We start from the raw sequence: 71,188 nt of genomic DNA, 5'->3' as shown, positions 1-71,188 counted from the left end.
ATAAGCGGCGGAGCACAATAATTACACCAACTGCCTCCAATCTGATGATTAGTAGGCGGCATGGTCGCGACAGATTTCTGATGGTTATGACTCTTCGGTTATTAAACCACAGACCTCGCGGCATTCTTCTGTCCGAGATACGCCACCTATACACGGTCATAATAAGCCCAGAGAGCAGTGGTAACGCCTCATGTGGATATTACTGCACACACCTCCATCCATCCTCAGAGCGTGTACACGTCTCATGATGCGAGGCGGAGTGATACGCATCGTGTGGAGGCCTCCGCACAGCCCTTGGGTTGTCTCGAGGGCTTTGGAGTGGCTCGTCGTCATGACAACCACAACACATCTCGAACAGGCGCGCCCGCTGTCAGAGTGTTTCTCGGCGTGGCAGCGCCTGTGTTTGATGGACGGATGGATGCACAGGCTGATCAGCAGAGGGTACACCCTGCAGTTCGCCTCCACCCCCCCACAGTTCAAAGGGATACAGGTGACATGCCTAACATCCCGAGAACAGTGTCTTGCGCTCCAAGAATGCCATCATTCCGAAACACAGGACATTCCTGAGGTTTTCATTCCAGGGAATAGGCCGTCTGCCGTTCGGCTATTCCCTGGCTCCTCGTACTTTTTCAAAGTGTGTAGAGACGGCGCTGCAGCCGCTACACAGAGGAGGAATGAGAGTACTTTTTTACCTGGACGACCTGCTGCTGCTGGCTCGCTCCAGGGAGGAAGCGGCTTTACAGACGGTACAACTCATATCGCATCTGTCAAAGCGGGGTTTCATGATCAACTGGGGAAAGAGCTGTCCTCTTCCAGCCCAGAGTATTGTTTACCTGGGGGTGGAATTGAACTCAGCCGCATGAGAGCACGACTCTCACGGCAGAGAGTGGAAACGCTGACAGCTCTCCTTCAACGTGTCATACCACGCAGCGTGGTGACGCGGGAAAAGTCCCCACGTCCTGTCAGAGGGGGTTCCCCTGGGCAGAGTTACGTCACACACCTCGGTGTTCACAGACGCATCTCTCTCAGGGTGGGGAGGAACGTGCATGTCACAAAAATGTGCTGGAATTGATCTCCGTACGGAGAATAATTCAGCACTTTGCCCCGTTGCTGCGGAATCAGCATGTGTTGATTCGCACAGACAACAAAGCCGCGGCGGCCTACAGGGCAGGACACACACCGCCACTCATCCCCTGAGCGTGTACACGCCTCATGATGACAGCCGGAGTGAAACGCAGCGTGTGGAGGCTTCTTCGCAGCCCTTTCGCCTCACGGGAGGCTGAGTGCCCCAGCGGCAGTGTTGGGAAAGTTCACTTTCTACATGAACTAGTTCAGTTCAAAGTTCACACATTTTAAAATGAACTAGTTCAGTTCATAGTTCATAATTCAAAATGTTGAACAAAAGTTCATGGTTTCAAAAATGAACTAATTTATAGTTCATAGTTATTTTTTCAATACGTTGCTGCGAGCTATTATTTGTCTCCTGTACGATGTTAATGGGCCATTTCAATATTTACAATATCCTCAGAGGGCCGTACAAGTTATTGACCTCTGCTTAAAAAAACTAAAATCACAGCTCATTCATTTCATTCTGTGCAAAGAAAAAGCAACCTCTTAATCCAGATATCTCACCATGACTCGCGTATGCATGCACGTGCACGGTGTGGCATGACCACCAAAACAGAAAGATATGGACACAAGATGTGTGCAAATGTATTTAGTATCCTATCCATGTGAACATGATTTAAGTGGGGGGGACCTAACCTCCTCTAGGGGGGTCCGGGGGGTATGCTCCCCTGGCAAGATTGTTTGCACTATGAGAGCAACATTAGGAGATCTATGGACACATCTCTCAACACCCAAACACAACTGTAAGCAGATTTTCTTTTAATTTATGGATATTTGACAAATCACTCCCCTTTGAAACTGTATTCTTCTTTATTAATAACTGTCATATAGTATTTTATACCTGTTTACTTTATTCTCTTGTTTTTTTTATAACTATAATGATCATATAAAGATGTGCCTTTACCTCACTGGTTGTAGACAAAGCTTCTTATATTCGTTAGCATAGCTAGCTAACCAGATGCTAATGATAACAACACAGTTATTGACTGTCTGATCAGTATGACAGATGAGCAGATCCCCACTGGGCTTTCAACTAAAGACACAGACACACAGAAACTGCGGCATGTGTATGGACTTATCGGTACTGCAATTTCTGAAGTGCTGGAGTGGCGTTCTGGTGCTCTCCGTCAGAACTGCACCCCTGTCAGTCGAGACATATACCACGTGATGACACGTTAGGCTCGTGTTGTGTTCAAGGACCCTGACCTTGGCCAGGAAAAACAGGTACTCGCTTGTTTAATTTTTTTGCGGTCTAGATTTCTTTAATTTTTTTATTTTTTGCGTGTGTTTATAAATTACCTCGAGGGCCGTACCAAATTGTCTCGCGGGCCGTATACGGCCCGCAGGCCGGAGGTTCCCCACCCCTGCCGTAGAGTCTCACTCTGAGCGAGTGCTGCTGCAGCTGCTCTCGGCTTCGTCCATACTAATGAATTCATTCATTCATTCAATGCTCGCCGGTTCCGCGGTTCCACATTGTTTGTTGTGAGGAGTCTGATATATTTAGTATATTTATATTTTAGTGCGACAGCCAGGGGTGACAGGCGCGTACGCGTCACAGGCAGCTTGCTGTTGCCAGATTGGGTGGTTTTCCGCATTATTTTGAAGCCTGTTTACGGTGTGTTTTAACTGGGTTTTCGGCTGAAAGGCATATGAAATCTGGCACACTTTTGAACGCCGTTATAATACAGTGCTGAGAATGAACGCACTTTTGAACGCCGTTATACAGCGCTGAGAATGAACGCGTTCTCAATTACGTTCATCTAGCGGAAATACAGTACGTTCAGTTCACGTTCGCCCAAAATATGAACGCGTTCATGAACGATCGTTCATTGAACGCGTTCAGGTACATCACTGCCCAGCGGCAGCGCTCGCTGCAGAATTCTGCTAGTTTGAACCTATCGGTTAATAAACTGCAGAGCTCGCAGCATTCCTCTGTCCGAGATACGCCTCGTACACACGGCCTTAATGAACATGAACGCCGTTATAACGCCTCGTGTGGACAGCATACACATACCTCTCATCCTCGGGGCATGTACGCGCCGCATGATGAGAGACGGAGTGAAATGCAGCGTGTGGAAACTCCCTCGCAGCCCTTTGCCTAAAAGTGTGAGGGGGTGTCGCAGGCGTATGTCTCGGTAGAGCCCCGGAGAACATGCGCACTCCACCAGAGGAATTCCTCCTCCACGGCTTTGCACGGAGGAATGTCAGTGGAAGATATTTGCACGGCTGCATCTTGGTCTTCCCCCTGTTCATTTATTCAATTGTATTTGAGGGATGTTTCCCTTTCCTCTGACGCACCCCGTACTGGGTGTCCTGTCAGAGTGAGTGACGTCAGGGAGCCAGCTGAGCGCCTCTCGGCACACAGAGAGCGGCCTTTTCCCCTCGTAGGAGAGGGATGTTCCCCTTCCTCTAATACACTTCATACGAAGTGTCTGGTTAGAGTGAGTAACGTCAGGGATCCAGCTGAGCGCTCTCCTGGCTGGCTGGCGCGGAGAGAGCGGCTGTTCCCCCTCTATGATCGCAGGATAAGGTGGGACCTTCGTCTCTACTTCTCACAGCGGTCGGTATGTATTGTCCCAGCCTTCACCCCGTCAGGAAAACAGGTATGTTTGCTATGTTCCAGGGACGGTGATGCGCCATTACGCATGGCACAACAGGCAGGGATGTGTTATTGAGCAGGTGTGTCTGTGCTTCTAGTGCTGGACGGACCCAGTGGGGCGCAGACTACATCATGCTTCGCCCTTAACCCAATAGCGATAGCCTTAGAGGGCGAAGCCATATACGAAATAGAACTGGGGTTACCTACTGTAACCCAGCTTCTATGAGTAATGGCGCAGCCCTCTAAGCGCTGGGCCCCACTGGCTCTACGAATAGCTGAAGAAAAGTTATATTGTATGGGAGCAGATTGCCGGGCCACCTTCCTATTTATACCGGAAGGAGGCCCGAGGGTGGGGCCCACCTAGCGGGTGGGCGTGGACTACAAGTGTTTCAGTGCTGCGCGGGGGCGCAGAGGGATAACCCAATAGCGATAGCCTTAGAGGGCTGCGCCATTACTCATAGAAGCTGGGTTACAGTAGGTAACCCCAGTGTCAAGCCAGTACTTTCGACAGAAACACACAGCAATGTTGTCCGGACTGTTGTTTTTATGCGGCACCGGCTTGAACAGGTCATGTGATCTGATCACGCCAGCGTGAAGGTCGACTCCAAAGGGTTAATATTAAATACATAAGTATTTTTACAACTTGTATTTAGAAATACTCTGTAGCTCTATTATTGATGCATAAATGTGTTCATCCATTCAATGTGGCTTCTGCTATAATGGGGTTAATGTATGATATTACTTAATAATACAATACATTATAATATATGATATAATTACATTTTAGTTTTATTCATTTCTTATTTCATAGTTTCTCATTATTATTTTTATCGCTCATCTTATTTTTGATTTTATTAATCTGTGTGAATCTGTGCCGTCCTGTTTTTCACTCTCACCCTGTTGCTGTTTGAACTACTGAATTTCCCCACAGGGATTAATAAAGGTCCATCTTATCTTATCTTAATGTATACATTGATTTACTTCAATCTACTGTGTAAAAACACCCCAACAATATTACAAGAAATATACTGCATAAAGCAAACTATATACTTTATTTGATCTAAAATATTGATGTTTTTTCATTATAGTAGCTTGTGAATACCATACAGTAACAAATAAGTGATTACATGCTACAGTATTCAGCAAACACAACTGCAGAGCTGCAAACATTGCAAACAGATTCTACAACACCCAGTTGTCTTTGTGTATTTTGCGAATGAAGCGCCATCTCATGGTTAAATCCTGTAATTGAACAAATGGGGAAATTGGGCAACGCCCTCTAGCAATTTGGCAACACCCCCAGCCACTGGCATCCGCTGGGCTTTTGACTGGGACACACCCATGTGAGTCTGATCTGGAGTGCTACATCTGTACTGTAGTATTCACAGAAGCAGAGTTAGTCACAGAATCAAACAGAGAGCCACAGGACACAACATGCTCATTAAAACAATTTAACATTGTGGCCCTGTCCGATATAGTGCCAGATGCTGTGGTCAGGCAAGGAGGTAGCTCATTACAGATTTCACCGGTGGATATTGATTTTATGGCTTTCCAAAATGTTCTAGGATTATTCAGGTTCTTTGTGGTAACTGACAGATAATACTTACTTTCATTTGAGATGTAAAGCTATTTCTTAGCTGCCTAAATTGAAGCCATTCTACCTCTGAGCCTGATTGCCTAGCCTTTGCCCAGGCCTTGTTTCTCTCATGAAGGAGACAATTCAGCAGAAAACCAAGGATTGTCTCGTCCCTTCACTCTAAATGTACGCAGGGGTGCATGTCTATCAATAACTTCCATAAAACCAAGATACAAATAAAACCATGCAGTTTCAACATCACACAGATCGATTTTTCCCCAATCAAAACCAAACAGATCATGTACAAAACCCTGCTCCACAAAATGTTTTGTATCTCTCTTTATAATAGTGCGAGGTTTACCCTTTTGGACCTTAGTGTCCCTAATTGTGGCTACAACACAGTGGTCACTCACAGCATTTGCAAATACTCCCACAGATGAATATTTATGGGGAACATTAGTTAAAATGAGATCAATTAAGGAGGACTGTCTACAATCTGAGTAACATTTAATGAAATACAAAAGTTTTTTTTAAAATCAAGAACAAGAACAATAGTTTAAGTGAAAGAATTTGTTTTTATTATTATTAACCGTTGACACATCATCAGAGAAACAAGGCGTGACGAAAGACAGAAAGGGACATACTGGAATCAGATCTTGTTGAAAGCTGCTACGTCGACACTCTGGATCTGAAATAGAGAAAAGGAGAAACTTAGATTAGTTTACAGAAGATGGCGTGTTTTGTCAAGTCACTGAAGTAAATCTAATCTTCTCAGCTTCTGATGATGCTTCATGCTGATCCCAGAAAACTAACAATGTGCTGACACCAGGGTTCCTGCAGGTTTCGCCAACTCAAATTTAAGACTTTTTAAGACCACTTTGAATAGATTTTAAGACCTATTTCACGGCAATAAATAATTAATTTTTGTATTGGTTTTTCAGTTGAATTATACATTCAGGGTAATCAACAGTTAAAAAGATACTGTTCAAATTATTATTTGTTTTAAAGTTCAATAAATGGATAATCGTATTTAATAATCATGATATTAATTATTGACCAACATAATCGTGATTATTGCCATACTCGAGCAGCCCTAGTGTGTGTGTGTGTGTGTGTGTGTGTGTGTGAGAGAGAGTGACAAGAGCTATATTCAGAGCTCTGTTGCCTTGGCTACACTATTTCATCGTTGCTGTTGTATGATTGGTGTTTAGCTACGGTATTTAGCGTCTACAGCACCTCCGCTTTTAGGGTTGACGTAGACCCAAACGTCGCCCGGAGGTCCCCCGGTGTTGTTGCGGGAGCTGCTGCACTAGCTAACGCTCCACTAGCTAACGCTACATTAGCAAAACAAACGCTAATTTCTTTTGCAAAAGGTGCGGCGGGCTTCAAACACGTTCCCCTCCACTGGTTTCAACCAAGCACTAAATTAGATGTTTTCCAACCAAATACGGTTGAACTGACACTTCCCCATATTAATTTGTAAGTAGATTCAAAGATACATGAGTTTCTGACTGCCGCTAGCTGAAGCTTGGTTGCTAGGTTACTAGCTGGGTGTTCTCCGATAAGGGGCCGGGGGAAACAAAGTTAGTGATTACTGGTTCCATGTTGATTTAATTCAATACAAATTGTTGGGGGGAACGGAAAGGCTATTACCGTACTGATTACCGATAATTTTTAAGACCTTTCTTATTTTTTTGGTCATATTTAAGACCTTTTTAAGGCCTTAAATTCAGATCAAATCTAATTTAAGACCCAGCGGGAACCCTGTGACACGCACAATTGTACGTCAATTGTGGAGCAGGGACATTAAAAAAAAAAAAAGGCATTTAAAAATAAAATGGAGGCATTCAAATAAATATGTGGTTTTCAGTTTTAACTATATTGACATGGAGTGGAGAAGGCAAGGAGAAGACTATATCATCTGCATAATAAGAATATAACTAAATATTTTTGAGCTTGTGTTTAAGCGGAGAAAAACACAAGTAAGACTGAAAACAATGCTAAGAACTATAACATCTGGTAGAAAAGTTATAAACGTTTTCATGTATGATCAAGTGTAACACCATTTTAAAGTGTCACAAATGACAGCTTCTAACTAGGAAACTTAGCCATGTTCCACAAACTCCTACATTAGTTTTAACTAGGTGTCGATAATAATCAGTGATCCTGAAAACTATGGAATGCCATTTAAGCCAAAATTAAATACATAAATAAATATATAAATATGCCTATGAAATAAATAAGGCAATAAATATGTATACATGTACATTTAATTACAAATTTATTTATTTCATGGGACTTTTATTTCATAATGACACATTTATTTATTTCAAGAGACTTATTTCATAATGACACATTTATTTATTTCAAGAGACTTGTATTTCATAATGACACATTTATTTATTTCAGGGGACTTTTATTTCATGATGACACATTGCCATTCCTTATGTGCAAATGAACAGGGCGTGGTTAGCTCACAGAACCAGACCAAAGCAACAGCACCACAACACTGACTCAATAGCTCTTGTTTCACACTCCAGTACTCTTAAGTGGTTTGCAAACTGCCAATAAACCAAACCGGTTCCGATTCAAGAACCGTTCTTGTGCTTTTTTGGTGCTTAACTGGTTTTGCCCCTTTTCCACCAAACCAGTTCCAGAGCCAGTTCCGGGCTAGCCTGATTTAGCTCTGGTTCTTCCTGTTTCGGCCGCAGCGGAGCCGGCTCTAAACACCAAGAACCACGCTCACGTCGGAAGGGGGCGAGATTAACCTGAGCTATAATAACAGTTTATGGCGAGTACGGAAAATAAAAGTTGTAACAAGCAGTAGTGCTGAGCAAAGTGACAAGAACGCAACCACACACTTATACAAAAATAACACACTTTATAAAGTCAGGCTTCGTGTGATTCTGTTTATTTGTACCTTACTTTTACCATCCGTTCGCTGTTATTGATCATTGTGGAGAGCAGGCAGAAGTTTTGTTTTGTATTATAGCAGCTATCATATGGAATCAATACATGGGCTGCACAGGTTGTCATGTCCGACCATCACAAGTAGAATCAGTGGCGGCGCCAGGGTAGGGCTGGGGCAGGCTACAGCCATACCAAGAAATGGCTTAGCCACAACATGAAAAATTATGTTAAAGTAAGCAAAATAAAGTCCGCCAACTCGCGGAGTAAATTGCACAGACAGCAGTTAGTAAGATTGATTTCAGTTGCCACTTGTCTGGAAATACCGAAGACTAGAAACGGTTTTGAAAACTATTGTCACGTAGTGATCGTCTTCTCAATAGAACATCTTTGATAATGTCTTCTGGCCAATCAGAATCACGATAACGGCGTGGTGTTGTTGCAGGAAGTCCAGACCGAGAATACTTTTGCTGTAGTACATCTCTCTATACATCGATACAACATTAATGAAATAAGAACCCACGGTTTGATGATTGATAGGTGTGTGGGCTATCTTTCATTTTGACACACAGAACAATGGGGGCTATCCACCCTTATCCACAATGTAAAGTAATTCACAGCCTCTTCCCTCTTCTCTCTGTGAGGAGCAGCAGGTTCAGCTTTCAGAACAAAGTAACAAAGAATTAAAATGGCATTCATTTTTTTTTTTTTTTTTTAAATATGTCGTGTAGTAATAGATTTATTTATTTCTCTTCTCAAGAGAGTACCAGAATGTGTATTTTATGTTAGTATTTCAAAAAATCTCCTGGGGGAAAATCCCCCAGACCCCCCTGCAGGGGTTGGGTTTTCAGCATGTCAGCTCTTTCACCTGTGGGGAAATAGCAGGATTGGCTGCAGGTCGCCTTTTTTATTTACTACAAGACAAATGTGCCTTTTTATATTTCATACAGTTCAATTTGGATTGAGACAGGGAAATAATCTAAACCTCACGCGTGGCGTTTCACTGTCAAGAGGAGCGTGTACGGTGTATGTAATTTAGTGCTGTAGCGACGCGTCGACAACGTCGACTTCAAAATATCGTCGACGACATATTTCCGCGTCGCTACAAACACGTGGGTGTGTAAACAAAGCAACAAGCAGTTCGCAATCGCACTTCAAACACAATGGAGACTGAAACGGCTACCACCTCCCCTCACAGGATTGCGCATGAAGCCCTCAAACGAAAACATCTCGCCCTAGGTCTTCAAAAGCATGGGAATATTTTAAAGTTAGTCCAAAACACAAAGATATTGTCATTTGCAACGGCTATGTTGGAACATTTAAAGCGGCAGCTAGCTGTGGTGGCTACCATTAGCAGCTAGCATTTGCTCTCCGATTTTTACTTTAAAATGGAATTATGGATTATAAATTCAATCATTTTTGTATACATAGACGTTAAAAACCTATGGATTAACCGATTCAGCCGCGTGTTTTCTCATGTTAATGCCATTGAACACGTCTTTTGATCAGATTGACAACTACGGTGGTGAGACGATCTCCCTAGAAGCTCTGTAAAGGTACGTGTTGTGATGACTGTATTTGCTTCCCCTGTCGCGATTCCGGATCACTCAGTGATGATACTATATACCTACATAATCTGTGGAGTCTCAGCTTTAATCGGATATCTTGTATGTGCAGCTACTAGTGCTGGAGCGACGCGTCGACGACTTCAAAATATCGTCGACGACATATTTCCGCGTCGACGCGTCGCTACACACACGTGGGTGTGTAAACAAAGCAACAAGCAGTTCGCAATCGCACTTCAAACACAATGGAGACTGAAACGGCTACCACCTCCTCACAGGATTGCGCACGAAGCCCTCAAACGAAAACATCTCGCCCTAGGTCTTCAAAAGCATGGGAATATTTTAAAGTTAGTCCAAAACGCAAAGATATTGTCATTTGCAGTCTTTGCCAAATGGAGTTGGCATATCACACAAGCACAACGGTTATGTTGGAACATTTAAAGCGGCAGCTAGCTGTGGCTACCATTAGCAGCTAGCATTTGCTCTCCGATTTTTACATAAAAATGGAATTATGGATTATAAATTCAATCATTTTTTTTATACATAGACGTTAAAAACCTATGGATTAACCGATTCAGCCGCGTTTTTTCTCATTTTAATGCCATCGAACACGTCTTTTGATCAGATTGACAGCTACGGTGGTGAGACGATCTCCCTAGAAGCTCTGTAAAGGTACGTGTTGTGATGACTGTATTTGCTTCCCCTGTCGCGAGTCCGGATCACTCAGTGATGATACTATATACACCTACATAATCTGTGGAGTCTCAGCTTTAATCGGATATCTTGTATGTGCAGCTACGATGAGTAATAAGGGTACTTTTATCTTGAGTTCTGTGCCAATGTCCGTTAGCATTTTTCGCTCATGGGTCATTTAGATGCTTCTTATGAGACTTGTGTTTTGTTTTGGTAAACATGGTTTGTATCGGCAGTTAGCTGAGATTATTTCCGTTAATCTGGTATAACACATTAATAGTTTGTTAAATATTAAGATCCCCTGAGACACAGTATTGTGAAAAAAAAAATGTTACATTACGTTTTTTTTACATTACGTTTTTTATGAATTGAACAACAGAAAAATAATCGTTAGATTAGTCGACTAATCGATCAAATAATCGCCCGATTAATCGTTTTCGAAATAATCGTTTCCCCCCAGCACTAGCAGCTACGATAAGTAATAAGGGTACTTTTATCTTGAGTTCTGTGCCAATGTCCGTTAGCATTTTTCGCTCATGGGTCATTTAGATGCTTCTTATGAGACTTGTGTTTTGTTTTGGTAAACATGGTTTGTTTCGTCAGTTAGCTGAGATTATTTCCGTTAATCTGGTATAACACATTAATAGTTTGTTAAATATTAAGATCCCCTGAGACACAGTATCGTGAAAAAAAAAAAAATTTACATTACCTTTTTTTTACATTACGTTTTTTATGAATTGAACAACAGAAAAATAATCGTTAGATTAGTTGACTAATCGATCAAATAATCGCCCGATTAATCGTTTTCAAAATAATCGTTTCCCCCCAGCACTAATGTAATTACATTGCAAATACTGACTTGAGCCCCACCACTGTATGGGTTAGTCCTACCATAGATTACCCAACAAAAATACTCTGGAGCCGCCACTGAGTAGAATCATAATGAAAAGGTAAAATGTGCCTGTAGATAATGGCTTATGCTACAATAGGATAGCAACAAGTAGTCAAGATAGTCAGTTTAGCTTCGGTTGCTGTTGCATAACTGCGGTCAACTCAGCCGTCTCTTGCGTTCGCTTGGTCAAATCAGCAGCTATTCATTTTTGAGTGCGCATTGCCCCAGAAAAGCACAAGAACGGTTCTTGAAACGGAACCGGTTTGGTTTATTGGCAGTTTGCAAACCACTTAAGAGTAGTACTGGAGTGTGAAACAAGAACTATTGAGTCAGTGTTGTTGTGCTGTTGCTTTGGTCTGGATCTGTGAGCTAACCACGCCCTGTTCATTTGCACATAAGGAATGGAAATGTATCATTATGAAATACAAGTCCCCTGAAATCAATAAATGTATCATTATGAAATACAAGTCCCCTGAAATCAATAAATGTATCATTATGAAATACAAGTCCCCTGAAATCAATAAATGTGTCATTATGAAATACAAGTCTCTTGAAATAAATAAATGTGTCATTATGAAATACAAGCCTCTTGAAATAAATAAATGTGTCATTATGAAATAAATAAATGTGTCATTATGAAATACAAGCCTCTTGAAATAAATAAATGTGTCATTATGAAATAAAAGTCTCTTGAAATAAATAAATGTGTCATTATGAAATAAGTCTCTTGAAATAAATAAATGTGTCATTATGAAATAAAAGTCTCTTGAAATAAATAAATGTGTCATTATGAAATAAAAGTCCCATGAAATAAATAAATGTACATGTATACATATTTATTGCCTCATTTATTTATTTCATAGGCATATTTATATATATATATATATATATATATATATATATATATATATATATGTATTTATTTTATTTTGGCTTAAATGGCATTCCATAGAAAACTGCTGCCATCATGTGGTGAAAATGTGTTGAGCTGAGATAAGTTTACCTGTCAGGAAATTTGATTTAAAAGGATGTTCACATTTTGCAGTTCTGATTTTAAATATCAAGCTGAGAAGTCACGGCATGCTGTACTTACATAGTCTTCGAACTTGGTGATTTCTTCCTCCAGCAGGTCTGTTCCCACCTTGTCGTCCTCAACCACACATGCAATCTGGAGCTTTTTGATACCGTAACCCACAGCAACCAGTTTGGACGAGCCCCATAACAGGCCTTCAGCCTGCACCGAGCGCACACACTCCTCCAGCTTCACCATGTCAGTTTCATCGTCCCACTAAAATAAAAACAGAAAGTGATAATCACCTATTAGTATTTATAAAAAAGTTCTACGTTTTTCTAACTCCCTGTATGTGGTATAGTTTTTTAGGATTTTTGGGGAACCTGGTCTGAAGCAGACTTACAGGTTTGACGTCCAATAAGATGGAAGACTTGGCGATGAGGACGGGCTTCTGGGATTTCTTCGCTGCGTATGCTTTCAACCTCTCCTCTTTGAGTTTCTCTGCCTCTTCATCGTCCTCATCACTACCAAACAGGTCCATGTCGTCATCATCATCCTCCTCCTCGACTTTAACTGGGGCGCTTTTCTGCTGCTGGACGGTGGTGCCCTGATCAGAGTGAAAATAATGACACGCTTACACAAGGAGTAATCGACCGGAGGTTGGATAAAACTAGAACACAAGATGACTCCTTTGATGAGAACAATCTGTAAGAACTCACGTTTGTGTATGGTACTGAGGGAGCAGCGGCAGGGGTCCCTGCTGCAGGAGACTTCTCAAGAACTTCTACCCGACACTCCAGTTTAGAAAGTGCAGCCCTCAAGTCGTCCACCACTAGAGAAACAGGAATACAATCAGAATACTTTATTTCAGGGGGAAATTTTGTTTCACGAGAGTTGCTCAATTTGAGAAAGAAATACAAATATATATACACACAGAGTTAAAGTAGAAACATTGTAAAATATATAGCAACAATAAATACTCAGAAACTATTATAAAACAATACATTAATAAAATATATGAATGCTGTATTGCACAGTTAGAGGTATTTAGCTGCTGACAGTGGAATACGTCAAGTGTCAGTCTATTGACTCAAAAAACACCTTGGTAGTGTTGTGTGTAAAAAAAGGGACAGAAATAAAAAGAGAAAATCATAAACAATGTATTCCAAACAAGCTTCTTCATTGGATAACAGAGAAATATTTTGTGACATACTACTATAGTGTTATTTTAAGTTTTGTATTTAATAGTAGTATTAGGGTGGTATTCTGTCTAAGGGCCGGCTGCAATTAGCGACATTGGACACACCTGGACTTGGTGTGCCACATGCAGGAGGCAGAAAGGCAGCCAATCAGAGGGCAGACCCCAATTTTATTATTTTGTATTTTAAAAATGTGCTGTAGACTGTTGTGTTTCCTGTTTTTGTCCCAGTCTAAGAGCTTGGCGGCAAAATATGCCGCAACAAGTCATAGTATAGTATGGCAAAGAAAAAGTCATAACATATGTAGAAAAAAAGTAATACAATAGAGTGATAAAAGTCTTGCAGTTCATAGGAAAACAATAGTAATATGTTAAAATAAAATTATAAAAATACTATGTCATAAATGGGTCAGAATAATTTCATAAATAAGTCAAATAATGATACAATCAAAACATGTAGAGTATGGTATGTTATAACAAATAAATAAAAATGGTTACATTATAGTATGCGATCAAAAATAAAAGGCAGCCAAAATCAAAATGTCATTATAGTATGCCAAAGATTCAATTAATTAATGATGTACAATGTCAGAAAGGTCATTGCACCACAAAACGTTTTCTTTGTCTGTGATACAAACTGTTTGTAATATAGTATTTAAATTGAAAAGAAATGTCCTAAAATAGGTAATTTTAACAAGTGTGTCATTAAATTCAAATGTTAAAAAAATCCTAATGTATTTTTCTCTTAAAGAGCCTGTGACACGAGTTTCCCCCATCATCCAAACCCATCAATTTGAGTAAATATTGTCCCCTTGAAAACCGTTACTGAACTGATTTTGGATATTTGTACTTTGATAACCATTAATCTGCCCTTCACTGTTGACCATTTTCTGGATCTTCTCGGGGATTCTTCAAGTCCCGCCAAATGATGGGTGACGTCATCGCGGGCACAGCGCTCCAGCTGCACCGTTCAGGATCCCAGCTTCTGCATGTAAACCTTTATATATATACAGTCAGATGTAAACGCACGACGGCGCACACAGCAGCAAGCTCAGACAGCGATGACAGTTTAATTTTGAACGTGTCTTAGAGCTCCTATGAGGCTGAAGGATCAGTTTATGTTGAATCTGTTAGAAGTTTAGGAATGAGGTGCGTCAATATGGGCGATCATATGGCCATGTAGCCAGTGGTGGAATGGGACTAAAAATCATCCCGGGACTCTCGACCGGCCCACTTCGGTACCGCTAGTAAATTGTCAACGGGGGGAGTGGGGGATGTCAGGGGCGGCGGGTGCTGTAGATAGTAAATGTAAATATGTAAATATTTGTGTCACTGCATCCTGGTAAAATACAAATATAATGTATAATGTCTGTGTCCTTGACAATAGCGCTGCTAGCCACCTGTGCCCTGTACTACGAAGCCAGTTCAACAGACCCTGGATATGTTTGAGTAACAAACAAACTAACAACAAACTAACAAACGAGATCTCGCTAAGCGGTCCTACGATGCTGGTTATCAACTCGGTAAATCAAGCCAGGGTTTCTCTCTCCAGCTGAGAGCGCGTTCACGTCTAAGACACGAGTGGATCTGACTTTAATTACATTTGACTGTGAGTGTTTCGTCAACATAATGTGTTGCTTAAAATAATACTTCTGCATACGTGACACTGTAAGTGTTGCACGGCCAGATGAGGCTGGAGAAGCTGACTCAGATAAGAAAATATATTATATATTATGATATTATATGATCGATGATCTGATTGATGATGTAATATGAATGATAAGTGCGACATGTCGGCGTCTTCTCTGCATACGGCAGTTTAAACTGTATTTCCTTTATCCTGTAATATGACTTGAGAGATTTAAACTCCGCACACTGAGTTGATCTCTTTTCTATAGACGCCGGAGGCGGGCAGCGTCAGGTAAACAAAGTTATTTAGCCTTCCCAAACCTGAGCCTCACGCGTCGCCTATGGGGGATATGCTGGTGATTTATCCGACCGGCCCACTTCGGTACCGGCCCATCGGGATTCGTCCCGATTGCCAGTCCGCCACTGCACCCAGCCCACGTAAACTGTCAACGGGGGGAGCCTCGCTGCGGGGAAACGGTGGACCAAGTGTCCCGATCGGAGTGGGAATAATAATAATAATAATCCATGCATTTTATCCATTAATTTCCCCAACATTGTGGTAAAAAAAACACATGTTTAATCCATGTTGGTGTACTACAACTACAAAAAGCATCGGTTTGTTTTCTCATCAGGAAATGCAGACCGGCACAAACAAACGATTTTTAATCATCATCCTCACGATCATTTAATGTATCATATGTTCGCCGAATTGACATGAAAGCACTAATAAATGTAGTTTCATCCACTTGAGTTTACAACTACAAAAATAATCGATTTGTTTTTATATCACATCCTACGGGAGGAAATTCAGTAGCTCTCACTACCGATTTTTAATCCTAATGTAATCATCATCTTCACCACGATCATTTATGTTTATGTTCGCCGAATTGACATGAAAGCACTGACGAATATGAATATACTGTAGTCAACTTCATTAAAACGTTATTAAAGGAATGGTATGCTCATGACACTCATTTTTTAAAAATTATCATCCGATAAAACAGACCAGTCTCTGCCAGTCTCTTTTTTTTTTTTAATCCGATGACATTATCAGTGATTTTAAACTGATTATATACCGAAATATCAACACTGTGGGCGCCGCCATTTCCCGGACGTGACGTAATCCATGCGTTTGGTTTTCGAAGACACGTTGATCTCCATGTTATTTACTGTAGTTTCTCTCTTCAAATATGCCTCACTGTATCGCGAAATATTGCCATAATTCGGATAGGAACAATCCACGGAATGCTTAGTTCCATCTGTTGCCAAAAGGTAAGCATAAGAAGTACATTCGGAGGCAGTGGCTAGCGAAATGTGGCCGGCCCGAACCGAGAGATTTACAGGCTCATGTATGCAGCGAACATTTCACATTTCCGGACGACTACTCTGAGAGTATGATCAAACATAACATGGGATTTATGAAACAACCATTACTCAATGGAGATGCAGTACCATCGGTCTTTCTGGTGTCATCACCGACCAGGACACCAGTTCGGCCAGTAGAGAAATCGCCCTCTGCAAGTGTGAAGCGACGGAGGAGCAGAAGTAGTGCTCGGAGTAAGAATAAGGTATGTTATAGCGCATTTCCATTGCAGCGGCTAGCCCCGTTTTAACGTCCAGGCCAGGACAGTTTTTGGTGGCCTTTCCATATAGCGTAGTACCGGCTAGTGTGTATTTCCCCCCAGTTTTTCCGGCTCCATAAAATCGTGATTCTATGGCCAGGGACAACGAAGCTGAGTATGCTAAACTAGAGAGGGAATCGCTAGCAAGGGTGGTACTACATGCATACATATAGTATCTTATATCATCTTCCTGTTATACACACATGCATTTCCAAACATCTGGACTACCTATGTTGCAAATGTATTATCTTTTCAATTTACACACGGCATCTATTGCACGTCTGTCCGTCCTGGGAGAGGGATCCCTCCTCTGTTGCTCTCCCTGAGGTTTCTCCCATGTTCCCTTTAAACTGTGGGTTTTCTTCGGAAGTTTTTCCTTGTACGATGTGAGGGTCTGAGGACAGAGGGTGTCGTATTGTCATACTGATATGTATGGCTGAATTCCCCTATCCAATCTCTTCACATTGGTCAAAACTTGTTGCTCTGCTGACGAGTCCGAACTGAAATACTCCACCATGTTTCCGTGTGTTGACAAAGTGAACGCATGGATGACGTCACGACCATCACGTGACTACTGAAAATGGCAAACATGGCGGCGGCCAGACGGAATATACAGGTCTTGATAAAAAAAGAGCTATAAAATCATTATTTACCGGGGAATATCGCTGATTTCTTCAGGGTATGGTTTAAACATAACGTTTCACTAAATACTGAAGTTTTGATTAATTATCTAATGAGTGGACCATTCCTTTAACGTGCCTAATCTCAGTAATTCACCATTTCTACGCATGACAACACACTTTGTCCGTGTTTGGCTCTCTCGCCGCACAGTGAAGCGTTCCCGCATTGACGTCACTTCCGGCTTCCCCCAAAACTTCAAAATGAGTCGAAGGAATTTCCCCGCGATGTTCGAAATTATTGATATTTAACGGAATGGTATCGCTTTTTCTTTTTTAAACTGACAGTTCGAGATGACTAGTAGCCCAATATTTCATTGCACAACAGTTGTTGGGATGCTGTCACAGGCTCTTTAAGAAAACAAAATGGATTCATATTTAATCAAGGTTAAACCCACCTTGGTGTAAGCTATGGTTCTCCAGCTCCAGGCCCTTGATGCGACCGATGATGTCTCCTGTATCACATGCACCGCTGACGCTCTGCAGAGCCAAGACACAAAGACAGGAAATAATGGACACAGTTTGTACACACGACAGAGAAACATTTAATAACTAAACCAGAATATTATTCCTTTAATCACACCATAATCAATCAGGCAGACCCCATATGTGAACACACACACATCAAGTGTCCATCTTGGCAGGAAATGCATAGAAAGAGCGTGACAGAAATATGAGTGACAGGCAGCACTCCACACACAAATATAATATCTAAAAGCCGACTAAAGGTCTAACACACTCAAACCCAAGCAGGGTCCACTGATTGGCAGAAGATTCCAGAGACACACGCAGCTCGGAGGCACTTACAAGCTGGGACTGTTGGCTCAGGGGAGGTTGCCCTCTGTTACACAGTGTGGTCTTCAGCTGGGGGAGGCAGGGGATTAAAGCATGAAAAAAGGGAGGAAACTGAGGGAAGCATGTAGAAAGATCGTGTCAGAGTTTCAAACCGGAAGCAAAAGAGCAACAAAGAGAGCTGGGAGGTTAAGGAAGATTAAGGCACAAATCACAACTAGATGTTGAAGATTGGGTGCTGAATACTTAATGAAGATCATGAAAAAAGACCAGGACAAGATAAAAGATTATTAAAAGATAACATCTACCCCCATTTCTGTAGAGTAACATTTGTCTGGCATCAGCTGACCACCAAGCATTTACTTTTATTAGATATTGCAGCTGGGCAAATTATTCCTATAACATTTCAGCAACAATTAAATATTAATGAAAGAAGCTCAAATCTATCTAACAAGTTGTTCAAAAATACATGTTCAATATATAAAAGCCTGATTTAAACCATCAACAAACAACATGCTTGTATTATCACCAGCATTGAAAAGTCTAGGTCAGGGGTGCCCAACCAGTCGATCGCGAGATGTGTCTAAAAATAAAACAACAATATTCAGTTTTATCGTTAATGTCCTATAGCATAATCTTCCTGTGCCAGAATAATGCACTTGAACGCACCAAAGCTTTGTGATTGGCCGGCGTGACCCCATGTGTCGGGGCGTGGCTAGTGGGCAGTGCACTAATTCGCTAACGTTGTCTGTGTCAACAGGAGTGACAGTCCGCACACACACAAGACCACAATTATGGCAGAAGCAAAAGAGCCCAAAATATATTATTTTCACTCCGAGTGGGAGGATGATTATTATTGTATCTATTCCAATTCAAAGTCCATCTGTCTCATCTGCAATGCGAGCGTGGCTTTATCGAAGAAGGGTAATTTAGGAGCGGCATTTCAAAACAGTGCACAAACACTACGAGACGGAATTCCCTCCTAATTCTGCACTGCGCTCCCAAAAGGGGAGGGGCCTGAAAGGACAGCTAAATGCACAGCAGTCCATTTTCACCAGGCCCAACAACAAGAGCAAGGCTGCTACCATAGCATCTCATCGTGTCAGTCACATTCTTGCGAAACACATGAAGTCTTTCAAAGACGGCGAAGTTGTGAAAGAAGCTTTCCTGGAGGCTGCCGACGCGCTTTTTGGGGACAGTAAAAACAACAGTAGCATTTCAACAGGTTTTTGATATAATAAAAACTCAAGTTGGATACCGTATTAATCAGCTGTAAGTTTTAGTTTGTTTGAACTCATCCATTATAATTATTGTTCACAATGGTATAAGAATGCAAACTTAAATTGATTATAGTCCATCATCAATTCAGGTTAAGAAACTAGTGTTGCTTGCATCCTATTAAAAAGGCATTTCTTTTTATACTCTACTAAAATGCGACAAAAAAGGGTTTGATTCTATTAATTTTGTCTTTTTATTGCACTTTGGCAGCAGATTCTGTGTAGCTTCAGATCTGAGTTGTCTTATTAGTAAGCCTAATTTATACTTTTGTAGCAACACTATTTTTATATAATGGCAAGAAAAGGTTCAGAGTCTTTTCTTTTTTTCCTGTGTCATATGTGGCAGCACTTCAATGTTTCTTGAAAACATTACCCACTGTAGTATGTGACGTGTGAATAAACTCCAACTCTGTATCAACAACACTGTTGTGTAACTTCAGTTAAATACTTGTATGTGTGTAGATTAGAAATAGGTAAGATAAAGGATCTGCAGTATTTTATGAAGTATTCATCGTACAAAGGTCAGTTTGTAGAAGTGTGTATGCACCTTGTATTAGGCTGTCAGTAATGGCTACGCCTCTCTATTTGGACTGGTAGATCTCGGCAGACATTCAACTTTAAAAGTAGCTCTCGGTTCAAAAAAGGTTGGGCACCCCTGCTCTAGGTCCTTAAAATAAAAGTTTGGCTCGACAAAGGATTCAAATGTGACCAAAGATGAGTTTATTGGTATTGTATAATTCCCAAATGTGTCCTTTACAAACAAAGAAAAATAAAAGAAGTAAAGCAGGGGAAACCTTAGGAGAAAAGATGCGACAACGTCCTGCAACTTTTGCCACTGCAAGATTGTGCAGAATTACTTATTATTTATCACTGTAGTTATCACTATTCATGAAATTCAGTTTCGTCCCATGTGTCTTTTCCCTGGACATTCTAAAGCCATGTGACAGGACATGGCACGTTGTTTGCTCAGTCAATAGTACATGAGGTACCTGAGTAAAGGGTGATAATGTGTGATAAGAGGCAGAACACCGCACAGAATGTGTACTTACTCCTGCTAGAGATTTCTGGATGTTCTCCCGGGCCCCTAGCGATGTCCTGCAGAATGGTGTTGGATCCGACATCCTTAAAAGGGAAAAAAAAAAAAAAAGTCAATAACTTTCAATTACTAAATATTAAAAGGTGCAATGCATCTCAGTAGTTCCATCATTTCAATTTAGCACATTGACTACTTAATTCTATAACCTTGCTTCGATGTGCATATTTGAAATTTAAATAGCAAGTCAGACTTTGTAAAAAAAACTGTCAAATTCAACATAAATCTTCTTGTTACTTATGTCATGTAATGTCACTGGTGTAAGATTTTCACAAAAAATGAACACAAATAATATCGTCTTGAAGTCAAATGGTATAAAATCAGGATATAAACTCAGTGACGAGACTTGCATACCTCTGTTGAGCGTACCTCTGTTGAGCGTACCTCCGTTGAGCGTACCTCCGTTGCGCGTACCTCTGTTGAGCGTACCTCTGCGGTTTGTGAGGAGCCGTCTGTGCGCTCGTAGAAGCGTCTCTCTGCATCGTCATAGCGAGGTTTGTCAAACCAGATCTTCTCCTGGGCCAGAAAGTCCACGGAACTCATGGTGCTACAGAAGAGAGAGTAGAGAGGGACAAGAGAGGGATGAATGAAGATAACAGAGAAGGTCAAAGACATTTATTTTATAATTATTAGAAATAACCAATAGGTTATATATAGGGATGCACGATAATTATCGGCCCGATAATTATCGGTCCGATATTAGGAATTATGACGTCATCCCGATAAACCGATAACAGTATTAATAGCCCCGATAATATACAATATTTTTTTTGGGTACGAAAAAAATACTGCGGTGTGGTTGGATTGGGATGAGGGGCGCTTGTTTTTCACTCGGCTCCTCCCGTTTTGCCAGTACTGTGGTGTTAGTGGTTTAGGAAGAGGGGAGTTCTTCACAAATCCAGCGCTCCCTAATACTTCGAACCTGATCAGTCACCTGAAACATCGCCATCGCTACGATGGTGTGTTAAAAGCGTACGAAGACAATAATACAATACAGTGTGTGTGTCTGCGCGCGCGCGTTGGAGCTATGTGCAACTCAAGGCATTATGCTCGAACCGGAGCAGCCTGGACGCTGCAATCATGTTGCTGAGTGTGCTGACTTCTCCTACAATGTCCCGCTGTCTGCTTCCTGCATCAAGTCAAGTGCTCGGCGCAGTTGTGTGGATAGAGCGCTCCTCTGTTTTCATTTAAACAGCTCCTTATATCCGTTAGCGCAGCTAGCTAGCACCAGATGCTAACAACAACAATGCACTAAGGTCTCTCTCTTGCTCGCTCGGACCACACGTACACACACCCTCCCGGTCCTCCAGATGGCCAGTCGGTGCCTGCCGGTGAGCGTGGTCTGCTGCAAGCGGGCGGCAGGAGCGGGGCTGTCAGCATCAGCTTGTAGATGGTATTTTAAACTCGATGCGCTCTGAAGCTACGGGGCGGCCGTGGAAAAAAAATACACATGCGTTAATCGCGTTAAAATAATTAGTGGCGTAATTTTTATTTTTGTTATCGGTATCGGTCTTGAGAAGCAGGAAGTTATCGGTATCGGTTTCAAAAAACCAATATCGTGCATCCCTAGTTATATATGATCACAATGATTTCTTAGCAGGGAAACAAACATTGTATCTTAAAGGGGCCCCATTATGCTCTTTTTCAGGTTTCTTATTTGTATTTTGACCCTCTGCTGTGACATGTCTCCATGCTTTAATGTTCAAAAAGGTCTTAATTTTATCATACTGCCTGTGCTGCAGCATCTCTTTCCACCCTCTGTCTGAAACCAGAGCCCAGTCTGCCCTGATTGGTTAGCTGGCTGGCTCTGTTGTGATTGGTCAAACACTGAGAGATGTCCCGCACCTTAGCCTATCACGTACAATGGGTTGGAGAGCTAGCCAATAGAAGCACAAGTGTTATGTAGTGATGTCACTAAACAAAGGACTACAATCAATGCATTTCAGGCCTTCAGCTGAAGTCAAATTTGGGATTTTATTATTTGCAGAGCCTTTGCATGCACAAGAACTATATAAAACACTACAGCAAAGGGAGAACCCCAAAAAGCATAACATGGCCTCTTTAAAATGGCTTATTGTATGTATTCTTTTAACTACATCACCACAAAAATCTACTTTAAATGAAGTAAAGTTGGCAACAATGGTTCATACGAACATCAGCACACAGTCAAATCTCAAACAGACGAGGAATACAAAAAAAAGGCATGAACCAACACAAATGTAAAACAATTTAAAAAGAAAATGGGCACACATTCCAAAAAAAAAAGAGGAAAACTCATGATTATATAAAATAAAAAACAATGAAAGGTAAAACGGAAACATCTGGAGCGACTCCATTCTCCCGGGTTGGTCATACTTGTCCCTCAGTGGGGCGGTGGAGGCCGCTGATGCTGCTTCTGTCCGCCGACCCTTCTTCACCACCACAGCATCACTCCCAGTGTAGCCATGGAAACGGCTCTCTGCAGCATCATACCGCCACTTGTCCAACCACACCCGCTCGGTGTCTGGGTGAAGGAAGCAGCAGACCCCGGTCTCTGATGCTTCAATCTTCTCTTGGACCTCAGCTGGCTCCTCTTCCTCCTGAATAGGAAGCAAAGCGTGGAAGATTTCCGCTTTCCCCTGCGGGACCACACGTTTTTCCTCCACTGCCTCTTCCTCAGCTTCTTCCTCCTCCTCTTCTACAAGGCTTTGAGGGTGGTCGCTACTTCTGGAAGTGGAGGCGCAGGTGGAGCGTTTGGAGTTGTTGCCATACAGGTTCTGGTAGAAAGTTGCTTCTGCACGGTCGTACAGAGGTTTCTCCAGCCACACGTCTCTGAGCAGCTCCACTGGAATGCGGGGCAGTCCGTTGATCGACTGACGATTGGTTGGGGTGACGGCTGCTTGCTGGATGACCGGGGTTGCAGGTGTCAGGGCTAGAGACTGATATCCTTCATCCGGTGTTTGAGGGGTGATGGAGGGGTTAGGTGGGGATGTGAGGACCAGAGAGTTTGGAATTGGTCGCTGCACTGATTCTTCAGCATATTGGCTTTCTGCCTGGTCGCCATGCTGGCACACCGGTCCTAAGGAAGATGGAGCCACAGACGACTGAGAGTTTGAGTGTTTGCCGGGGGCTGGGGAGGAACGCTTTAACTTGGTGGCCCCGTTGGAAGAGCTCGCCAACCAGCACTGGTAGAGGCTCTCGGCTTGCTCGTACATACTCCGCTCAAACCACACATTAGCACACTCCGACTGCAGGCCCATCAGCCCAGCGCGGGGGTCAGATGCTGGCTGGCTTGTCCGTTTGTCTGGCTTCTCTTCTTTTTTGGTCTTACGGTCAACCGTCCCCTCAGGCTGACTCTCAGGATTGGATGAACGCTTCTTGCGGCGACGGCTTTTCCCACTGCGCTTTCCATCTCCGTTTAGGCTGCCGCTCTCTGGGGACGATGATGCCCTATCTCCGTTTCTTTGACCTGATTCAGCCTTGTTCATACACGGCGAGGCTGCAGGTGCGGACCGGTCCACCTGACAGTGGCTGGCTTTCTTATCTATCTCTGACTGATCAAGTGCAGAGCACAAGGGAATCTTCTTAGACATCTTTGATCCGTGGCAGCGGAAAAAAGAGAATAACAGGCACAGGCTTTTGGGTTAGTAAGATAGACGCAGGAAGGTTTGGAGACACAAAAGGATTGATCTTTTAGACTCAGTCGTCCAAATGCAACAGTCATAGAGCTGTACGTTTGAGACAGAGTCTAGAAATCAGACCCAGATAGACACAGGAAGCATGCAGGAAATTGAGAAGAAATCCATGCAGATGAACTAAAAAGGTTTAGTGAATGGAGTTACATGTTGGTGAATTGTTAGTATTGTCAAAACTCATGCACAGGAGATGCTGACTAAGTTGAACCAAAGCTTGGAGAGCGTTCAGCTGAGTTTACATGGTTTAAACTCAAGAATATAAGTAAGGGACAATTAACACTGGGGCCCGTGCTTTTTCAGGTCTGAATGCTTTTAAGTCTGAATGCCAGATTGAGATTGTCCAACTGAGTCCTTAAAATACAAAAAAATCAAGTCTGAGTTGCAGTTTCTCCTGCAACACAATACTTAAAGGTGGGGTAGGTAATTTTGGAGAAACCAGCTCGAGTGCGCTATAATTTGAAAATACACAACCGGAAAAAATCTGCCACTTCCTTACAGAGCCCCTCCTCCAACACACACGAACGCGCACATGACCAATGAGGGCACAAGATAAGTTTCTGCACAGATGGAAGGCTGACAGGCAGGTAGGCCATCCAGTTATTTAAGCCGGGCCGGCTAAAATGATTGGTCGTGCTTTTTATAGTACTACGGCTTCCACAGATGACATTTTGTATGGATTTTTTGTCAAAGCACTTAAAGGTGGGGTAGGTAAGTTTCAGAAACCGGCTCGAGTGCACTAAAATTTGAAAGTACACAGCCGAAAAGAATCCGCCCCTTCCTTCAGACTTCCTTACAGAGCACCTCCTCCAACACACATGACGTCAGCAGACTGGTGAAAGTGGCCGCCTGTTGCTGGCGAGTCATTGAAGTACTGCTGCAATGCACGCCCAATGAGGGCACGAGATACATTTGTGCGTGCACGAGATGGAAGGCTGACAGACAGGGCGGCAATCCAATCCGTTTAGCCGGGCCGGGATGTTAAGAGCATTCCATAGAATATAACAAAAAGTGTATCTCGAGCCAGTTTCTGAAACTTACCTACCCCACCTTTAAAGGGGACATATCATGCTATATTTGAACAATATATTGTAGGGCCATACCTATATAAAGTATATAAATATTGGTTTTTTTTCAAAATACCAAACAGATCCTGCATTTTAGCCATGCCTCATTTCGCTCCATTTGCTCTTTCCAGCGCTGTTTTTGCAGGGGGCTGATTCTGTGAGCTGCAGCTGACCACGCCCCCCTGCAGGAGAGGGGAGCATGCTTTGAGATCAGCTGCTGGGCTGTCAGAAGAGGGGGAGCAAAAGAGATCTCCGTCCTCCGTGTTTTATTCTTATAGAAGTAAGAAGAGAAGTAATGGGGCAGAAACCCTCCTTTTTACGCAGCGGTCCAGACATAGACATCAAACGGCGACACAGTTGCCAGTTACTTTGGCATTAGGGAAAGGATATCTAGATACTTCCCAAAGTTTGACATAATGAATTGTGCTACTTTTAAAGCAAGCAACAACGTTTTCAAATCTGTAATCAAAAAGCTCCTCAAAAACGCTATCGAAGCAGTTCCTGCCGTTGCTAAGTTAGTTCAAACAGTAACAACGGACTATTTTTCTTAGCGGATGCATGTCAATTTAAATCAATACATACAACTATTTTTTAAATCAATAAAATCATTTTCTAAATCCATAAAAGTATTTCAATTAATATTGGGAGTAATGTCGTTACTTTGTTGAGAATGTGGCCATGTAATAAGCGGGATAATGTGCAGCGACTTGGTCATTTTTAGCATAACCTTCATGCTGATCTAGATCCCTCCGCTTTGCGTGGGCTCCTGATCAGCCTGTCAGTGTTCTTTTCCCCATAATGACCGCGTCGTTGCACATTATCCCTTACATATGATAATATAGAGTCATTATTCATTTGTTTTAAAGCAGGAGGCGCAAACCCTTGCCTCGGGGAGGGAGAAAAAGAGCCACAGCGGAGAATAAACAGAAGGGCAACCATGGCAACCATGTGCGGGAAGTCTTCTTCGCTGCTTTTGTGGCAGACTACAGAGCCACTTACAGGCCTGGCATATGTACTACAGCGTCTCCAGTTCTTTCGAGCGGCCCAACCTCTCATTCCCCTGATAGGTGGAGAATTGACCACTAAGCGGAGCACCCCTTTTGTGACGTAGAAAATAATTCAAATCTGGATCAGTCTGTATCAGATCCGTTACAGCCCCTTTTTTAGAGATTTGGGTATAGAGGAAAAGAGAGAGGGTTGTATTTTCTGACACTTGGTCAGTTCCCTGACACACCGGGGACACAGTCATGTATAAAAGACGTACAAGAGTGCATTTTGCATGATAGGTCCCCTTTAAGATATTCATTGCTATCGGGATGTTAAGAGCATTCCATGGAATATAACAAAAAGTGTATCTCGAGCCGGTTTCTCAAACTTACATATCCTACCTTTAACCAACCCCCCCCCCTAGCTGCAGTATTCTAATTATAAATGGCTTTTAAACATTCTTGAACAAAATAATATGACATGTTTAACCAACACTTAATTTAGAGCAATTGTATCACAACTATTGTATATTGTTCTTGGAACAAGACCAATCATGACACAGCAACATGAAAGCATGCAACAACAAATAAGTGTGTAACAAGTGCAGAGAAAAATATAAACAGGTTTAAACACTGACATTAATGATCAATTAAAAAGATGTCCATGCAAGCAAACTTATTCAGTCAACAGCTTTGGGTTTCTTTCTGATACATTTTTTTTTTAAATCAAACATTGCACAAGCCATGCTGTTTTTATGAAGTTACATTATTCTGTCGCAATACAGGAAATGCATTCCCTTAATGTTTCGACATGTGGAGGTTAGTAATATTACGATGAATAGTGGCATACTGAAATGGATTTGGGCACCATTTGGGAAAGCATTTCCTGCTTAATGCTTACAAAAAATCTTATTCAAGCTCTTAACTCACCTTCCTTGGTAAAAATGTGTTGAGCTTAAACTATTACTCAAAGTCAAATGCTCAACACGTTCTTTTCATCCAGTTAAATCGCAAGCCATTCAAAAGAAATTTAACAATCACCACCTTGCAAAACAAAGACAAAACTATGGACGTACCACAACTCGAATGGGAAAATGTCAACAATGTTATCAGGAGTACTCACTTGTCAAATTCTGAATGCAAGATGAGGGGAAAGAAGCTTGTGTTAAAATGTGAGTTTTCTTAATAAACAAGTTGACATGAAACTCTCTACTCAAATGGAAGATACTTGCACTATCATCTGCTTTAGTTGATAAGAACGAAAATCGAGCAATTACTTGGATACATCCCAAAGTTTTCCATTTGAAAGGCACCAGGGACAGTCTATTTTCTCAATTTCATCAAAAATGAAATGTTCTATTAAAGCAGCACTATCGAAAATGTAATCAAGCACATTAGTGGTGATATTTTCAATTAAACAAATGTCAATCTTGTACACTACAACTACAAATGCATTAATATGCTGGGTTGCACCCCTTTAGGGTTGCCTCAGTCTATGAAAAGCGGTGCCTGCGAAGGGCACGAAACATCATCAGAGACTCTTCCCACCCCAACCATACACTGTTTGTCCCCCTACGTGGCACCCGCTCTGGGACACGCTACCGCAGCCTCCCGGGTAGAACCAACAGGACTACGCACAGCTTCTTCCCTTCAGCAGTCAGACTGCTGACAATGAACCCCACGCTGTCCCATACTGCCTAGTTGTTGTCGTGTGCTGTGCTGAAGCGCAATTCTGTATTCACTGTATTTATTTATTATTATCTGTGTATTTATTCCTATTTATACATTTCCCATCTATTTACCTTTTATTTTTGTATCATTCTTTTTTTGGTATATACTTCTGATAAATGTGTATGTAACTGACTGTTTTGCGATCTGGTTAGACCATCCTTAAATTTCGTTACACTGTGCTTGCATTTTTGTAATGACAATAAAGTAATCTAATCTAATCTAATCTAATCTTTATATGTCGCTCTAGGGACACTGGGACAATATTTCATTTAAAGCACTAACAGGAGAAATTCTACATGTTGAATTCTCTACTCCGCCCTTGACACTCTGCATTTATATCAAATTAAAACAACAAAGTGTGAATAAGACTAGGCACTGCATTTTTTTTTAACAAATGCCACTCAAACAGGGCTATTTTAAGCATCACTAGTGAGTATTTCTGGCAGCAGTAAGGTGTATGAGGGTACGATTGTATTAAAAATAAACTGCAATGTTCATGTTAATTATTATGAAAGAAAATGACCCTGGGTGAATCAAGAGTCAAATCAGTGTTTTATGTGGTCTTTACATGGAGTTTAATGATAACAAATGAAAATTGCCAGCTTTACCCTTTCAATATGCTTATGAGTGAATATCCCCTTTTGAGGAAGTCACCTCAAATAACCTCAGCCAAGTGTCTGATGCATTTAAGCACCCCAGTAAGGGTGAGGTACAGTGATTTGCAAATGCTTAACTATACTATCACTGATATACCAACTAATAATATTGTATTTTAAAGATTGAAGATAAAACCCACAGCTTACTAACAGGACTACGCCATCATCACGCCCTACAACAAAATAACTGCTTTATATCTGAAAACGTGCTCTTTTTCTATTGAGATAACAGGTCCTTTCTAAAATGACATTACATCCGAAAACAACGCAACACTTTCACTTAAGGCCAGAAAGGTGTGACTGTTAATGTCATGAATGAAAACCTGTCATGCAACATATTAAACAATGTATGAAAGGCAGGGAGCTGTCTTCAGGAAGTGCGCCCTGCTAACCTCAACATTAGCCATCTTTCATCTGTTAGTAGGTCCTAGCTGCGATGAAACGCCGTCAGTGGGTGGTTAATATTAAATGCGACACAATTACTACACGTTACAATTCGACACTTGACTATTTTTTCGTATGAGGAGGTTTACTAAGAGGAAAATGTAAATGTACAACAGCCTCTGAAGCCGGTGTTCAGCCGGCGTGACAGCCACTGCGTTAGCACCGAGGATGTTGAGCACTAGCAAGCTGCTAGTTCAGCTAGCCGCTAGCTAGCCTAGGCTAACCCACGCCGAGCCCCTGCTGTCTGTAAACCGCTGAATCTCCATTCATTGTCCAAAATGTCTCTCAAATGATTGGAGATAATATTCCACAGACTGAAACCCCCAGCTGTCAGTCAGCGTTAACGTACTTACTGTTGTGTATTTTGTCTTGTCGGTGTGAGGGGCAGGCCGGTGGATTAAACGCGTGTTTCTCCAGCAGTCGGTGAGTGACAACGGGAAAGAGCAGGGAGGAGGGAGGAAGGACAAGGAGCAACGATGATTGTGTGATCTGAGCATGGGGGAGGGGCCATTTTCAAATCTCAAATTTTTTGACATTGCATGATCAGATTAGTATTTACTAATATTATTAGAGTGGAGTCATTTGCATAACTGAGACAGAACAATTATGTGTATTTGGTTTAAATAACTAATACCCCAATGTTCAACCTTTGTCCTATTACAACAATCCCCAACTCTTTATGACGTTATATGTTATTGTATAAAAGGAAATCCCACAACCTTGTTTTGCAATGGCAAGTACGACCTTAAGGCAGTGAGCAAGAAGTACTCAGACTTTTGGTAGTAAAAGTCATCCATTTAAAATCTGACTTAAATAAAAGTACACAAGTGTTTTAATATATTAGATTATGATTAGTAATGCAATAGTGTGTTCATTATTTTAATGTTGCAGATGGTTAAGGTAGGGCTTTGGAATTTTTTTTTGTATACACTAGGGCTGCAGAAAAATAGCAAGTTAGTAGTAAGTATGTTAAAATGAATGAAATGTAGATTTCCTGCTTTTCAGTATTTTATATAGCACTCTTACTCTTTAAAAACAAACAAGAAATTCTCATTATACCCTACTGTCCTACTAGGGCATTGCGTTCCAAGATTGCAGGGTTGTTGGTTGTTCCTAGAGTCTCTAAAAGTACAATGGGAGCCAGAGCCTTTTCTTATCAAGCTCCACATTTGTGGAATCAGCTTCCAGTTTGTGTTCCGGCGGCAGACACCCTATCCGTTTTTAAGAGTGCGCTTAAGACCTTCCTTTTTGATAAAGCTTATAGTTAGGGCTGATTAGATTCAGGCCCTAGTTTTGCTGATATAGGCTTAGTTTGTCGGGGGACATCTTACTTCTTCCTTCTCTCTGTCTATACCTGTGTACTCTCATGTTCCCATTAACCCAGCTTCCCCAAATTTCTTTCTTTTTGGTGTCTATATACGCCGGGATCCGGAGTCATGGATGATCCCGTGAGCCCTGGATCGCGAGTCGTGGCTGTGGTCCTGGATCATAGGTCCTGGATGGATATCCTCGTGGAGTCATCTTCCTATTATACACAAATTTCCAAACATTTGGACTACCTATGTTGCAAATGTATTATCTTTTCAATTTACACACGGCATCTATTGCACGTCTGTCCGTCCTGGGAGAGGGATCCCTCCTCTGTTGCTCTCCCTGAGGTTTCTCCCATTTTTCCCTTTAAACTGTGGGTTTTCTCCGGAAGTTTTTCCTTGTACGATGTGAGGGTCTAAGGATAGAGGGTGTCGTATTGTCATACAGATATTCTGTACACACTGTGAAGACCACTGAGACAATTGTAACATTTGTGATATTGGGCTATATAAATAAACATTGATTGATTGATTGAAATTGGAAGAAATCACCTTGATAATTATTTTATTATCCAACATTTTGGTTTTCTGCTTAATTTGGCAAAATATTAGGCCTTTATATACATGGTTTCTTAGGTCGATGCTACATAATAAAGTTTGAATTTAGTCTGACACCAGTGTGACCCTCTGTATTCACTCTACATTGCCTTCAATAAAAGTTGAAAAAGTACATAAAAGTACTGTACATCCAAGTGTATTTACAATATTACCAACTATGGGAGTAATGAAGTTTCGATTTCACCTTACATGTATTCAAGATTGAATTTTTGGTGTGCATGTAAAAGTAGTAATTCTCTCGAAAAAACACAATGTCATGAACAAATAATTTACTTGTCAATTTCAAGATTCAGCCAACATTCCTTTTTGATTAAAACAAATTCTTCTTGTCTAAGACATAAAAAGGAAGTATAAACTGCACTTGTTTAAAGGTCCCATGTCTGCTTTTCTGGCTATTACCCGTCCCCTTGTGTGTTATGTAGCTTGTTATGCATGTAACCGGTGTGCAAAGTCACAAACCCTCAAAGTACACCCTGTAGCGAGTAAAGCTCTAACACAGAAAATACCTGTCTGTGCTGCCCCAGAACGCCGCATTGGAGATTTTTCTTTTTCCATTTTTTTCTTCCAGAGTATGGTGACGTAACCATGCCCAGGTCCAAATGGACCAACCCGTGGAGCTCCTCACACACACACATTCACTCAGCCTTCTATTTTCTCAGCATCGGATCCGCGGATTACTCAGCCCGAGACAGCGAGACACCGCGAAAGAGTTTGTGTGTGTGCTCGAGCTGAGTTCAGGTTGAGTTTCGCAGACCCCACGCAGCAACCAGGAAACAACACCAGTAATCCAGCTCACACTGTCCGCTCCTCAAGCCTCAAAGGGCGGAGCAGCGGGCGGAGCAGCAAGCCCCGCAACATCCCGCCAACACGGCACTCAGACCCCACGCAGCATTCTCATCTGTTTATCATTACTGGTGTCACTTTCTGGTTGCTAACAAACGCCATTGTAACACATAATCACCCATCAGAGCACAGTGGGCTCATAGGGAGGGGGGGGGCAGGAGCTCCAACAAGCCGTTTAGGACAGAGAGTGAATACACATACTATACAGACTAGAGATGCTGTATGAGAAACCAATGTGATTTTGGAACATTGAACAATATAAATCTATTCTAGTAGACCTCAACAATGGAATTATGATAGTAGAAATGGCCATGACATGGGACCTTTAAGTTAGGATGGCGTCTTCATTCATGCACAAGACTACCATTTTTACAAAGCCAAGAAACAACAAAAACACTCAGGCATTCTTAAGGGCCATCACATTCTTTATGTTACCTGAAGGCCACTGTTTCTCTGAAAGGGAGGGGTGAGAGGAGAATATGTCAGTTGGTTGCAATCTGCATTCTCACTAATTGATGAGAAAGGGAAAGAAATGAACAAAGAAAAGATGACAAGTCCTCCTTTGTCTTTGTGTTCCATGGTGAAGTTGAGCCAAAAAGTCAGTTTGTTGGAAGGCTTGAATTAAGTCAATGGAGTAGTAGTCGAAAGGCAAAGAGCAGCCGTTATTTCCTGGATCTTTCTGCTCACTTTCGGCCGAGCTCCCTGGCTCTCTCAGTGGCAGATTCCACTGCGCTCATGGTCGCCGCCCTCAGACCGCCCTGCTCCAGGGTGTGAAGCCCGTAGATGGTTGTTCCACCCGGAGTGCAGACCTCGGAGCGGAGCTGAGCCGGATGCTTCCCGGACTCACGTAGCAATTTCCCAGCACCCTGCATCAGATGGAATAAAGACCAAAATAATTATGGTGGGTTCAAATATTTTGCTGTCGAACAAACACAGTATTTCTTAGAAAAGTGCTTATGTTGCTACAGAGAAACAGAAGCACACACGCAATAGAACTGACCAGAACAGTTTGAGATGCGATGCTGTGGGCCAGAGCACTTGGCATTCCCATTTTTACAGCTCCTTCTGCCAGCGCTTCAGCAAACAGATACACCTGCAGAGAGGGGGTCACATGCATCAGCATCAAAAGGTGCACAAAATAAGTGCATCAAAATAAAATGTGTATGAATTTGTATTACTGCAAAGTAATTAATTGTCACATATCACAATGGTGTTACATTCAATGTTTGCATTAATGACCTTTGTTGGATTTTCTTTTTCAATTCTCAGACTTGAAACATACTTCCAATAGGTTATTCATTACAGGGACCATCTTTATAAGTCCTATTAATACAGGGGTAAAGTGTAAATAATTATATTTTGTACTTTATGTTACTTAAACTGACTGGATATGTATTTTAACTGAGGATTCAATGCAGAGCTTTCAATGTGTGCTCATGTAAATCAGTAAATCACTTTGTATTCTGCACCAGTCCCAGTAAAACACTGAGATGAAAATAAAGTCTGCACAACTATATGTCAACTCAATTCTTGGATTCACATGCTTAAGAGGGCATTTAAAAACTTCCATAAATATTCTGTAGTAATGTGATGCAGACTTCTTTTTATCAATAATAATTACCATTTTACAATAGTGGCAATAAAAGCCGTACCAAGATTTATTGTGATTATTTAACGGGGGGAACTTTCGAGTCTCTAAAAGATGAAACCTGATAAATTCATTTTCAGAGTAAATATTCCTTATCTTACTGTACTTCCACTCCCACTGCTATTTATTTAATTTCTACTTTATTATTTGCCTTACTTGTTTGTTTGTTTGTTTGTTTGTTCACAGCATGTAAAAGAGGCCTTGGGTCCCTTGAAAGGCGCTATAAAAATGTAATCTATTATTATTATTCCTTCTTGTGTATATTTATATATTTTAGAACTCTATGTTTGCTACTTTGTTTACAACTGAATCCCTCTTACTGTGTGTTTGTATTTGCCATTATACACCACAGCAAATTCCTTGTATGTGTGAACCCTACCTGGCAATTATCAGTACCTGGCCATTTTAAGGAACATGTTAGAAGAATTACAGATTTCTATACTATTTTAACTTTCGCAATAAAATGGTCTGATCGGACCAAAAACGGAGTGTGGACTGCTAGATGGAGAGGTGCCAGTTCACCTCCTGGGCACTGCAGAGGTTCTCCTGAGCAAGGTGTCCGTGCACCTATATACCTGTGTATTTTTTACTGTGTGTGCATATACCAGAGTGGAAAACTGAATTTCCCCCTAGGGGGATCAACAAAGGCTCCTTATCTTCTTTTTCTACTACAAGAGTAGGCCAGCAGTTATAAGGACTTTAAACAAAGCATAAAATCCTGGCCCACTCACAAAAGCAACTCCGCTCCCGCTCAATCCAGTGTGGATGTCGATCCAGGCCTCCGGTCCCTCCTCCACCAAACCACAGCGGTGCAGCAAAGAGCGCAGCAGAGCTCCGTCTTCCTGTTTCGCATGGGATCCCCTGGCAAACAGGAGAGCTCCCTCCTGAACCAAACATGGCAGATTTGGCATCAGCCTGATGGCGACTGAATTCTCTGGCAAGAGCTTGAGATCGGAAGAGAAAAAGAATGTTAGTCATCTTTAGATCAACACAATTTTAATTTGAAAAACCATTTCACATTATGCTCTCACCTCTTCTACTGTTGCCAGTGTTACCCCCGCTGCCACAGACACAATAATGTGTCGCTCCGTGACGTGTTCTGAGATCTCAGTGAGAACAGGTGCTACCAGGTGAGGTTTGACCGCAACAAAGACCAGATCTGACCCAGAGACCACCTCTTCGTTGGAATGAGTGACGGCAACACCGAGCTCCTGAAAGACAGAGGAAAAGAGGTTACTGACACAAACACGAAATCACTCTGTGACAAGAATGAACAGTTCACATTGTGTTAGAGGTATAAATAAAACACAGCACACAGAAAAGATAACGATGAGAGAGGCATATGTTTAGTTAAATCATTGGCACGTTACATTTTAATTTGGGTTCAAACTGAATGATAATTCATACACATATTCTTTAGTTGAAATAAATGTAAATGTAATAAAAAAATAAAGGCAACTGAAAACAATTTTGATATCAGATTATATATAATTGTTGACAAAAAAAGTGTAGTGTGCTTCACTAGTCAGTTTTATGGTAGGCATTTTTCACCGTTTTCTCACATTTTATAGACAAAACAAACAAACAAAAATCAAGAAAAACGATTTGCAGATTTTTTATAATGGTAACTTAACATTTTATTTGTTTATGTTAATAAACAGCAGGGTCAACATAACCACTGTTTTTGTAAAAATGTAATTCATATCTTAATATTCTGTTAGCACACACGTTTCAAATTTAAGGAGTTACTTATTTGTACCCTGCAATTGTTTAACTATGTGCACACATTCAAATAAAGTGACACCTACCCGACTCATCAACAACAGAACAAATCACTGTAACTGATCTTACAAACAGTTACCATCATGCTCACTGTCCTGCAATCCATCCCATCCTACTGAGCACTGATAGAGAAGTAAAGTAAAACGTACCTGAAAGCGTCCCAGGTTTCTTGAGGATGGTGCGCTAACTTTGATGTTTGCAGGAAGAGCATTTCCTTTAATGGGAACAAAAGGGACAGTTAACACCTTTTTTTTTGTTTAAAACCTCTGTGTAGTTTCAACAACTTTATCATAACTTACCAGACAAGATGCCCTTTGCGATGCCGAATGCCATGTTCCCTGCACCAATAAAACCGATCTTCAGCTGCGAGTCCATCTCGGGGTCCATTTTGATCTAGAGAAAACAATTGGAAACATCAAAGAGTTAAACAATTGACCAAAGAACAGAGGAAGTGAATCACGAAACAACTTATAACACATTTCCAATGATGACAATGGTGTCAGACATTATCACAAATATACATCAAGATTATGCTAGACCCCATGTGTGCAAGACAGTTAAAGCTGCAACAATTAGTAATTCAATTGATTCATTTATGGACAATAATGGAGGCAACTCATTTAAATTATGTTATTATTTAAGGTATTTTTTCAAGCATACACACGCATGGACAAGTAAATTATTTTATCATGACCTTGTTATTTCTTATGAGGGAAATGTGCACCAAATTTCGAATAGAAGTTGGGAGTTATCGTTATTACAGTTAGATGCCAGACGCCATTAGTGTCATTTACCATAGGCAATGCAATTATTGACTGTGTTCACATTGTCACAAGCAACTGGATTACTTTCGGCGTCAGGTTAAATGACGAAAGATAACTTGTAAACTCCTGGGTGACAGTCATCAAATGTCTTCGCTTTCAGTGTAGTTGCTCTGTCCTGGGTCTTTTTGTCCTGCAACTGCATCGCTTACTCAGATTAGAGTTTAAAGGGTTAACACAGAGCTGGCAGCTGCAGCAGAGAAATCAAGCAGTAAATCTATCTGTAAATCACATGTCTTAATATTTGAAAGAAGCTTATACGGTAAACAAATAGAAGGCATCATGGTATTGATATTTGTCTACCGACAGAACATGTTGATACTTAAACTTGCAGATAATTTCTAATGCTAAAATCCCTGATTCATACTGGTACAATTTTTTGTTAATTTGAGAGATTGCAATGGGCATTATTCACCCTTACTAGAAAATAAACAATGAAACAATAGCTGGGAAAGTAGTACTACAGACCAATTGATAGGTCATAAAAACGTATATGTTGTACCATACTACACCAAGTTGCCAGTTTATTATATGTCACATTCAGTTTAAATCAACAGTCCTGCAATACATCTTAAATGTTTTGTTTAGGTTTTGTAAAAACTGTGTTATTCAAGAGTATTGTGATTTTGACGAAAATAGATTTTAATGAATTGCCTTATGCTCATACTCAAGATGTTTCTTGTGCTCATGTTGTCTTGTGAATATGAGATCTGAGCTCAATGAGACTGCTTGTTTAAATAAAGATACAAATCAAAACTGTAGAATCACACTGAGTTATAGGAGTATGAGACATGTTCACGAGCGGTTGGGTAATGAATGCATGCATCACATGGCAGAAATGGTTACGATCTGAAGACAAGACTACATCGCATCCACGGCATCACCCCTACAATTAAACCCAGGTTCTGGGCGGTATTGTCCGGGCAGGGCTGCGGCCAGTGCAGCATCGATGCTTCTCCATCCGAGTCTTCTGGCACTTCATCATTCCTGACAGAGTTGACACCAGCTCCTAACAAGGGGTGTCTGGACTCCATGATAGCTATCATAGTCTTTTCATACCGCCACCAACCTTGTATTTTGGTCGTTGCCGGGAGGTTCGGTTCCCTCTTGCACTTATAATATGCACTTTTGAGAAGTTTCCAGCGAAACTTTAATTGGTCCACAGTTCTGTGATAACCAGCCGCTGTCATCCTCCTGTGTGCCACCTTAAACAGTTTATTATTCCTTACTTTCCTCCCGTCTAAGCATTTTTTCATGTCCAGGTCCTTCAGTATTTCCAGAAATAACTCTGTCTCCTTCACGTCCCAATTCTGCTTCTTGATACCAGGGTCGTCCATTGTTATGACAATGTAGCCACACTAGCTTTACTGCTAGTTAGCCCAAAGGTAGATTATCCACACGGCTAGGTTGCTAATGTGGTGCTAGTGTCATTTATGGTGTGGCAAGGGGAGAGTGGTACTGTAGCTAGCTTACATTTTAGCTGAATAAAGACTGCAGGTCGCAAAAATGCGTGCCAAAATGTAAAAAATCCTGCTTGCTAAGGAAAGCGACAAAATAATCCAGCACCTATTAGCAATACAATGCACGTGTTACTTGTTGACTGGACAACCATAAAATAACACGGAGTGACATAACACGTTGTGAGGCGATGCTGTAAATAACACCGGCTGACGTTGGTGGAAGGATATTTATTCACCTGATATGTTTCAGATTTGTTGACGTCCAACGTTTAGTAAAACCCAAACTGTAGTTTATTCAAACTGTCTGTCAGGTCGGCAACACCCGCAGTATCCACGCAACTAACCACCTGAGTGCTGAGTCCCAGTGAGTCGGTGAGTTTGTTTTCCACCTTGGTGCTGCTGCACCAGGTGGGCGGAGTCTACAGCATCCTCAGCTATACATTTCCAACAGATGATTCCGCACCGTTACGTTTTCAGATATGGCCGTGAATCACATCTAACATACCCAATGTCCGTCCCCCAAAAATGCGAGTTATTCCATTGGCTGTGTCCTCCTCCTATAGCGCGGACGGGGGCTGGACAAGAACACATTTGCTGTCATTGCAATCAGCTGTGTGAGGGAGACAACTCAAGAAAGAACCTGCACAATTGTACAACAGGTACACGTTTAAGCAATATTTTTAATTTGTTTGTTTAATCCCGTGTGCATTGACTAAGGTAAATCATAGTTCATTATGTTTGTCTTTTACTCGTATATGTTGCTGCAAACAATGTCGCTGAGTGTTTTAAATGTGTTTAATACAGTTTTAAATATGTTTGCAGTTTTTCAGGGTGCATGGGTGATGGGCTCCCTGGTGCTTTAAACAGACGGGCAATTTAGATTTAAACATGCTAACTGTTATACTATAATGTGTTTTGTACCATTTAAACAAATTATCGCATTTTTTTCAACTCATACTCATAAACAAGGCTGCGGCAGATCTATGCTGTGTTGAAGCGCTTCAGCAGGGCAGACATGCCTGGGCAAGCCTCCGTGTGGTCTCCATCCAAACATATGGTTAAATAAATTTTCGAAATTTGTGACATTATGCATATAGCTTTAACCATTCAGTATGGTTTTTTTTATCACCACATACATTAAAATAAACCAAATCAGGAATGTTGCCTATACATTTTCAAACAATCAATCAAAAAGAATGCCGCTGTTGTTGTCGCCATCTAGTGGCAACCTAACATTTTTAGGGACATTACATCTTGTCCTGCGAATGAATGTTGATTTAAAATATAATCAAAGGACAAGGTGTTGTAACTTAAAATACAGGACTATAATATATTTATTTGTAGCTGTTATTTAGTGTTGCAAATCACTCGCCTATATATATATATATATATATATATATATATTTGTGTGGCAAATTGACAGTGCATTCGTGTTTTGTTGCAGACATGGCTCACCTCTACCTGCTGATCTGCATGCTGGCCTGTCATTGTCCTGTCAGCGGGCTGTTTGATTGGCTGAAGGGAGGGTCGGCACCTAAAGCAGCAGCAGCAGCAGCACCACCACCTCCTCCACCTGAAGCAGCAGAAGTCCCAGCACAGTTTGAGATGGTAACTGCAGATGAGAGGTTTTTGGCTGAAGCAAAGCAGATGGAGATCAGCCCGCTAGACGGCTGCCACTACAAGGTGAACAAATCAGGGTTTGTTTTAGTCTGTTGCTCAGAATTCACCAATGGTAACTTTTGTAAGAACAGGGTCACAATTGAATAATTGATATTCATATTCTTTTATATGTAAGGCTGCAGCCAGTATTTGTTTTCATTGATTTAATCTAACAGTTGCATACTTGCAATATTATGCGGAATTCAGGTTTCATAATTGGATTTTGTGCCTCTGTGACCTGTCTCCATGCTTTAATGTTCAAAAAGTCTTTATTATTATCATACTTCCTGTGCTGCAGCACCTCTTTTCACCATCTGTCTGAAACCAGATTGGTTATCTGGCCAGCTCTGTTGTGATTGGTCAACTGCTTAGAGATGTACTGCACCTTAGCCTGTCATATACAATGTGTTTGAGCGCTAGCCAATATAATTGTGAGTATTACATAGTGATGTCACTATATTGTGGAAGTAAACAATGGACTAAAATGTAGGTGTTTTAGGCTGGGGAGAGTGTGTGTGGGAGAGAAACGACCTTTGGGACTTTGGCCTTTGCAGACCATTGACATACACAACAACCTGTATAAAACACTACAGGAAAGGGAAAACCCCCAAAATCATATTAAAGCCTCCTTTAAGACGTAAAATCACATGAAACCCTAAAATGTTTTGGGATCAATAATACACTCCAGAAAGATTGAGAAACAACACTGTGAAGCCTTTCCATCTTTTATCATGAAGGTGTCGGAATGTGTCCACTGGTTTATCCTTGAGATGTAAACAAAGCGCTATCCTCTTGTATAGGTTGTTGCCCGGCTGAAGGCGAGCTGTGAAAACCTCCCAGAGGAACAGCTCGCCAAACTTGGAGTGGTTTTGTTTAACTGCCAGGCAGAGGCTGAGGGGCGTTGCACCTTCCCATGTACAGAGGAAATGGTAAAACATGATCCAAATTATCCAAATGTTTTATAATTGAAACGGGCTGTTTTTTTTTTTTTAATCTTTCTGTGGAGCCATTCCTGATCTTACTTTGATGTTTCAGACGATAAAAGAGTGTACAGCAGACATGGATTCAGACACATGGAATGCGTACCACATAGTGAGCAACAGAGCGCGCTCCGTCTGCTACGCCATGCGCCAGCAGCTGTTCCGGCGCAGAGCAGAGCACACCGTCAACGCTCTCATCTCCACGGCCACCAGCCAACTGGATGCAATGAAGGACCTGAAGGTAGGTCGCAGTTCAGTTTTGATCTTCACGTGCACAGTATGCAGGTTGGTTCTTCTTTGATCGTGGTGTTTTATAACAGGAGGGTCAGCTGGAGCTGAAGGAGCTGACTGCAGCATCCCTGGACAAGGTGCTGGACGGTCACAGCGCTCTGCAGGCCCAACAGGGGAAACTGTTCGAGGGCCAGGGCCAAATGGAGAGCTCACTGAAGGACAACCTGGAGCGGCTGGGCCAGGAGAAAGCCCTCATCGCCTCTGGACAGGAACTGGTAGCCCAGCTCATTCAGGGCATTACGAAGAAGATGGGTGAGAGCCGTCATGTTGAGAATTGAGTTCACTGCTTAATGAATTGTGTTTACATTAAATGTGGACAAAGCCAAGGCTGCACTTCTGCTTTGCATTGCTGTGATTTCCTTTTTACTGGCATACAAGTGTGTGAATTACGATAGAAAATCCCAGGAGCTATAGCTGCTTACACCTTTTGTGCTCTCTTTTTAAACACTTTTTTTAAAGAGAATTTCCCCAAACAACTTGTAATTCAAAAACGATTGTGCTATAAGTTGTGTTATTGGACATAAACACTCCATCTAAACCAGGGTGTTGTCGTCATCTAGTATGAAATGTTATTTATTACCTCATGCCTGCATTCCCTTCATTTTTTTAAAGAGAATGTGAGTGAGCATCTGCAGACCCAAGGCTCGGAGGTGCAGGACAGCCACAAGGCAATTGTTAAAGACCTCGCAGCCGTCAGGCACCAAGCTCAGGACATCCACCAAAAAATTGGTAACCAAACGGAGTATTGCAAATAACTTAAATTCCTTAGAAGCTTTGAAAACGTGTCCTTCAAAGGAATTATGTCTTATCTTTTATTTCATTTGTGCCTGTGTATGATCAGACCACAGCGTGTCGGAGTTCCTGCAGTACCAGGACCAGACCTCTCAGTACTACACCGACCTGATGAAGAAACTGGAGCACATGAACGGCACCCTGGGAGCCACGCTGCACTTCCTGGACAAAATGCAGAGCCGCATTGAGGAGAGGCTTCACATGATCCAGAGCTACCTTTGCTGGGCAGGTGGGACAGTACACTCACTGAAGTATCCAAATGTGTTCACATGTTATCTTCCCTGACTATAACAACAAACATTGAGCTTAAAGGGGACCTATCATGCAAAATGCACTTTTGTACATCTTTTATACATGAATATGATTCCCCGGTGTGTCACGGAACTCACCAAGTGTCAGAAAACACAACCCTCTCTCTTTTCCTCCATACCCAAATCTCTAAAAATGGGGCTGCAACGGATCTGATACAGATTTGAAATTGTTCTGACGTCAGAAACGGGGAGCTCCGCCTATATGGGCAACTCCACCTATTAGAGGAATGAGAGGTTGCCGTGGCATGGTAACAGCTCGTGCCTCGCCCCCCTCCTTTGCAGGGGGGCGTGGTCAGCTGCAGCTCATTTGCCACAGAATCAGCCCTTGCAAAAACAGGGCTTGAATACAGCAAATGGAGCGAAATGAGGCATGGCTAAAATGCATGATCTGTTTGGTATTTTGAAAAAAAAATTCGCAGACATGTTTTATATAGGTATGGCCCTACAATATATTATTCAAATATAGCATGATAGGTCCACTTTAAATGATGAATTGATCAACAGAAAACAGCAAGTGGTTCATTCTAGTATCCAAGGTCAATTTATAAATGAGCATGAACTAAATATCTTTGTTTTGTGCTGTCAAATTAAACAAGCTTTTTGAATACATCAATTAAAAGGTGGGTAGATTTTGGAGAAACCAGCTCTATACGCTAGAATTTGAAAATACACAGCCGGAAAAATCTGCCGCTTCCTTACAGAGCCCCTCCTCCAACACTCAAAACGCGCACATGACCAATGAGGGCATGAGATAAGTTTGTGCACAGATGGAAGGCTGACAGGCAGGTAGGCCATCCAGTTACTTTAGCCGGGCCGGCTAAAATGATTGGTCGTGCTTTTTACAGTACTACGGCTTCCACAGATGACATTTTTATGGATTTTTTTTTTTTGTCCAAGCATTTAAGATATTCATTGCCATCGGGATGTTAAGAGCATTCCATGGAATATAACAAAGTATATCTCGAGCCGGTTTCTCAAACTTAACTACCCCACCTTTAAGACTTTTTGAAATGATGATGGCCAATTCTGGCATGAGGTGTTAAATATGATGAAAATAAAATTGATTAATCTTATTTACCTCATGGTTACAGGTTTGAGTCTGACAGCCATGTGGACGTGTATCGCACATGCGAGCTACTTCCTCCTGTCTGCTGTCCTGCTGACGTTCCTGCGTTGTCCCGGTTTCTCCCGAGCCATGCTGCTACTCACCGTGCCTCTTAACGCAGTCTGCGAGATGAACCAGCAGCCGGCGCTGGATCTCACCGGCCTCAGCCTGCTGCTGCTCCTCCTCTGCCTGGGTACACACTGAAAGCTGCTTACAAGGCAAATACAAGGTCTCCATTCCTAATGTATTTGTCACTAAATAGTTGTTGTTTCATATCTGCAGGTCACTGGTTTTTAAGCAAGGCATGCTTCCAGATTAGAGGAAAGCCAGTGACCCCACTTGCCATTGAAGAGCCCCTGAAACCAGATCCAACCTGTGACTCATATCCAACGTCCTCCACCCCACAGAAGTGAGTCAGCAGAGTTCCTTTGATACTGCACACTTGGGCTGCAAATCACTATGGATATGTATCATTTATTTGAAATACTGGTTTGTTTATTAAATGTCCAAAACATAGTTTAAAATGCTCAATATGCTTTCAAAGAAAATCGAAATGTCATGTCCAGCTGACCAAGATAATTAATTTACAATTATATAAACAGAAAAATAATGATGTTATATTAGGCAGACCCTGATTCAAAACGTATAAACATTTGCTACAGTAAAACAAAATCAATTCAACAAATGGATGAGATCAGCACTTATTTGTGTAATTTATTTGATGTGGTCTATCTTGTTCTTTTATCCTCAGAAATGAATCTTATGGTTTCATGGCAAAAGACGACCTGTTGAATCAGGAAAGCTTCATATCAGGTTTGAAATACACACAGTAGATTAACTGTAAAATGTATTGCAATGAATTCCCCTGAAGTGACACCCTGCTAGATTTAGTTATCACATTTGCTCTCACTTATACAGGTAACTTTGGGGTATCAGCAGTGTCCCCCCCTCCCAGGAGGAAGATGCCAGAGCCCAGGTTTACTCCGATCATTGGGACACCAAATTACTCCACCCCCAGGCTCGGGCCACAGCCACTTCTTTCAGCGGTGAGCAAACTGAGAGTGTGTCATATGTAGTACCTTTTTATGAATTAAAATAAATCCTCATTCATTTACTTTGTTTAGGCTTTGTTTGCTGATAACCCCCTAAGGAGCTTGGGATGTTTTAATGATTCAGGGGACATCTCACGAGGTGCGAGTCCGACCCCGTCACCAAACGGGTCAGTTTTTTGTCTTTCCGATCACACCTAAAGTGCCTTTTTTTAAAGGGGACCTATCATGCAAAATGCACGTTTTCATGTATTTTATACATGCACGTGTCCCCTCTGTGTAAAAAGATTCGCTCACTTTTTGTCCTGATTCATGTCTATAAAAACCTGTCTGAAAATGAGCTGATCAGATTTTGGCCAGTGTAACCATTAGCCAATCAGCAGCCAAGGTAACCCCCCGGCCCACCTTAACACATGAATCTCCTCCTAGAGCACCATTGTGTTCTTTGTAACCAAATATCTATCAGAGGGGCGTGGGGAGGGGCTCCTTATTTTCATCTAAAGTAACAGACAGAGAATCAGCACTTTTGAAACAGAGGGGATTATGGGATTCTGCAATGCATGATGTTTGGAATTTCCAGCCAAACACTTCAGTGACATGTTTTGTATATATCTGAGACCTATATTATATTGATGAAAAACAGTATAATAGGGGATCTTTTTAAATTAAAACTAAATTTGTATCTGGATTTTTAATGTAAACTGATGTTTTGTGTCATGGCAGCTCTCTATCAGGCCGTCAGCTGTGCAATGGAGTCACAAAAACAGGGAAGGCCTGTAAGAAGAGAGCCGTGCCGGAACAGGAGTACTGCGGGGTCCACAGAGGGGGGTACACCTCCTATGTTGCTAAATGAGCACGCCTTTTTCTTTTTAAGACCACAACGTTTTTTTAAATGGATTTTATTGCCTTATTTTTAACTGTTCTACTGTTATTGTGATGTCATTGTAAGTTCTGCCTGCGGTTCAGTTTTCACTTAATAAATTATTTCTTTACATATAAATCTGTCTGTAAGTGTATTTAAACACCAGTAGTAGCATGAAAGCTGAATTCACAACCTACAGAATGATTCAGGAAAGACACACAAGATATATTATAGGTATAACATTTATTCTGCTAACATGTCCAAAAAACATCCAAGCCACCTGCTATATGGCCATTCCGTAACCCTATTCATTTAAAGTAAATCAAAGCTAGTAAAACCTTCAAAAATGAAGGTAATTCAGTGGCGAAATTGTTGAAAAATAAATGTATAATAGACAGATGATATCCTATTAAACTGTACCAGCACCTGGATATCAAGATTAATGCAGTCAATTAAACATTTTAAGGATTAACACCAGCATAGTGAAACAAATCAACATACAGTTACACAGTATGGTGTTGCAGACTTGATTTCAAAGTGAGATATTCATTCCAGCTCTGAGTAACAGACTCAAACTGACGGATTCATTCTGTAACATCTCCCACATGTACCCCTTTGTTCTCCTCCACATCTTCCAACAGAGGGGGCACAAACTTGTTGGTGTTTTCACTTCCGCGCTGAGTCATAGTTGGCAACAAACCAATCACAGGTTTCTTTTAAAGCTGTAAGTGAGAGCAGGAAGAATGAAAACAGGGAACAGATGTAATCAAAATGTACTTCATGTAGAAATGCTGCATTGATGGCATCCAAACGGCCACTCCAACGGTCAGTCCCACCTTGTGTGAATGGTGTGAAGGTGAACTCTGGCAGGTATCGGTGCAGCTTAGCATTGCTGGCTGTCTTTTTGAATTGGCCGTCTGCTTTACTGGTATCAAACTAAAGGTCAAAGATTAAGGTAAGTATACAGAACTGATGATGAGACATATTTTAAGCAATAGTAAATGGTTATAATTATACAAGTCTGTAAAAACAGCTAATATTACAGTATTTTATTTTAAAATGAATTTGAAGAGAACCTTTAACTGACTGCAACGAGAATATATTTCTCAGTGAAGAAGTTTGCAGCTTTTATTTTTCTCATAGTAATTTAAAAGTAAAAGTGTCTAAGAATACATACATGGATGGATAATTGACTGAGATGGGATGACCTCCGTTAGATTGCATTGTGAATTGTATGGTTTACTTTGATGGGCAACAATGCTTAAAGGTGGGGTAGGTAAGTTTGAGAAACCGGCTCGAGATACACTTGTTATATTCCATGGAATGCTCTTAACATCCCGATAGCAATGAATATCTTAAGTGCTTTGACAAAAAATCCAAAACAAAAAATGTCATCTGTGGAAGCCGTAGCGCTGTAAAAAGCACGACCAATCATCTGAGCCGGCCCGGCTAAAATAACTGGATGGCCTACCTGCCTGTCAGCCTTCCATTTGTGCACCAACTTATCTCGTGCCCTCATTGGTTCTAGCGCACTCGAGCTGGTTTCTCCAAAATTACCTACCCCACCTTTAATATTGGCAATTTGAACCTGTAGTGTCCCCACCAACATAAGTCTGAACCAAGAGGAAGGTTTACAGATTAATCTAAACAACCTTGCTTGATAAAAACTGAAACTGCTGCACATCTAACATTTTAAAAATGGTATACCCCGTTTATCTAGGCCCGTTTTATGTATATATATATATCACACTGTGGGAAACGGTATCTCGAGATTTCTGGATGTATAACACATGTAGTAATTTTGACAATAAAGCTGACTGATGACTTTGATCTGGCGTGCAGACTATATAAACATTGGTTAACTTGGCATAACTAAAAGGATACCACAACTTCTCCTTTAAAGTCCAGTGCTTGCACAACTGCTTCTGCTGCCTCTTTGATGGACACTTCGTCTTCCTCTCCAACTGGAACCAGTGGACAGGACACAGGCATTCATCAGGATTTCATTCTGCCTTAACTACTTGTATGCTTTGAATGAGAACTCACCAGAGAGAATGACTGGATCGACCTCTGGATACTCCCTCAGGACCCACAGGAAGAGACGAGCCAGGTCTAAAGAGTAGATGAACTGTCTTCTTGGAGAGCCGGAGCCCCAGACCACCAGGGGCTTCCCCTCCTCTGATCATCGGACAATTGAGAAAAGGATTTATATAGTTCCATGTATCCCCACTAAACCCTTAGTATCAGCTTCATAGTCAGATAATAAATATATTGCAACAACACAATCCATTTTCTAAAACAAATGTTATACAATTATGAATCTGAAATGAGCATAATAGGGCCCCTTTAAATAAGACAAAGGGCAGCAAAAATATTTTGTGTTGTCAGAAATAGTTGTGTTAGATCAAAAGGGAAACGTTACACTATGTAACTTACTTTGAGCAATGTAAGCTTTGTGTATGAGGCCTGGCAGCACATGGCCGTCCTCAATGCTGAAGTTGTCATGGGGACCAAACACATTCGTGGGAATGACAGCTGTAAAGCAACGCCCATACTGCTGGAAATATGCCCTGTGAAACATACACACAGTTTAACAAACAACTCTTATTCATGCGATAGTGGTAATTTACTAAATAGTACAAAATCTACAAGTTCCGACCTGTTATGAACATCAATCATCCTCTTTGCATAAGCATAGCCGAAGTTCGACTCATGAGGTGGACCGTTGTGGATCTTGTGCAAAGAAGTAAATTAAAGTTAAAAGTCGCCATTGTCCATACTTGCTAGTTAGCAGTACACAAATAGGGGCTTATCACCATGGTTTCATCGATAGGGTAGGTGGTCTTATCAGGAAAGATGCAGGTGGACAGACAGGAAACAACTTTGACCGCGCCGACTTCATGTGCCGCCTGCAGCACGTTATCATTGATGTAGATATTGTTTCTCTGAAAGGCACAACATATATATCAGTGACATCAAAAACCCATCTGTAAAGAAATGTTAGAAAACAACAATCTTCAATACAACAAATTCTACTTTCAACACATTTCAAACAACCGTTTCAACCATCTGTGCTACTTCATTAGCAGTGATTGCACCACTTCTTCATACCCAAAAGTCCAGGTTGTATTTCATGTTCTTGAAAAGACCCCCAACCATAGCAGCCAGGTGAATGACGTGTGTTGGCCGATGTTTTTCAAACACCGCCCGTGTCTCCTCCATGTTCCTAAAGAGTGAGGCCGCAACAATTCAGAATGAGAAAAGTGCACAGACATATTGTGTTTTTTTGTTCCAAGACACATGTTTCAGGCTAGAGGAAGTATGCCTTACATCAGGTTGGCATCCTTGGAGGAGAGGAATATCCATTCTTCCCCCTCCTTGGCTCCTCCCTCCTCTCTGACCACATGCTCTATGGCCCTGCCCACCAAGCCAGACCCTCCTGTCACCAACACCCTCAGAGGAGCGGAGTGATCACTCTGACAGTTCATCTGGAAAAAGCAAGGCACATGAAAACCTAAAGAGCTGAAGGCATTATACAAACAAACAAGGTATGAGTCTCTGCATATGAGACACACCCAAGAACAGTTAATACGCTTCCTATCATGGTGGGCGTGTTGCAGGTGAATGCCACATCATTCAGGAGGACGTGTGTCAATATGTGTTTTACAAGTCCAAATACATGTTCTTACTTACAAAGAGCATTTAACAAGTTAAGAGTCTTGGTCAGCATACTAATGCAAGACAAATACACTGTCTAACAAATTCCTCGTATGTGTGAACCTACCAGGCAATAAACCCGTTTCTGATTCTGATAACTAAATGAATTAATATCTAACTTTCTGTAGCTATATTAGTTATTCGCTTAGATCTATTTCAGTGCATCCCAAGACAAGCTTGATTTGTTGTTACCTGCTTCTCAAAACAGTAAACCCAGTCTGAACAGAACTATGCTGTGCAAAGACAGACAAGCTAACGTTAAATTGAAGTTAGCTATGCTAGCATGTAACCGCTGTCATATGTAATCCTGTGTTGTGAAAATGTAGCAAAATAAAAACTAAACCTGAATGTGGCAACTCTATCACAAGTAACAGGTATTCATCTTCGTTCTCCTATTGCAGTGAAGCACACCAAGTCAGATCCAAACAGACATGTAAAGAAGTAGTTTTGTTACCTGTTAGCTGTAATTTAAACTACACGGACTGAAGGAGTCGGTGTAAAGAGCATGGATGGTAAAGAGTGGCAGATGGAGAACTCGGCTTCCGGTCAGAACTTCAAAATAAAGCTTCATTGAGGAGCTGGGTCGTTTTCCTGCCACAAATAAATTCAATGTAAATCTCTCTCACTTTGAATTATTGCAAATGTGACAAAAACAAGAAACATTCAACACGTTATTACGTTTCATTCATTTATTGTGTTTCTCACGGAATGTTTATAGCCTATGATTAACTTTTATTTTTGACATGTATAAATACGCTTTTTTTACATGTCAAAATAAAAGTTAATTACAGAACATTCCAAAAACAACTGCACGTTAATTTGATCTTTGTCATTTCTTTTAATAATTTAACTGCCCATCCTACCTCATATGCAAGAGCAAATCTACTGTATTCTATGTCTTCTAAAGTAGAACACTCATCATTTAAATGACTAGAACTGGTTTCTGAATAATTTATGATTTTGTTTTAAATTTGGTCAAAGTAAATATTTTAGATGAGCTTCCGACCAGGTTGATTAAGCAATAATTGCTTCACATTTTCTGTCAAAATGAGTCTTAGAAACACATTATAAGCAGAGACTGATTATTAGTTATCACAGCCCCTGAGTGGACAGTTTCAGCTTCAGTTTGGTGTTTGATTTTCATTTTTCAAAACATTCATTTAAAAAAAAATAATAGGAGTTATGCAATAGCATTTATCACATTTTTGTAAAAGATGTGCTGTCTTGTAGATTTATAATCAAACCAGTATAATGTACTTGACTTCTAATCATGTATGTTTATTATGCTTCATCCTTTTTAACCAATCCAGAAAAATTATGTTTTCATTGTTTTGGCCAAAAATAATACAAATCTTGAAATATACAGACGTGCACAATAATCAGATAGCTACATATCTAATTTCAGTGCAAAACCAGATACAAAAAGTCAGTCCTTCATTTGGAAAAACATCACAGAAAAAAAAAGATTTTGCATGTTTTTTATTTTAGTTGGTTTAACATTTATCATCGGCCGTGTCTGTCTACTGAGGAGACGAGAGCCTGCCGAGGAAGAGGATGGACTTGGTCTTATTGTGCCTGATGAAAAAGAGGAAGGGGTGGTCTGCTGTGAAGTGTTCCTCCCTCAACATACAGAATGATACCATTCCCGCTGTGGCTGCAGCCGCCTCCGTCCCCTCTTCGTTCACCTCCACGAAGGCTTTGTGGGCCACCGTGGACAGGAAGAGTCCTCCTTCACCGTTCATGCCAGACAAATCAGCCTTCGCAGAGCAGAACACGTCCGTCATGCCCAGTTTGGAAAGAGGCTCGTTCAGCTCGTAGTCTTCCTCAAGCTTGAACCTTGGCAGGTGAACGAGGACTTCAGAGTGGACGTCCATGTTTTCCCTCTTGGTCCAATCATCCAGCTTCTCCTGTGTGAGCTCCTTCTCCAGCTGGAACAAAACACACACCGATAATTAAGTCTTTGTTTAGCTAAAACAAATGCTTTTATTTATGTTAGTGATGTGCAGAACAACTATTTTTCACAAGTTCAGTTCCCTTGAGTTGTTAATGAATCGTACCTTTCAAACCTTTTGAGTTTGGATTGTTTTGCATATAAGTGACACAGTTACACTACATACACATTTGACCCATAGTGCAGCCCACCTCTTATAACATCTCTACAATGCATTACTAGTTTAAATTAAAAGAGATTAAAAACACCTATTATATGCCTAGACATAGCATCCCACTTGTAGGTAGACTATGTATGTTCAGTAGGACGTTACAGAAATGGCCCTAAAAACCGTCTATAGTCATTTGTGCATGCTTTCGTGTGATGTAAGAATTCCTGATCATATTTCAGTCATATCCGAGAAAGAAATACAACAAATCTTCATTGTAACATCTATGTTGTTTCCACATAATGACGCAAAGCTCACTAACTCTTCCAAACCCTGGACAAAATACCAACCGAGGAGCTTTTGAATGTACCATTAACCTGCGATGCTGTCTCAGAAGCAGGCATGCTTACCCGTTATATAAAGACAATACAAATATTTGTATTAAGTCAGGTGGTCAAGATCTCAAGATCTCTATTGCAAGACGCAAACAATGGGTACTTTCAGAGTCATTCCCCCGTATATCATTAGTGGTATAGATTCTTTAGTTTTGCAAGAGTGCAACTGGTTAATTATTTATGAACACCTTCTAATACACCCCTTGCAACCCTGGTTATGCCAGGTAGTTGCTTCTAGGTTCATCACCTTCAGCAGAGGGTCAGAGCCGTCAGCGGCCTCCTCAGGCAGCAGGATGAACATGCTGAGCTCCTCATCCATGTACGGCAGCTCCAGGATCTGCAGGCCGTGCTCAACAATGAAGTTGTAGGGCAGCTTCTTCATCTGGTACATCATCTGGACCGGCTTAGATTCATTCTGTAGTGCACAAAAAAGAAAAGAAAAGCGGTCGGATCACCTTAGAAAGTCTGAATTTAGTTTGAAGCTCAAATATACATGTCTCTACATCTGCAAGCCTCACCTGGTTGAGTTTAAAGGGCATCTCTTTGGTGTTTGCCTCATCAAAGCGGTTCATCCAGTTTCCCTTGAAGTAGATGGCATTGACCAGGGCCAACCTTGTCATAGGCGTGACTGTTCCTGACTTCAGAAGATCTTTAATCTTGTCTGAAAAGAGGACACTATCAAATGATTGCTTTACAAGAGAGAGATATCATTTTTGTGTTCAATTAAGATTGCTCACTTTCTGTCTGCTGCTCGACCCAGCCGTTGATCTCCGCTCTGCACGCCTCTGCAGCTCCGATAAAATCTACAGCTTTCATATCTGCCTTGTAGTACTTTTGTGTAGCTGCGAGGAATTTCTGAAAAGAGCAGATATGTTGTGTCATTTAGAGTTATTGATTTAGTTGAAGTAACTAGATATTCTGTGATGAGTGAAAACTGAAAGCTTACCGGGAGGAAGTTGGCAGTATTTTCTCCGTACAGGCGGTTGGCTAGTTTCAGGATGTATGATGCAGATGGCGAGTTGATGTCAGCGTTTAGAGACTGGAAATCTGCGTGGACGTCTTTACCAGAGCTGAATGAGAGGGCCTGTGTGTGAGGATGGAACAACAGACTTTATTCTGGGATAAAAAACGTGTTAAAGATTGTGAAAAGTAAGAACGGTTCACTTTTCTTGAGCTATGTAACTGTAACAGCTTTTAAGACCAGATGTTTAGTCTTACGTGTTGCTATACATGGCTGCTATGAAGCATATTAGCTTGCCTGCCTTATGGAAGACATTTTCTTTATAACTTTATAAGATGTAGTTGTGACTGTTGTTGTTAAAGCTGTGTGCCTGTTCTACAAATTAAAATTAAACAATATAATTCTATAATTAAGGTATGCAGACATGCAGGCCTCCATTCTTTTGTGTACTTGTTGTTAAGGTTTTTTTAAGGCTAAGGTCCAAATAAGGGAATGCAAGTGTATACAATTATAATTTAGATAAACAACAGCGTTTTTTCAACTTTGTTTCAACAGTTTTAGGAAGGCTATTTCCTGTTTCTGCTTCCCTGATAAGAGTCAGGAATGTAACAACCTCAGGGTGAACTGGAAAGGCTCCACATTTATCTAACTTTACTGAGGAGTTTGGATGCTGTTGCAGTAATCGATTTGTGATGAGATAAGGGTTTCGGCAACAGAAAAAAAATCGTATTTTTAACCCATGTTAAATCTTTTTTGAGGAAGGAGCTATTGTCCGAATGGTTAATTCTCTCCTGTAATGGGATTCATTTGTTAAACTAAAATGACTTGACTTAGTATCCAATTTGACTAATGCTCTAATGCTCTTGAATGCAGCCTTTAAAGTCAGGAGGAAAGCCTTTCCAGAGAAGAAGAAGCTGATATAGCAGCAGATTAATGCTCAATCATTTGGAAACAAACAACCACACATGGGTGAAATATTCATACCTCTTTATACCTTTGAATTTATAGTGTATTTCTATATTCGGGATGCTTTTGTGTTGCTTGTTTTCATTCATCATTAACCTGCTGAACATGAAAATATTCATTTAGGCTAAAGCTAACACATTTCCAACAAATAAATCATTAATCAAAACAAGAACTAAGCTCGTGGGATTTACTACCTTTAAAAGCAAACCGGTTTCGTGAATTGAAACAACTCAATGTACTACTTCAAGCTTTCACAACCATCTGCTTTTAAGCAAACAGTACACTTCTTTGTTTCACAGGTGCATACTGAGGTCAAAGTACAGGTGCCATTAGATGTGGCGTATCTGTAGACACAACTTTAATTTATGCCTACATACACACCTGAACTTCTGAACTCACAAAATGTTTTATTGAAACAGACCAGCATGAATGTTTCAAAATGCAGATATATTATTTCAGCTGGGCAACAAGTGGAAGAGAGGAAGCATGTACTAGAGCCAGTGTGCTGACCTTTGCCATCTGAGCAGCGGTGTCTCCTTCAGCCCCCAGGTGAACCATAGCCAGGGCCGAGCTGATGCTAAACGGGGAGACAAAGATGTTCCCGGCTGGATTTGCTTCGCTCAGAGTGCGGAACAGTTCCAAGGCGAAATCTGTGTTTGAGCTGCTGATGCCGGCCATGACGGAAGATGTACGGGTTTCCTGTAATGAGAAAATAAATATACAATTATTTATTTTAAAATACATTACACCTACATTTTATTTTGTTTATTTGAAACAAAACAAACACACAGCGTTAAAGATGGCAGTAGGAGCAAATCCCAATTATTTTGGAGTATTTGAATGTATCTCACTTTGCCAGGTGTTGTGTTTATTTCTATTTTCAATTGTCAAATAAAATGTAAATGCTATTACATGTTATTCTTTTTACCCTTTATGACCATGTAAGTAACTTGGAAGTATTAAAGAATACAGTTAATACCTTTTACTTGTTCTTTATTTACCTACATTTTGTTGGACCTTGCATACTTTTTCATTATCTATTTGCACATGCAGTGTATTGGCATTGTGGTTATCGAGATGCTTATTCAAGAGACTTTTATTATACATTCACCGCCATAGTTCAACCACTTAGTTAATTTAAAGGAAATTCAGCATTTTAGCGAGTGATGATGGCAGAATATATTAAGCAACGAATAATGTTTTACATTTTGGTAACCTTTAAGCTGCCAAGTAACATTTATGGAAGCATTTATAGCCAAAGTTGATATAATATATTGTATTTTATTTCCCCACATGTTCCAGTCACGCAGTCTCCACTAGGCCGTGTAAAGCTGCGCTAACTTACCCGGAAACGACCGCACACGAGCATCTTTATATAGCAAACTAGCTAGTTTTAAAAACACCATAAACATGAAGCTGTTTCAGGTCTATTAGCCACATCTTTATATTACCTTATTGTCCTTGCGAAACGACTGCTGGCACGAACTCAACGTGTGAAGAAGTGAAAGCGAAAGGTAAAGACTCATACAAATCCGAAAAAATCCCCTGAAAACAGAGAATCCACAATGTGCAGGGACAGTGGTAAAGCCCAGAGGAAAAGAGCTGCTCATTTATACGAAACACAAACACAGTCACTGCAGTCTGTGGGTGGGACGCGTGACTGGGCGATAAGTGACTGAGTGGTAATAAATACATGCCATTATTCCGGAGAGAAATAAATTACCTGCCGGTTCAAGTTTGAACACATTTAACTGAAAGCGTGCTACTATTTGAATTAATGAAAATTATATAATTGAAATGTTTTGATACCTGTGATGACTGATAAGGGATGGAAGCAGGGGCGTAAAAACATGAGCCCGAAATCCCTGAGAAGGACCCCACCCACTGTCAGCCACAAATCAAACTGAGCGTTTTTTATTTATATTTAATAATTGAAACATTTTACCTTTATCTTTTTTCAATTAATGCTTCAATTATATTTCCTGCAAATATTAGATTTCACTACAAATCCAAATGTTAATGCCAAGCCTAACCCACCCTGTCTTGTGGAGATGCAAACAAAAAAAGGATCTAGGATGTGTAATATGTTTGTGTGTAAACTCGCAATTTAAATGCATATAAGATACAAGTCCAAAATAACTCTGCAGGACTCCACCCGTCTCACACATTGTCCCACAAACCAAAGTAATTCATAGTCACGAAATCTATATATTTTCATTTAATGATTTAGTTATATTTCCTTCTAAATCATATTTTTCCTTACAGCCTTAGCTTTCAATTAAATACTTTTCAACCTGTCTTGTGGAAATGCCCAAAAAAACTTTACATTTATATTTTAATATGAGAAACTAAGATGCGTGATAACTGTGTGTTATTACATTACATGTCACTTGTTAGACACTTTTATCCAAAATACATTCAAAACCGTGGGCAATATGGAGCAATACAGGAGCAATATGGGGTGAAATGTCTTGCCCAGGGACACAACGACATGCTGACTGCAGCGGTATTTAAACCAGTCCCCCCCTGATACGAAGATCAGCGCACTAACGCACTGAGCCAAATCCTCCCCTATTGTGCAATATAAACGCATGGTATGTTATTAAACCCCCCTTATTACCAGGAATATTATGAATATTAGAACATGGTCTTGGTGTCATATTTGGCCCCTGCTAGAAGTGAGTTGGCCATTTTGAAGTGTAAATTGAGTAATATCACTTTAAATGTTCTCAGTGTCATCTCGATGATAGTGATAGTGAATCTGGAGACGTTGATTTTTTATGGAAAACCTTCAGGATTAAACAAATGTACCCTATTTGAAGCATTCAAAACAGGATATTGAGCAGGTGTTTCTTTTCGTCCAGGGTAGAAACTAAAATACACTTTTATTTTGTGTTTATGGGCTTGAAGGATAGATTTAACTGTGCTTAGCCATTATTTTGAAACATTTCATGTGTAGAAAGGTGTGCCTGTGTGATTTACGGAGTAGAGATTATATCTTGTCTCCACCCGTCACGGAGGCTTTACAGTACAGCCTTGGCAACCATTGAAACATGATAAACATTTCTGATTCATGGCAACCCTTGGACCCCAGACCTCTCTGTTATATAACAACCATCATATCGCCTGTCCCACTATAGAAGTGATCCTCCGCTCTTTCATCCTTACATATGAGTTATATTTACATAAAGTATATACCAATATAATATCTTATACCCCTTAAACAAACCATTCCCTTCTGCTCAATTCATTGTGTTAAATAAGATATTTTGTCCCATTAAATGACCCTCCTAAATTAAGAATGCTTCCTAATTTAGATCAGGAAATATCTAGGCAAATAGTAGGGGGACTTCACAAGAATCTGACCAAGGATTTGATACCAGCACTCGATACTTGCCGCTTCTCAAAGGTGTTGAGCGGCGATAACCAGCCATGCCCTACTGCACTATCTAAAAAAAGAGAAAGATATACTTAACCCAACTTTGCTTGGCTTGGTTCTTTCTGACAAAGTGTCCAATATGAAAAGAAAAACATTAAAACACAAATATGAAAAGAGATACTCAAAGAAACATTGCATTTATAATTAGTTAAAACAATGCATAAGTTAATTTCTTGAGACTAAAAAACAAACCTGAATGAAAATGAAATTAAACAAGTGTTTATTGAAATGATATACAAAAGGCAAAGTGTTTATGCTATTAATGTATACTTATGTCAAGGGTTGCTTCGTGGCTGCAGGATAAGGAGAGGATATAACATGTGTCTTTCACTAGAGGGAGCCAGAGAGACGTGCTGTAGATTTTATTGTCCACATTTGCATACCGTACGTGACTTTCACTACAGTATTTTTGAATGAAAATAATCTGTTTTCTGGAAATTGAGTTAAGATGTTTAAGTGATAATGAAAGAGAAACCCTTTGGTGGCTCAATATAAATATTCCGCTCATTATTGATCAATCCGTTTCCAGTAAAAAAATAAGAAGCATACTAATACATTGTGGTTGCAGATAAGTGCACATGTGCCCTCTGAGCTAGCGGGGAATTGGGGGAAGCTCACATGCAAGCTTTAGTCCTCCCCAGGCCTCATCTTGCGGAGGGAGCCTCAACTGAGCCGAAAATGCAGCGCACCAATGCACTTATGCGGCGCAATTGTGTGGCGCCCCCCTCGACGCTCGCGAAACAGAGGGCCTGATCATATAACTTTGCGTGGGGCCTCATGTTGGCCAGGGGCGGCCCTGGTCCCCCCCTCTCTTAGGTGTTCTGTTCCCGCATTTGACATTGGCCTTTCCAATAACAGCAGCATCTTTTTGTCCTGTCAACATGATCCATCATCATAATCTGTTCACATACTTAAGCTATGTCATACGTAAGGGAAAACTGAACATGGGAACAAAGTATAGCCTTGAGGAAGTTGAAGGCAATGTCAGACCTGAAGCTCAATTTATTTCTATTTGATTTCTAGGGTAAAGGTTGCAAACATTGTTGATAATGTATAAAGGATAGCTTTACTTGCTATTTAGCTACATGTGTTCTTGCAAAATTCTATTGCGTTTTGAGTTATTGTTTGATAAAAAAATACGTATTAAATGTCCATATTGCCCTCACTATTTTTTTTCTAGCTTTGTTAAATTGTATTTTTATGCATCATATTTGAAATATTGGACACATTTGTATAATACATGTAACATACTGTATTATGTAATGTCTTCCAGCCTATAGTAAACTATGAAGTTTCGCCCAACCTTTTAGCGCCACCTTCAGGTAAAGTAGTTTTGAACAACTGTGACAACATCTTACTAAGGCCGCGTTTACACGGAGACGAAACGGAGACGAAAACAAACCTTAGTCAATACCAAAAAAGTCTTCCGTCCACACGAAATTGGCTCAAGAAACGTGTCTGTCGTCCACACGAGACCGCTCGACCCGCTGTAGTACATATGCAGGGCCTGTAAGTGGCGCTGTACTTCCGCCACGAAATAAACCAAACGCAGCGAATAAGACCTCCCGAGCATGCTTGCCATGGTTGCCTGGTTGCCCTTCTGTTTATTATCCGCTGTGGATTTAGCAATATGTAGTTCATGTAGTTCTCCATGTCCACTTGTTGCTGATGGTTGTGGTAGCGGAGCTTTAGATTTTGCACTAACATCTGTATCATGGTCAGTAGCGTCTGGAGCACGAAAGCAACCCTGTTATCCGCCATTGTTGTTGTTGTTGTTGGCGAAACACATCCGCAATGGCGCGGGTGACGCGGGAATGAGCAACAGAGGTGGGAGAGGCAGGGCTATGGCGTAATCGTTATCAGGAAATGATCGTATAGGGTGTACACATGGAGCCGTTTGGCCCCCCAGAGCATTTCGTCCGCAGATCTACCCACCTTGGGAGCCGTTATCGTTATCCGCGTTTCCGTGTCGGCCTCGTGTGGACGAACCGTCCATACGATAGAGAACTGTAGCGGGTACAACCCGTTTCGTCACCGTGTAAACGTGGCCTAAGTAGTTCGTTTTCAAGTCCCTTTTAATGGGTAACCCCGCATAAACATCAAATCCAGTACTTTCAATTATGCATTTAAAGGTCTGTTTAATTGGATTTGTGTAAACTCCCGTACCATTCAAACTACCCTAATCAAACGATGATGTTAAATAATTGCAGGGTTATGGTTATTACTGACTGCCTATTATTACTCAAGAGATGTATTTTGAGTCATTTTATCCGATGCTCCTCGAGAGATAAAGACATTATAAGACTGATTTACAAGCTACAACTGCCCATGACTTAACTGTTTTTAATTAAATGGCTGCGGCTCAGGAGGTAGAGTGGTCGTTCGCCATTCAAAATGTTGTGATCCGATCCCCAGCCCCTGCATCAACATGTCAATGTGTCCTTGGGCAAGATACTTAACTCCTACTTGGGGTCCGTGAAGGAACACCACAATAAAGTTGGAACTTGAACTTAGCCGTCTAGTATTGACTGGTGGCACACTTCTCCTCCTACATGACCTCCATAAACCTCATCACTGCTATTCTGACTTATTTACGAGCGATGAAACGGTAGTAGCTTGCCACCAACAAGTGGGGCATGAGGGAGGTGTGTATTTCACATTGTTTATCTTACTTTACATTTGTCCTTCATCATGCTCATGAAAGACTCCTTAATACCCATGACAGTGTTAAAACGGTTGTACACAGCGGGGAACCATGGCTGCAATGGTTCCTTCCAGCCAGACAAGTTACAAAACAAATAAAGTCCTGTATCCCCTAATGCCAGCCTGCTGAGCTGCAGCAGCGATGACACAGAAGGCCTAAGCTGTAAAAACAAACGCCTGCATATTGTGGTGTTGTGGAAAAAAAGCGAGAGCAAACAGATGCAATGGGATGAGTTTTTTGTGCCACAACAATGTTGGATAGCGGTTTGAAGTCAAGGTCTGACAGCTAACCAGAGCTAAACATGAATTTACGGTACATTAAATATAACTTGATCCTTACCCTGAGCAATCCTTGGAAGTCTTAATTCTTGGACAAGGGTGGAGGTTTGACTGGCCCCACGCTCTGGCCGTACTTTGACTTTTTAAGTTAAATAAAAGAAGTAATATTCTTCCGGACAGGTGCAGATTTATTTTCTCTCTGAAAGTGAAATGAGAAGATAAAAGGAACAAGGTGATATTGGTGGGTTTCATTTTCAGCACATTATTTTTGCTGTCCAGCCTACAACTCTACTGTTCGGGTTCACTCTAGTTGCTCAAAACATGCAGCACACTTCCTGGTCAGCACTGAACAGCAGATATGATTTACTAAAAGTTGTAGAGTTAGCAACAAGCTGATGAACATAGAGTAGCATTTAGCGTCTAGAGAGACAAATATTATTCTCAGACGTTTGTTCAGACCAAAAACACAGCTGAGCTAACGTACATATTCTGAATCTGAAGATTGCAGATACCTGTTTATAGACATTATGACCCCACTATCTCCGAATAAAAAATGTGTTTGTCTTTAGCTAACTTATTGTTCTTGAGCTAACTTCTTTAGCTTCTTCACTGGCTTGGCTCTAACTTTGTCCGTCTGCTTTTCAATGCATGACAGGGAGTTTACAGTTTAAAAGCTTGTTTGTTAGGAGAACAAAAAACAATACAGTAAATAGTGCAGTGAAACCAAAACTATTACCTAAATGAGGCAGAAGAGCTTTGAAAAAGATTAGTCAAGTGTTAATCCTCTGACGGTTTTAAAATTGTGTCAGCTGATTAAAAGTAAAAAATCTGACTTTAATTTTGAGACTCAATAAGGTGAAATGTTCATGCAATGGTGTCTTAGTGAGTTTGTATCTGCGGGGCCATGGTGAATAGTTCATGACATATCACTAGATACTACCTTAGCTGAATATTCACAATGCTGACCTCTGCCTAATGCATGACCCAGGAATGAATGCTTCCCTTAGCGGCAATTAAATAAGGTGTCATACACTTGATACAGAATCTCGAGCGATTCAGCTGCCCAGTTTAACCCAACAGAAGTTAAACACTGTGTGCCAGCTCTTTCTGCGTTTGCTCAGATTTCTCAGGCTCTTTACCTAAGCACTTAAACATCTGTCAAAGAACTTGTTTGTAATTACACTCTTTCATTTGTGGAATTAAATGTGACGTCACCAATACAGAATATACACCGGTCTAGACGCCGACTTGTGCCATGTCAGTGCTATAATGCGACATATCCACAGATGATCATTTGGCAAAGCACAAATGGATCCAAGGAAACAGTGAATACTTGTGCCTTTGTGCACCATGTGATTCCTAGACACAGCGCTTTGCAAAGTTTGACCCAATTCTCCAAAGCTCAGCAGTTTTTCAAGTTGATTGTGCAGCAAGTCAATCAATGTGCACCAAGAAAACAAGGTGGAGGTTAAGAGTGTTTACATTCAATATAAGCCACTTTGACTATACAAAATAAAAACACTTTACTGTATACTCCATGTAAAGTCTTGACCCTAAGTATGAGAAAAGTATCACATTTTTATGATGGGTACATGCACAGGCTTTTGGAGCATGAAAGCAGTTCAATTGGACTTACAGATTCAGAGAAAATTATAAAAGGTATGGATTGATATAGCATTTTTCTAGGATTAGCAACCACTCAAAACATTCATTGACATTCATACACTGGTGCCACTTGGGGTTCAGATTTTGGAGAAGGACACTTTGACATGTAGAGTTCAGGAGCCAGGGATCAAACTGACATCCATGTATTGGCATATGTTAAGATCTCTGCTGCTTGTTAATGTTGTATGAACGCTCAGGAATACCTTTGAGGAGTCACCTGACAGAAAAGCATTGACACATGTTTTATTTTTTGTCCTCAATATGAATTAATAATCTACCTGTGTTTATTTTATTGCACTTCTCTTGCAGATTATATGGTAATCCATGGGACTATGTCCACCGCAACTGTTGTCTTCTTTGATCACAAATTTAAGATCCTGGCTTAACAGTCTATTAATTTACCACTCCATCGTCGCTTGACAGGCAGCAGAAACATAGATGTGCTCCAGTTTATAGAAATGAGATCATGTGTGTGTTGTACTGACCATCCCCGTCCGCCATGAATGCGCTTCAGGTCAAGGCATCCAATGGTGCCCTCAGTAATGACGAACAAGGAAAGAAGTCTCTGCCCTCCCGATTATGATTCCAGGCCAAATTAAGTGCAGCTACTGGAAATCTGTGTCAAGTCAACAGTGTGCCACCCGTCACCCAAAGTCTGAATCAGCTTGGAAGAAATACATTAAATTGTGATTTGATACATCTTTAAAACTCCGCTGCCACCACACCAGACGGTTTACACAGCATCAAGCTGAAAATACCTCACAGTAAATGCCGCTCTTAAAATGTACCTGACTGTGTGACGCAAGTTGAGTTGCTAATGACTTGCCATCAGGGTCAAGTCCGGTCAAACCGTCAGGGGGAATTTTGTTGCATCTAGCCATACAAAGATTAATCTTCTTGTTCTCTGAAGAGGAGCTCTCGACATGAATGTACAGTCTAATATGGATTGAGCCTTCCTTGTTTCTACTGGTAGAGGTCAGAGAGCTGCAGCTGACTCACCCCCAACTACTTTGAGACCAGTTTAACAAGCGGCAAGGCTCCCATACCACACCACAATACAGAAGGTCAGAACAGACTCCATGGAACTTCTTTTGAAGTCATCATTGTAAAGCACACATTACAGGAATTCATTGTGTGATCACAAGGTTTGTTTGATGTTGTGAGAGTGGTACTATACGTTTTAGATGCCTTCCTCTTATGATTTCTAAAAGCCTTTTGTTGACAGGGAATCTGGTCATTGCGCATAACAGGTATGTTACAATTGTAATGCTTTTAAGATGTCCATGTAAAAAATAAAAATTCAATTTTAAAAAAAGACACATTTTCTATATTCTTCTTTTTTACACAAAAATGTTTTAGATAAGTCACTTATCTTTATTAACGGGAGATTTTCCTCGTATAGCCGCATGTTTAAGTTCATGGTCTTTAGGTATGTAATTGATAAATGAATAACAGATGTTTTGTTGCTGTTCAAACCGATGAGGGGTGAAGCAGGTGGTAGCCAGGTCAGCCAGCAGATATTTGTTTAACTGTGCTGTCATTTACCTTTTTAATGTTTTTTATTTACAGATACAGACTTCCTCGCTCTTCTCAACATCATACAGTATGTTGCGTTTCAGGTCTGAACAACATGTCTGGCATTCTTTATCTTATCGCTGAGTTATCGAGCTGTTTAGGATCATAAAATGTAGTGTGCCAAATATAGCACACGTGTGATGCTAACATTTAGCCCGGGGAGACACTCTTGCACTGATGTAAAGCGCTGCTAACCCCTACAGCAACAGGCACCAGTGTCACCAATTAGCACAAAGAGAAGGTAGAGGGAATAGGAGGGCGACAGATGAGTGAGGGGGGGATTTAGTGTTGGATGGAAGACTGAGCTCCCTAATGGGAAGGTCAGGAGGACAAGGAAGGATGATAATGAGGCGATCCTGTGACAGGCTGGTGTAACGGAAAGACTTGTGTTCTCTTCCAAAATGTTGTTTACTGTTGACGCTAGCTACTTATCAAATAATACAAGATAATCATGAAAATTGTGAACATATTAAAAGGATTTTAAGTTATTAAATGAGCATAATAATCACACTGAATCTTTAACTATGATGTTATTTTGTATAAACCTACAATAAATATATATTTTGACACAGTTTGATTTGGTTTCATGCGTTTATTTTTATTTTTGTATTAATTTAGATTTATTTATTAATTACATTTACATAGAGTAGGCAGTAAAGACAATGAATAGAGTTATTTAGAAATGTTAAGTCATTAATAAAGTGTATTAATGCATTTTGTGAGGGATCAGTCTTTAACCATATGTGACGTAATTTTACATAATATATTGTGTGGGATGGATACATAAGTAGAGTACAGACAATAAATATAAATAATCTCATATTTATTCGTAACAAATTAGCTTGTTGCTCCTTCAAGTGAAAAAGATGAATGAAATATTGAAGTAGGTATTAACTATATATATATATATATATATATACCTACAGTACACTAACAAGCAGAGAGATTTCCCTTGTAAAAGGTTAGAAACATGGAAGATTTTTTTTAAAAACCCACTTTGTATCTTTCCTCATTACCGCCCCCCTGTCTCCCCCATGCTGTATCTCTCTCCTCTCGTAGAGACACATGGCGCTCTGGCATGCCACTCATTCCGTTATAACAAGCCACATTCCCTGGAACACTTCCTCCTCTCTGTCCCTGCTTGTGGTCCCTGGGTCCCAGAGCAGACCCCCTCCCCCTGCCCTCTTTCCTTCACCCGCCCCCTCTGGTGCTTATCCCTGGGCGTCTGTGGCTCCCACTGCAGAGAACCACAAGCAGCCAGAGCTTTCCATTGAACTGTCTCTGTCTGCCTTGATGGTCACCCTTGATAATTTTGCTGCTCGGTGTGTGTAGGGAAGGAAGAGAGCATCCAGCACCAGGAACTAAACACAGCAAACCAGTGGAAACCTGGAGAGACTGACTCCATCACACCCATGAGAGACATGGGAGGAAAGGAAAAGAAGATTTTGGTAATGGCAAATGTTCCCAACTACCAAGGGTGAGTCCTCTGCTGCACTTTTGACCCATCTACACTGGCTTTTTGTGTTATTTCGCAAAATTGTAATCTAATCTAAGTAATCTTAAACTTTAATGATGATCATGTTTTGAATTCTAGCACCTTTTTTCCTGTGGTATCAGTTACACACAGGGCAAGTAGCCACTTGTCCAGTTACATGGCACACTTATTTGTTACAATAGCTAACTCAGCTGTTGGTTTGTGATAATTTTTTGGTAAAAGATCTATAATTAATCTATTCTAAATATGTTTTATTTAAATATATTTCATTTAAAAAACACAAAAATGAAATATTTATTTGGGCTTTAGAATGAAATAACACACCAGGTCATGATGTCATGATGTAGATTTCAGTGCAATAATAAAAAAAAAAACATATTTTTCCCAATTAAAAAATAATGTAAAGTTCATTTTATGCATTTAAATGTATTTATGTAAGTTGTGTTGCTCATACAGTGGTGGACTAAAATAGGAGCTCTGCTTTGTTCTTGGCATAATGTAAGAGTGCTTTGAGTTGAAGTTCTACAGTTACAATCTTCTGCAGAGGTTGGTGAGTTGTTGCCAGAGAGACGGATTGGAGGGGCTGTGGGCACTGAATACGTCTGTTAGGGCCAAAATGAGTGTGTATACCTACGTCAATGAAAGTTTTGTGTGCAAAAGATCCAAATGTATGATTGGAGTTTGTGCCTTTTTAAAGCTGCTGTAGTCTACTTACCATGTTTATTTATGCTTGTGTTTGTATATGGTGTGTACAGCAGAATTTCAGGGTCACCAGGGGATCGATAACAATTTGGCCCCCATTCCAAGAATAACAGCGGTGATACCTTGATCATGACTTGGCTCGGGCAGTGTCGAAAGCTCCAGTGAGCTGGTATTCTCGAGGGGAGGGTATGTGGAGTTTGGATGGGGGGAAAAAAACCTGTCGGTCACTTGACACAGTCGTGTCAGGCAGTGTTGAATTTGATGCCTATTAATTTGAGAAGTGTCTGCGACCCCTTGAGTGTCCCCCTAATTAGGGAGTGTGGGCTGGGAAACAAGTTCAGTTCCTTTTGTTTTTTCCAGGTAACGTTGCAGCTGAACAGTTTGTCCTTTAGCTGCATGTCTGTCCGTCTACATTCAAGGTCCCTTCAGAAGTCTGACACTGTATAGGTTTACTGTATTTTCCTGAATTTTGCTTACTTAAACTGACCGAAGACACATTTGGATTAATCATAATGTCCTGTACTGTTCTATTCTCTCCTATACACACCTACTCAGAGACACCTCCCTCGCATTCCTATGGTTTATAGGCTTTGATGGCTGTTTCCATGTGACTACTAAACCAGGACAGCAGAGGCCAGAGAGAGAGAGAGAGAGAGAGAGAGAGATAGCACCCTGGAGCGAAGACTGTCCACTGAAGGCAGCCGCTCGTAAAGAGCCCCCAAATCTAGCCTGTTGCTGTTTCTCTACATGTCACAAACAAACCCAAGGACTTGGCTTTACTTGCACACTTACTTAACCTGTAGCCTATATACACATGAATGCATGTACATGTGAACACAACACTGGCAGACATGTATCAGACATGTGTCTCTGCTGGCCAGTTGATGTTATCTTGGCTTAAAGCGACTGCAACGTCTGTTTACCTAGCAGCAGATACTCAAACAAACTCACCGTGATTTATTGAGCAATATTCAAGTCCGACTGAGTCCCACTGCTTATTATTGGCTTATTATTATTAGTATTTTATTTCAATGTGTCATATACTGCCACTCAAAGCGAACTATCATTGTAAATGTCATTACATCAGCATATTCTTGTAGCCAGAGAAACTATTTAAATGATATATTTTAAATGGTTAAGACACCTTGTTTTTACCTTACAAAAGCAAACAAGAGTCATCTGGGGTTCTGTTTTTCAGTTGGGAAACTCACTGCTGACAGCTGTTGATAATCAATAAATAGCGCGACTGCGCAAGTGTAAAACGTAAGCGTACAGCACCACATCTTCTATTTCTATCTGTTTAAAGACACGATAGGATATGTACAGCTGATTTGAGTGTCAGGCTCCTCCAACAATACAAGATTTACATGTAAAATAGAATAAGATAAAAACTAAATAAACAATTACTTATTCACTTATAGGAAGTCACTTTGGATAAAAACGTCAGCTACAGATGTACAGTAAATGAAATGTAATGATAAATACTTAGAATAAATTCTGTATACTGTAATAATATTTAAAGTTGAGGACAGCCATTTTTTTACCGGCTTCCAGTCCTTTAGCTAAACCGGCTTAACACAAACCCATCATCAATAAAACCTTTTTAAAAAGACAGGCAGAAAAAATATTTCAGAGTATTTTGGCATAGCTTAATAGTTTTGTGTGAGGTTCACTTCTTTTAATTTCACATTTTCAATAAGGAAGTATGTCCACAAATATAGTGAACAAATTGCCAGATGTACTAACTTACCTTGTTGTATTACATTCTAGTTTGATTAAGGGCCATTTATGAAGAGGGTACACATATTTCTTGTGGGCCTGGTTAGAGCACTTTATTTCCACTGCAATAGTTTTATGTTACCACTCTGACCCCTGTACCCTTGTCTATTACAAGATATAAAGAGGAGTGACACAGAGGAGTGTTTGTTATCACCTGTTGCTACCGTCTTTCATAGTGTCCCTCTTTTTATTGTCTCAATTGTCCTGAGCTTGTACAATTAGCCTGCTGAACTAAACCCACATCTATGTGTAGACTTTTAAAAAGCATTTTGGCACAATCCGAAACATGGAGAAATAATCTGACCCCTCCAATAAGCTTAATCAACACGTATCGGGCGTATGCTTTTATAAATTCCCTTAAACCCCATTGACAGCCATTATAAATACATTTTGGGATATTAAATTCCTGTAGGCAGGTTTCAGAGTGATGTTTCCTCTCAACACTCTGCTCTTGTGGCACATTTGGCATTTTAGGGGGGGGGATCTAAGCGATGCCACCCCCCCCTTTTTTTGTTCTCCGGCTCTTACTCTTCTAAAGTGGTGGAGTGGACTCATACAGCGCTCGGGGGTCTCCTTGATCCATTGCTACTTTAGGAAATATGAGCCGCATGCAGGGCTTCCGATCAGTTACATGGAAGGATTATGATAGAGAAGACAGATAGGAACCCCCCTGCTATTTTATAGAGGGGGATTACCAAGGGGCCGCCAAGCAAAGTAAACATACACAACTACGGCATCGCTTGGACAGCGACAGACTCAGAATTGGCATGCATGCTCACATAAAAAACGCCACATACCATACACAAAACCCTTATGTAAGTGCTGGATAAGGCAACAACTGCAATGAGTCAAATGACCACAATGGAAAGCAAACTAATCAGTTGATTCCTGTTTGCCTGGCAACAAGCCTTGTGGCGGCTCTGCCTCCTAACGGTTTTTATCTTATGGGCCTTTTCCATTGTTGGTGATGGCGTGCCCCTTGACCCTCGCCCTGAATAAGGGGAACCCACAAATAAAGCCCTTTAAAGTGAGTGGCCCGAGGTCACACAGCCTCCTAGGAGGGCCAGTGATCCTCAGCGGCCAACACCATCAAAACAGGCGTAAGAGTTCTTAAAAAGGCCTTCTTCAAAACATAGAGTTTAAAGAAACAGACGGGGTGGTGGAAAGGTCAGACAACTGTTGTGTCGCTCAGTGAGTGGTGGAGGAAATACTCAGATTCCTTACTATAAAATAAAGCATTTATACAAATAGAACACCTACTTTCAGGTGTTTTTAGAAAACTAAAAGACACATATAGTACCAGTACAATTTAGTTGAATATCTTAGCCATTATAAACATGTGCCTTGTAATTTGAAAAATGCAGATTACAGTGCATTCAGATTATCTGAAATATTACTCCCCAATAGGTTGAGTTTTGAGAGAGAGTTTTGCAGGCTTGCTAAAGCTTATGTTCAGGAAAAATGATAATCTATCAAATTAACTTCAGACCTCATGGTCACTTTGGCCCAAACACCTATGTTGTGATTCCCCTCAAAATATTAAGAACGTTATTAATGAGAGTAGTTTGTTATGATTGTGTAAGTCGTCTGCAGAGTACATTAGGCCTCTCGTGGTAATGACAAACAAACCAACAAAGATGGTTCAGATGGATACTCATGTTGAAATTCTGTAAAAGTTGTCTGAAAAAAATCTTTGTATTTCTAATGACAAAACTGCATTTTATGAATTTATCCAGATAGTTGCCATTGTTTTTGGTTAAGAATTCTAATACTGTAAACATATCTTGTCTTAAATGCACAATTTCAAAACCAGCCTCGTACAATAAACTTCGTTATCTTCTTTTTAACAATATCAACTGAGTGGTCTGAATGTATTGGCCACATTGGTGCATCGGCAGACCAAACCCATGGCCTCATATCCATAGGAAGTAAACAATTATAATATCTGTAAATAAATCAAAGAATGTAAAAAAGGCAACTTAAATAACATTGGCAGATGCATCCCTGGCCTCTCGTTTGGTTTCAGCACAGGAGTTGTAATCCTGCCCCGAGATGCTGAAGAAAAGCCCCTGGCTGTTACATGCCCTGTGCATCAGGGGCTCATGCAGCTTGTTGAAACTACAGCCCCTCTCTGACCTCTGTAATTTTTGAGCAAAGGCAGGACATTTACACTCTGGAGGTATAAATATCCCCAGTGATCTTCAATGACTCCCCCAGAGGCTCAACAGGTAGAGCACAGCAGAAAGCCAGCTGTCGCCAGCAGGCGTCAGGCAGGATTTCCCCAGCCGGATCAGAGACACTGTGCCCACTGAAGGCCTGGTCAAAGGATATGCCCTGCTACTTCAACAGTGTAGATTAGAGTTGAGCAATAGGTTAGGGAAGGGATTTCGCTATACTATTTATGCCGACGCAGTAATCCCTTTAGTGTCAGGCAAGTAAAAGCCATGTCGTTGTTGGATTTAGGTATTTCATTGTCTTATCTTTAAACATTTATTTCTGGTTAGTTTAACTCTAGATTGTTTCTTAATTAAATAGGGTTGTAACAAAAGATTACTATGTGCAATTTATTTTTACAACATTTATTTTGCATATTTTCTCTTTTTTATGTATTAATTTGAGTAGCAGCCCATAACAATTTGCAGAAGCAAATGTGTTGCATTCAAATAGCTTGTTTTGCCTTGACCACCAGTCAGAATAAAGAAGATTTAAACCAGAAATGTTCACACACAACATCTTTCTCTTGATGGATGATGGAGAAAGCATTCATTTTCAAATGTATTTTAAATGTTAATAAACAGCTTGATGTAATTTCAGGACAGACAAGAGGACGCTGTGTAATGAGTCTGTTTCTGACCAGAAGAACGTTCAACTTTCATCATCTGCTGTACCACCACCGATACCCATGTCCCCCATCGTAGAAAAAATGGAGGGGCTGAAGGCGATCCGCAACCCGCAGCAACAGCCTTCGTCTGGGCCGACTGGCCTTCTACCGGCACCTGGAGAAGGTGGAGACCATGCGCTGCTTCTGGGAGCTCAAACATGTGGAGCTGGAGGGAGGAAACCAGCAGGTAACAGGCACTGCCTTATTTTCTCTTCACCCTTATCGTCCACATAGCACTAATGCACCAGCTTCCTAAGAATTGGGGTTGATCAGAGAAATTGGTGTGTTCACTGGTTTCTGGTACTCCCTACTTCCTTTTGTGTTTTAACTTTTTTAAGGACACTTTAGTAGAACAACTCCAAACCCTGATGCTTTTGAAATGATAATTTGTCCAAAAAAACAGACTTCTACATTTACTAGCATTTAGTATAAAGTATATGCAACTGTTGTGGAAAAGAAAATTGTGTCATACAATAAAAAAACAGTATGGCTCTTAAAATCTTGATCCCTCTTTTTGCTGACTAAAAATAAAAGAATGAGCAACTGAATCAAACATTGACTTTTAGGTCCACCATACAGTCGGTTACGGTAGTTAAGAGTGCATGAGATCTGCCGCTGTACTTGCGCCCCCTGATTGGACTGCTGCCATGTGTCACAATCAGCAGTTTGTGCAGAGGGGAGGAAGAGGCGAACTGAAATAAACCGTCACAAACACTATTCCGGTTCAATGCACCTGTTGGCAGGAACACCATGCAGTAACAGGTGGAATATAACAAGCTCACTAAAGCTATCTGCAGATCTTTTAGTGTTTTTATGGTCTCTTTGAACCTGCTCAACCAAAATATCTGTCACCCTCACACACAATTATCAATCAATTTGCTTAGCTGCCACAAGATGGCAGCCCTGGCCAGATTGCAATACTCATTTGGAAAAATGAATACAGGAACCTTGCAGTTATTACCTTGAGTTATTGTTAAACATTATAACACAACCCCAGCTACTCGAGTTGTGAGTAACCAAAGGGAACTCAGTCAATAGGACCACTTATAGATTATGACGAAAAAGTCAAATTGACTGTCATCAGGCAGGTATTAGAATAAGTAACTGTAGAGCTGGCTGAAGAGGCCGTTGTCAAAGTTATTTTTAGGAATTTGTTCTCATTCAAAGTGAGTGTGATGAAGGGCAGAATATATTTTGATTATTTGTTACGATAAAGAATTATTTGTTTCCCTGGCACAAAATAAATGAAAAACAGGCAAAAAAGAAACAGAAAAACGTTGGCATTGGTATGGACAAAGGCCAAAATGACATGTGCAATTCACTGCTGACTGTACTGTAATAGAATCAACAAGCAACAGGGATTCTCTTTGTAACCTAAAAAAAAAAAACTTTGTCTCACCAACAGGTACATTTTAACAAATACATGTACTATTGAGTGAATATGAAGGACTTAAGCTTAACTTAAAACATGTTTGTCATATGTGCTATCAAGTGTTCTACATATTGTGATAATATGATTTGTAAATAATTTTGGCCACAATTATCATGTAGTGAAATCTGATACTGTGGTTTGTGTTGTAAATATATAGACCAACAGTTATTAAATATAAAGTGTGGAAGTGTAGAAGTTGTTCATTTCCTGCAATCATTGGAAACTGCTCTTGCTAAGAGTAATTATAATTATTTCCTATGTTTGTGACCAATTCAGACGCTTTTTAAATATTATTTATAACCTATGAAGAACCATGATAAGTTATACACTCTTTCATATGTATGGTCTGATCTC

At 40.8% G+C, this 71,188-nt stretch overlaps 4 protein-coding genes and 1 pseudogene across 8 annotated transcripts; 1 reads left to right on the top strand and 4 right to left on the bottom strand.

The window, feature by feature from the left end:
* Positions 1 to 5,858: 5,858 nt before the first annotated feature.
* On the bottom strand, positions 5,859 to 24,232 carry LOC117445887 (uncharacterized; annotated as a pseudogene).
* A 7,165-nt stretch (positions 24,233 to 31,397) lies between these two features.
* On the bottom strand, positions 31,398 to 38,143 carry pycr3 (pyrroline-5-carboxylate reductase 3). Of its 4 annotated transcripts, none has more exons than XM_034081008.2 (7): positions 37,934 to 38,143; positions 35,716 to 35,809; positions 35,566 to 35,630; positions 34,666 to 34,845; positions 34,366 to 34,578; positions 32,987 to 33,079; positions 31,398 to 32,852 (listed from the first exon to the last, which is right to left on the bottom strand). In XM_034081008.2, exons 2-7 carry the CDS (start codon positions 35,801 to 35,803, stop codon positions 32,670 to 32,672), a joined length of 822 nt encoding a protein of 273 aa, XP_033936899.1. In that variant the 5' UTR covers positions 35,804 to 35,809; positions 37,934 to 38,143; the 3' UTR covers positions 31,398 to 32,669. The 4 variants fall into 4 exon arrangements, with proteins under 4 accessions (XP_033936899.1, XP_033936897.1, XP_033936898.1 ...); XM_034081006.2 differs by lacking the exon at positions 37,934 to 38,143 and adding an exon at positions 37,128 to 37,908; XM_034081007.2 differs by lacking the exon at positions 37,934 to 38,143 and adding an exon at positions 37,467 to 37,908.
* Positions 38,144 to 38,148: 5 nt separating this feature from the next.
* On the top strand, positions 38,149 to 44,897 carry bmb (brambleberry). 2 transcript variants are annotated; one of them, XM_034081004.1, is made up of 13 exons: positions 38,149 to 38,356; positions 39,142 to 39,380; positions 40,157 to 40,285; positions 40,392 to 40,577; positions 40,657 to 40,879; positions 41,240 to 41,356; positions 41,469 to 41,648; positions 42,822 to 43,028; positions 43,118 to 43,244; positions 43,587 to 43,648; positions 43,754 to 43,881; positions 43,960 to 44,054; positions 44,608 to 44,897. In XM_034081004.1, exons 1-13 carry the CDS (start codon positions 38,149 to 38,151, stop codon positions 44,735 to 44,737), a joined length of 2,031 nt encoding a protein of 676 aa, XP_033936895.1. In that variant the 3' UTR covers positions 44,738 to 44,897. The 2 variants fall into 2 exon arrangements, with proteins under 2 accessions (XP_033936895.1, XP_033936896.1); XM_034081005.1 differs by having other exon boundaries at positions 38,304 to 38,414.
* A 75-nt stretch (positions 44,898 to 44,972) lies between these two features.
* Positions 44,973 to 48,986, bottom strand: LOC117445370 (GDP-L-fucose synthase-like). Its single transcript, XM_034081010.1, has 10 exons — positions 48,918 to 48,986; positions 48,077 to 48,234; positions 47,858 to 47,972; positions 47,563 to 47,691; positions 47,406 to 47,479; positions 47,183 to 47,316; positions 46,793 to 46,924; positions 46,631 to 46,710; positions 45,583 to 45,682; positions 44,973 to 45,468 (listed from the first exon to the last, which is right to left on the bottom strand). Exons 2-10 carry the CDS (start codon positions 48,232 to 48,234, stop codon positions 45,413 to 45,415), a joined length of 978 nt encoding a protein of 325 aa, XP_033936901.1. The 5' UTR covers positions 48,918 to 48,986; the 3' UTR covers positions 44,973 to 45,412.
* A 941-nt stretch (positions 48,987 to 49,927) lies between these two features.
* On the bottom strand, positions 49,928 to 54,537 carry LOC117445916 (leukocyte elastase inhibitor-like). The gene is made up of 7 exons (XM_034081862.2): positions 54,336 to 54,537; positions 53,395 to 53,583; positions 51,904 to 52,041; positions 51,695 to 51,812; positions 51,476 to 51,618; positions 51,205 to 51,372; positions 49,928 to 50,391 (listed from the first exon to the last, which is right to left on the bottom strand). The coding sequence occupies exons 1-7, from the start codon at positions 54,492 to 54,494 to the stop codon at positions 49,984 to 49,986; spliced, it is 1,323 nt and encodes a 440-aa protein (XP_033937753.1). The 5' UTR covers positions 54,495 to 54,537; the 3' UTR covers positions 49,928 to 49,983.
* Between the last annotated feature and the right edge of the window lie 16,651 nt (positions 54,538 to 71,188).

Source organism: Pseudochaenichthys georgianus, chromosome 4, assembly GCF_902827115.2.
Source record: "Pseudochaenichthys georgianus chromosome 4, fPseGeo1.2, whole genome shotgun sequence".
In the NCBI taxonomy this organism is placed as follows: Eukaryota; Metazoa; Chordata; class Actinopteri; order Perciformes; family Channichthyidae; genus Pseudochaenichthys; species Pseudochaenichthys georgianus.
This window is presented reverse-complemented; position numbering and strand designations above follow the sequence as displayed.

What these genes read in the sequence shown, in the direction of transcription:
- pycr3 (XM_034081006.2), bottom strand. Translation starts at nt 37,574, where the DNA reads ATGGACGACCCTGGTATCAAGAAGCAGAATTGGGACGTGAAGGAGACA. An exon ending in GAAACCTGGGACGCTTTCAG is followed by an intron (nt 34,846 to 35,565) that starts GTACGTTTTACT and finishes TCTGTCTTTCAG; the next exon opens with GAGCTCGGTGTTGCCGTCAC. An exon ending in CACTGGCAACAGTAGAAGAG is followed by an intron (nt 34,579 to 34,665) that starts GTGAGAGCATAA and finishes TCCGATCTCAAG; the next exon opens with CTCTTGCCAGAGAATTCAGT.
- LOC117445370 (XM_034081010.1), bottom strand. Translation starts at nt 48,234, where the DNA reads ATGAACTGTCAGAGTGATCACTCCGCTCCTCTGAGGGTGTTGGTGACA. An exon ending in ATGATTGATGTTCATAACAG is followed by an intron (nt 47,317 to 47,405) that starts GTCGGAACTTGT and finishes TATGTTTCACAG; the next exon opens with GGCATATTTCCAGCAGTATG. An exon ending in CGATCCAGTCATTCTCTCTG is followed by an intron (nt 46,711 to 46,792) that starts GTGAGTTCTCAT and finishes CACTGGTTCCAG; the next exon opens with TTGGAGAGGAAGACGAAGTG.
- bmb (XM_034081004.1), top strand. Translation starts at nt 38,149, where the DNA reads ATGATTCCGCACCGTTACGTTTTCAGATATGGCCGTGAATCACATCTA. An exon ending in TAGACGGCTGCCACTACAAG is followed by an intron (nt 39,381 to 40,156) that starts GTGAACAAATCA and finishes CCTCTTGTATAG; the next exon opens with GTTGTTGCCCGGCTGAAGGC. An exon ending in ATGCAATGAAGGACCTGAAG is followed by an intron (nt 40,578 to 40,656) that starts GTAGGTCGCAGT and finishes GTTTTATAACAG; the next exon opens with GAGGGTCAGCTGGAGCTGAA.
- LOC117445916 (XM_034081862.2), bottom strand. Translation starts at nt 54,494, where the DNA reads ATGAGCAGCTCTTTTCCTCTGGGCTTTACCACTGTCCCTGCACATTGT. An exon ending in GGTCGAGCAGCAGACAGAAA is followed by an intron (nt 51,619 to 51,694) that starts GTGAGCAATCTT and finishes TCCTCTTTTCAG; the next exon opens with ACAAGATTAAAGATCTTCTG. An exon ending in TGCCCTTTAAACTCAACCAG is followed by an intron (nt 51,373 to 51,475) that starts GTGAGGCTTGCA and finishes TGTGCACTACAG; the next exon opens with AATGAATCTAAGCCGGTCCA.